The sequence below is a fragment of the Bubalus kerabau genome, chromosome 8 (assembly GCF_029407905.1).
Source record: "Bubalus kerabau isolate K-KA32 ecotype Philippines breed swamp buffalo chromosome 8, PCC_UOA_SB_1v2, whole genome shotgun sequence".
Taxonomy (NCBI): domain Eukaryota; kingdom Metazoa; phylum Chordata; class Mammalia; order Artiodactyla; family Bovidae; genus Bubalus; species Bubalus kerabau.
In genome coordinates, this window is record NC_073631.1 from 62,661,181 (window position 1) to 62,733,269 (window position 72,089).

At 39.6% G+C, this 72,089-nt stretch overlaps 1 long non-coding RNA gene across 4 annotated transcripts; it reads right to left on the minus strand.

Annotated features, from left to right (window-relative positions):
• Nucleotides 1-2,015: 2,015 nt before the first annotated feature.
• LOC129658560 (uncharacterized) lies at nt 2,016-51,594 on the minus strand. 4 transcript variants are annotated; one of them, XR_008717409.1, is made up of 4 exons: nt 51,464-51,591; nt 9,135-9,290; nt 8,861-9,020; nt 2,016-3,101 (listed from the first exon to the last, which is right to left on the minus strand). It is a non-coding gene; the product is annotated as an uncharacterized LOC129658560 (long non-coding RNA). The 4 variants fall into 4 exon arrangements; XR_008717408.1 differs by having other exon boundaries at nt 8,861-9,290; nt 51,464-51,594; XR_008717411.1 differs by lacking the exon at nt 51,464-51,591 and adding an exon at nt 46,548-46,597 and having other exon boundaries at nt 8,861-9,290.
• Between the last annotated feature and the right edge of the window lie 20,495 nt (nt 51,595-72,089).

Genomic DNA, 72,089 nt, shown 5'->3' on the forward strand with positions numbered 1-72,089 from the left:
CACTGGTTCTGCCCCTTGGAGCTTTTCCCAGCAAACACTGCTCCAGCCAGCCTGGTATGTATGCTGCCTGGTTACCCATTCAACACGGTTGAGACAACAGTACCATTCTCCTGTTTAGAGCAAAACTCATAAAGTTACTTATACTGTTGCCTCTATTATTTTTTATTGTCTCTTTTTTTTCCTAGACATTTTAAAATTAATTAATTAATTAATTTTATTTGTGGCTGCTTTGTCTTTGTTGCTGCATAAGGGTTTTCTCTAGTTGTGATGTGCCAGCTTCTCATTGCAGTAGTTTCTCCTGTTGCAGAGCACGGGCCCTAGGGCTCACGAGTTTCAGTAGTTGCAGCTTGCAGCCTCTAGAGCACAGGCTCAGTAGTTGTGGTGCCTAGGCTTAGCTCCTTCACAGCATGTGGGATCTTCCCGTGTCTTCTACATTGGCAGGAGGATTCCTTATCCACTGTACCACCAGGGAAGTCCTTAAATTTTCTTTTAAACTCTCTCCAGAAAGCCTTTTCTATTAATATTCCTCTGAATAACTCACAAAATGGTCAACAATGACTCCCAGTTGCCAACTCTGTCCTTATTTCATAGACCTATTGTTGCTTTTGACACCATGCACCCTCCTTCCTTTCTGAAGCATTTACTTCACTCCGCTCCTGAAAGACCACTCTTTTGGTTCCCTTGTCCCTCACAATCTCACCCCTTCTCAGCCTTTACTGTGGATCCCTCCAACCTCTAACCCTGGAAAGATCCCAAGCCTTGGGTCTCAGAACTTTTCTACCTAAATTACTCCCTAAATGATCTCTTCCATTTTCCTGTATTTAATGGTATTAAATATCAACTTTATGTTGACAACTCCCAAATCTGCATGTCCAGTTATGACCTTTTTATTGGAACTAAATACTCATCCGTAATGTCCACACTGGATTTATCCCAACATGAACTGCCGCGTTCCCTACCAAACTCTCTTTTCTTCAGCCTTACCCTTCTGAATTGCTCAGGCCCAAAACCTTGGAAACATCTTTGCTTGCTTTATTTCGTACTTAACATCAAATCCATCAGGATATTCTGTCACGCTTATCTCCAAAACAAAGCAAAAATTGAATCACTTTTCACATCCTCTATTGCTGTTGCCCTGATCCAAACCATTATCTCCCATTGTCTGGATATGAACTAGCTTACTACAGCATTTCTGCATTTTGGCACCTTGACAGTTTTTCTTACAGCATACAGACTAATCCCTTTAAAAGGAAATAAGATCGCTTCTCATGATTATGACTTTCTATTCACTTCCATCTCACTCAAAGTAAAAGCCAAAGTCATACAACGGCCTCCAAGGCCCTAGAAGATCTGACTCTTCCCACTTCCTTGCCGATATCTGTTACTTTCCTGGCAGTAAAGACCTCCTTGCTATCTCTGGAGCATACTCCTAACTCAGGACATTTGATCTTGCTCTTCCTTCTGCCAGGAACACTCTGCCAACAAATACAAAGATGGCTCATTTGTCCCTTTTTTAGGTCTCCAGGGTGGCTTCCCCAACTGCAATATGTAAAATGCTACTACCATCCACATTCCCCGTTCTGTTCTGTTTTCTTTTTCCATAGTACTTACTGCTACTTGACACACTACATCATTTTTTATTGTATCTATTCCTCCTCTAGAATCTAAACTCCACTAAGGGAAGGGCTTTGCTTTGTTCGCTAGTGTGACCCCAGAAGCTAGGACAATAACAGCCTTATTGGAGGTGATCACTGTATATTTGTTGAATGAATAACTACATAAATATTAAAATTATTAACACGTTAAACCATGTTCCTTTATATTTTAATCACAGCATGACTAAAAATATAACTATGTAATATGCCAATGAAAGGCTTATTTTTGTCATGTGAGATTTTATTCTGAGATGGCTGATTAAACATTTCATTTCTGAAATGAAATCTCTATCCTTGGGTCACTTATTTTCAAACAACCTTTCAGCTCTTTTGAAAGAACCTCACATAGATTATTATTTACTCTTTTTATTTTTTCATGACATTCTCAAAGATCAAGTGAAAAACACATGTCAAAGCAATTTCTCCCTGCTCTTTCTGATTAAAATCAATATTCTCCCTGCTTTTAGCAGCAGTAAAAATCAACACAACAGTTTCTGTTAACTCAATAGAATGTCAAGTGATATCTTAGTGTATTGTTACCAGCAAGGATATCAACAGAGAACTACCAACAGCCTATAATCACTGCTGTTTTATTATCTACAAAATGTCATCTGTGCATATGGCATTTTATAAAACAACACAGTGAAAACAAAGCTCCTGTCTCAAGTAAAGCTTATTTAGACAAAGAACTAAAGAAAAGGAGGCAAAACTTAAAATGAGAGCCTGTTGTTGTTGAGCAAAGAGTGTGATTGATCCAAGTAAGGGCAGGGTAGTGAGTCTTATTCCTGCTCTGTGAATATGTAGCTTGATTCTGCTCTTTGGATCACAAACAACAGCCATAACCCTAACTGGTTTTCTCAAAACACTCATCCTGTTGATCACAGAGAAGAGAGCTCAGGACATACCCATCAGAAAATACACTGTTAGATATGTCCAACAGCAATATAAAACCACACCCCACCAAGAGTTGCTGGCATCTTATAATATTTTGTTTAAAAAAAAATTGAGCTTTCCTAAGAAATCTTATAAAAACTGTATTGACTTTAGCCTAATAGTGAATTTCTAAGTTTACATAATTTATATCATCTAAATTAAGGAAATTCACAGTAGGATTATTAGTAATAATTAATATTAACATTGCATTTACTAAGAAATGATTTTACAAATATGTAAAAATGTGCATTAAGAAAACTAAATATGGTAACAAACAAAAAATTGGAAACAACCTAAATATCCAAAAGAAATTATTTGAAAGGACTGGATAAATAAATTTAATCTAGCCCACACCATACCACAGAATACTATTCAGTCATTAAAAATGGATCTTTGGGACTTCCCTGGTGGTGGACTTCCCTGGTGATTGCCTTCCAATCAATGCAGGGGGTGTGGATTCGATCCCTGGTCAGGAAGCTGAGATCCCACATGTCTTGCAGTCAAAAAACCAAACTATAAAACAGAAACAATATTGTAACAAATACAATAAAGACTGTAAAAATGGTCCATATTAAAAAATATATTAAAAAAAAAGAGCTTTGGATCTATATTTATTGTTACAAAAAATATTTTAATTATAAGGCTGCATGTATCCTATGGTCCTATTTTGACATATGGATATATATACATACATACTCACATTCACATCACATATAGAGACTCACTCACACTACATATGTATGACTCTGTATACAAAGAATGTGAAAAACAGTGAGAGTGTGTGTGATAGAGAGATAAGGGGCAAAAAAGCAAAAATAAAAGATAGGAAACCCCTTACAGATAGAATGGAGTAAAGCATATAAAAAAAGAGAAATCTCAATAAAGAAAGAGAAGCCAGTCAAATAGGCCCACTGAAGACACCCACAGAATGGTCTGAGATGTACAGATTAAGTTGTGCCCACAAAGATTCATACAGACAGGTGAAGGGTGAAAGGATAAATACTAAAAGGCTAATAGTGGTTAAGTCTGAGTGGAGACGTTATAATTTTCAAGCTACCTTTCTATATTACGTGATTTTCTTTAACTATGAAAATTTACAGCATTAATAATCAGAATTAATAAAATAGAAAGCTATTAACCAAAAACACTAGAACTCGAATGAAATACACACACTTTAAACACAGAAATAAACACAACCTTCAAATTCTTAAGTGTTAAATTTAATGAAAATATCATTTACTCTTTAAAATCCTGAAAGTTTTTGGTTTCTACTTATTTAACAACGTATCTTAGTGAAGTTAACAGAAAAGCATGCAGCCTGTTCTCCAAAGGCCCACTGTATGCCAACAAAGAAATTACTTCTCATTCAAAATATTATTTCCATATGAAAACAGCCATACATATTTGTATTTCATCTTCTCTTTAAATCTCAGAACTTCAAAGCCTTGAGGCAATTTCAACATATCTAAGTAGGAACAAAGATAATCTCCATCACATCATCCAAATCAGATATTGAAGGAAGTTTTTCAGGGAAAAACAGAATTCTTGATCAGAATTCTCTAGTTCTCAAAGGTAGCTTTAGACAGATCCAAATATAAAGAAAAGTTTGCAAAAGTGGCACACAATTTTTGCTTTAGAAAAGGTCAGAAAACATCTACAACTTTAGAAAATCATAAAATAAGTCACTCTGTGTGTCCAAAAGTGATGAAAATATACACTACTTTTAATTCAACAAATTATGATTTTTAACTTTTTCACCAACCTACAAGGAATTCACTAGTCTGAAAGCAAAACTAAAGATAATCTCTCTTTCTCTCTCTTTTTTTTTTTTAGCATAAAAAGCACCAATATATGAGGTTTTATTTCTGAGTTTAAAAATCAGTAACTTTTAATTCACTAGAGAAACTAGAAATAAATAATACAGCAAAACCTAATGATTTTCCACTTAAATTTCTTATGCATATAAATATGGCTATGTGCATTAAAATAATAATGTCAGATTTCTCAATATCAGACAAACATAATGCTTAGAAGGCTATAGATTAGGTGTCTCATGTCTAACAAAACCTGGAATAAGCACCATTTAAAATTTTGTTATTTTAAAACATTTTCAAATACATGAGTAGAATAATTCTGAGCCACTGGAAGTTTATTAGTAAATGTTATTTACAAAAACCACAATAATTCTCTTAAAATTCAACAGTATCACTACTCTTTCTTATAATCCTTTTTCATTCCATTCTTCCACTGATGACAAAGAGACCACTTGTTAAATTTAGAGATTATGTCCTGATTCCTCCAAGGTACTCGTGTTGATCAAAATTATTCCGTTGCAAATGGCAGAAACACATCAAATTATATTAAACTTTTAAACACACACACACATTAGTTCATGTAAATAAATCTTAGAAAGGGAGAACAGAGTCTATCTTTTTAAACCCAAAAGAAAGCTCTCAAGCACTGATAAGAAAATACTTTTCTTTTTTTTCCACTTCTCTTTGTAGGTTACTTCACTCTCTCAGACCATCTTCTCCAGATGGCTATGAATTAGTAGCTAAAAGTCCTACCTGACACCTTAACACCCTCTAACTTAGGGGGGAAATCAAATGAACAAAAAAAAAACAAAACTTCATCTTCAAACTCTAGTTAGAAACAAATCCACAGAAGTATTCTGACCAGCTCAATCTGGCCAACAGCTTAAATGGAAAAGGACAGACTTCAAGGAGGAGGAGTGTTCACAGAACCTTTAAGGAAAGGCATTGTTGATAGCTGGAAAGAGTGAGGTAGTTGATGGTTTTGGTGGGACAGGAGGGCGAATAATCACACAACATGGGGTGAAATTGCACAGCATGTTCCAGGAATAAGAGACACTCCAATGCAACTAAGGATATGAGGTCGGTAAAAGCCTTGATGGACTTCTCTCAATGTGAGTAGATGTTCATTGTCCAGAGTTAACCTACTCACATCCTCATATTCTCCCTTAAGCCTGATCATTGTGAAGAGCAGAGAATTCTATTTTCTTCTAAGATGCTCTCTCACCTACATAGTGTAGTGATACAGCATCTTGCAGGCAATATTCCCCATAATCACACGTTCCCATAGGAATACACAAAACTGCCCACAAGGTTGAAAACCTTGTGGCTTCCTCTTCTCTGTCTCTCTCTGAGCCTCCCTCTCCATCTAGAAGTGAAGCAAGTCTGTGCGTGCACCATGAAGCATGCAGCAAGAGGTCTTATTGCAGGGACAGCGTGGAAACGTGAAAAGGACTATTCCAGAAAGACATTTAAACTTTGACCTAGAAATGTGGGTTTTAAGAAATCAAAAGCCAGGAATTGATGCCTTGGATACTGAAAAGTTTACTATTCTGCTCCATCTCTCTATAATATCCTGATTTGGAAAGCAAACTTGGTTGGTAGAGAAACTTTGGTTCAATCATAAAGAAGCCCTCATGAAACCCCTTTGCACTCTCCACTGCCTTCCCCCACCCAACTCATTCCAGAGAATGTCTATTGTTTTTCCTCTCAGAATCAATTTTCACCTCATCCTAGAAACAGCCCCTGGATTTCCTCTTAGGCAGACACCTCTCACAGCTTAGAAATATCTGAGAAAATAAAATTGGTGCTCGGCTGGTGACTAAAAAGAAGGCATGTATGAACTGCTTTAAGGCATAATGTGAGTTTAAGTGTCAGTATCCCACTGGAGAAAGATGTTAGCACACACTATCTTCCCCTTGCATTAACTGGTTACTAATGTGGCTTTTATCCCCCAAAGTTTTATTAATTATTATTAATAGGATAGCCCTTTAAAAATAATTGTGAGTAACTCAAATGATTTGCCCTCCACTTAGGGGCCCCTCAGGCTGTTTCTCTGAAGGTAATTTTGCACACCATATTTCTAACACCACGACTTTGACCCTAGAATGACTGCAGTCATATTTTGACAATATTTCTTGTTAAAGTATTCACTCTTCAACCCCAGATAATGGCTTTTTTTTTTTAATGTACACCTTCTTGTCTGTAATAATGGTTAAAAAGAGAAAAGAAAAGAAAGAAGTTTCTTCTTAGCTATTCTACTCTCATTTTCCACATCTATAAGAGAACAGATGAACTGATTTATGAAGTTTCTTTGGCTCTAATAACCCAAGATTTGAAAACACACTAAGCATTTCAGTTGGCAGCATGGCCAGGTAGAATGACCTCTCACTCTGCTACCATTCAAAAATAGTAAAGCTATCATTCAGTGTGTAGATGAATGGGCACAAGACAAGCTGACATTGTCTCACCAGGACTTACAGACAGAACACCGAAACCTGAGTTAAAGAAATGAGTATCTGTGGAGCAAACGCAACAGGATTCATAGGCATAGAGTTGAGAGGTTAAGTTTCAGATGGAAGGGGGCTGTCATCGTCTCTATAAATGTGAAGCAGTTCTTGAAAATCCCTTTTAGCAAAAAGACATAATCATGATGACATTTCCTATGAATCCTATAACAAACACAAAGCATAACCAGCCCCTTTGTCAATGTCGTCTATTATGAGTGATTTAATGAAATTTGAAGGTGACAGTAAAAGTCTCATGACACACTTTAGATCAATAAAACAAAGGTGAAACAAACCAAAATATAAAGCATATGCCTGGTATTTTAAAGTTACATACTTGCAACCTATCACAGGAGTCAATTATTCTGACACATTCTGTTCATGGGCATGTAAAATATGCACAAAATTTAAGGTTTCAACTTGAACCATGTACTGCTGCTGCTGCTGCTAAGTCACTTCAGTCATATCCGACTCTGTGTGACCCCATAGACAGCAGCCCACCAGGCTCCTCTGTCCCTGGGATTCTCCAGGCAAGAATACTGGAGTGGGTTGCCATTTCCTTCTCCAATGCATGCATGCATGCTAAGTCACTTCAGTTGTCTCCAACTCTGTGTGACCCTATAGATAGCACCAGGCTCCTCTGTCCGTGGGATTCTCCAGGCAAGAATACTGGAGTAGGTTGCCATTTCCTTCTCCCATGTGGTAGGGACTGAATATGAGCCAGTCATTTGAGACAATATAGCAAAGACAGACTCTTCATGTCATTGATTATGTACATTTTTCAGAGGATGCAAAATATTGAGTGGATTTTCCTTCAAAATTTATCTAGAATTTTACCACTTTTTCTCTATTTCTATTGTTAATGTCCTGGATAAAGCTTCCATCGTCTCTCATCTGATTAATATAAAAGCCTTTGGACAGCCTATTTCCACTCTGGCCCCCTGCATCTATGTTATCATACAGCCAAACTCATCTTTGCAGTGTGCTCAATGGCTCGATCATGTCCAACTCATTATTACCCTCATGGACTGTAGCTTGCCAGGCTCCTCTGCCCACCTATGGGATTATCCAGGCAAGAATACTAGAGTGGCTTGACATTTCCTCCTCCAAACTCATGTTTAATGGTAACATAACTGAAGTGAAAATGAGATTTTGGTTGACTGCAGGGTCAGTGGTATTGTACAAGCACTAGAAAAAATTTTTAGAACTTATTTTATTGCTTTTGAGGGCAGTAAATATTTGTAGAATATATGATCATAAAAAGGGAAGAAATAATTGCTCTTTTTACTATGCTGATAAAAGTAGGGTTGCACATTCTGAGAGGGTCACTAGCCAACAAGAATTGATTAAGATAAAAATGAACAAAATATTGAGAAGGAAAAAAGAGTTGTGTCATGTGGGGAATACTCAATTCTCATGAACTAAAGAAATTTGGGACATTCAACCACAAGAAAAAATTCCCACATGATGGATGGAAATAGAGGGAAAAAAGACACGAATGGCTGCCTAAAAATAGGAAGGACTTCCATATAAAAACAGAATTAAATTTGTCTTGTATGGAAGTTCCAAGATGGTAGTTTGACTCTGTATGAGCAAGACCTATTCAACAAACACAGCACTCCAAAATTAAGAGAATATTAATAGCTCCAAGAAATGTTCACATAAAGTATGATTATAGTCCACCCCTCCACCTGAGTTACTTCTGCACCTTCTTCCTACCTGATCTCCCATCTCCAGTGCCTCTCCAACAGCCTAAGCAAACCATTCAAAGTACAGAACTGCCCTATATTCCCCTACTTAAAAGTCTTCAAAACATTCCACTGCCTTTAGAACAGAATCCAAACTCCTTCACTAAATATTTTCAGCCTCCTTTTTCATAGTTCTGCCTTTGTACTCTGGACTTCAGACCGAATGAATGTTTCCCAGACCTATGAAGAGAACATGCTTCACTCACCTTCAGATTTCAGCTCTCACTAGTGTCTTTATATACAACACAATAATTTCTCCTCAACATTGGGTAAGTTCTTCTCATCCTTCAGATCACAGCTTTGGTATCCAGCTCAAATATCCTTTTCAGATGAAACATGCTAAAGTCATCATCAAGCTCATATACACTAACAAAAGGAACAAAATCATGTGATCTTTTGAAAACATAAACCAGAACACCCCACTCTTTGTTCAAATTCTACAGTCGCTTCTGATCACATTTAGAACAAAATCCTCTTCACCATTCTGCAAAGCTTTGTGGTGACCTCTGGCTCCCTCCATCCTCAACTGCTGTCAGTGCTTCTCTCTGCTCCAGCCATGCTGGCCTCCTTGCTGTTCCTTCAACATGTGATGCATGCTCCTGGCCTCATAATCTTTTCACTTGCAGCTTCTTCTACCTGGAACAAAATTTTCCCAGATATTCGCATGAGTTGGTCCCTCACTTCATGCAGAATTTGGCTCATTTGTCATTTCCCTCACCACCGTCTATCAAAAACAGACTTCTCCACACTCTTGCCCTTTTTATTTTATTATTTCATTTTATAATCCTTATCACTATCTGAGATCCTATTATACATTCTTGCTTATGTATTCTTTCTTTCCCCTGACAGAAATAAATGTAAGCTCCGTGAGAAAAGAGACAATGTCTTGTCTTGTCTGCATGTCCAGCACTTAGACCAGGGCAAAGAAAATACTAAGCACTTATTAAATTTTAATAATGAATGACTGAATCATCCTGTTTTTCTACATAGCATTCATTGTTTTCTGAAATTTAGCCTACTCATTTCCTCTATTGTTTGTTTACTCTGTCTCTACCTTTTAAATAGAATATAGGTTCTATGAGCCCTAGAAGTTTATCTGTCTTGATCCTCAATAGAACAGGGCTGGGGAAGAAAAAACAAAATAGTGTGTGAACTTGACAAGTGAAAGTGTTAGTCACTCAGCTGTGTCCAACTCTTTGTGACCTAATGGACATAACCCACCAGGCTCCTCTGTCCATGGAATTCTCTAGGCAAGAATTCTCTAGGCAACTGGAGCGGGTTGCCATTTCCTTCTCCAGGGAATCTTTCTGACCTAGGGACTGCCACATTGCAGGCAGACTCTTTACCAAGAGAGCCACTAGGGAAGCAGAATAATATCCTATATAGTCCTGGTTATAGCCCTTGCACTTTACAAAAATGCTTATTTCATTGTCTGTATTTTTCACTGGACTGTAGGCTCAGAGAAGTCAGGAACTTATTTTCTTCACCAGTCACACCCTCAGCATTTATCATAAACCCTTGGTATAAAAACTTTCATTTTATAAGTGTATCCATGCAAAGAAGGAAAAGAGTGGAGGAAAGGACGAAAGAACAGACAGAAGGAAAGATGAAGAACTTTTTCAGAGGATTGAAAAGATTATTTAGGATCTAAAATGATTGAACGAGATGACCATTGATATTCCTGAGTTTTTCCCAAGGGAAGGCCCAAAGGAGCTACAAAAGAATAAATGCATAAATTAAGGCTTTAAAATAGATTCTAAGAAGCCAGTTAGAGTATAAGAATCTAAGCACTTGGCTTCCTGTCAAACGTTTGTCACTAGGACACTGCTCACATTAATGTCAAAGATATACCAGTCACTTGCATCAACAATGCTCAAGTAGTTCATATATTTTTGTTTGTGGATCCTAGGAAAAATTCTGTTTCTTTTCCTCGAATTCCATATTTCTCCTCCTGTGTCCCCACAGCTTGTGATCTTTATATACATTTTTATACTTGAAAGTTGTTCATTATCACCTTATCATAGTTCTCTACAACAAAATATAAGAATTTTAGTATTCTATGAACACAAGGCTATACACTTTCTTTGAATTAATAATTCATTAAAATTAGTATTGATTTAAAATGAACAAAATAACATATAAATTTAAAAGGTGAACATAAATATAAAAAAGTATATAAATATTAAATAGAATGTAAAATTGTAAATATGCAAAAGGGAACTTTATTGGACCTATATATCTTAATGAGAAGGGAAAATTTACCATGTCTTGATTAGAGGACTCACTGAATGGTCCCTCTGCCTGTGGCTCTACAGGCTTTGAAGTCCCAAGGTCAAATCTCATAATAAGATTCCTGGTGGGTGAAGGTAGGTTTTTCTTTTATAATTTGGGCAGAGAGGTTTTGTGGAAGAGGGGGTCACAAAGGGAATATCCACCTCAGATAACTTCTGAGGTAAATCAGTTTTTGAAAATAGTACATTCTTGCATGCTCAGTCACTCAGTCGTGTCTGACTCTTTGTGATCCCATGGACTATAGCCTGCCAGGCTCCTCTGTTCATGGGATTTCCCAGCCAAGAATACTGCAGTGGGTTGCCATTTCCTTCTCCAGGGGATCTTTCCCACCAAGGGATAGAACCATCACCTCCTGCATTACCTGCATTGGCTGGTGGATTCTTTACCACTAGCACCATGTGGGAAGGCCATTCTCTGGGAAATGGTTCCCCTAAAATGACCCACCAGTGTACCCCTTAGAAAATCTCTTTGTGCCCTGGTCTGAGGATCACTGGCTGTCATCACAGTGAAGCTCATCTGAAGCTCTCCTCCTCTTGTGAGCATCTCTCCCCCAGCAGTTTCCCTCACTCTCTTCACTGAAATTTAGAGCCTCTCTACTAAATTTCAGGCCAGCCTTTCCAGCCCTGGCGTGGTATTCTCACATGCACACCTATCTAAAAACTTACAATCCACATGCCCCAAGATAATATTATCCCTGTCTCAGCCCCCAAAATAGGTTACACCATCTCTTATATTTTCTATTTCACACAGTGGCATCACAAATCTTCCAGAAACTCAAGCTAAAAACATTAACTCTAAACAGTGAATCTATTAAGAATTGAGATAATTAGCTGATCTCTAGCCAGCAGACTAATGAAGCTCAGACATGACACTTTCTGTGTGGTCTTGGAAGCTGGAAGTACAGAAGGTATATCTCTTTCTCCAGATGAATCCTAACAGATAAGATCTCAGTAGGTGGAGATAGGCTGATTCTTCTGACAATGGTCAGTAAACCCTCCAGAATAAGCCAGGGAACCTCGGCTAAGACTGGGCCTCTTAATTGGTTCTAGTAAATTAGAATGGGTCTTACGCAGGAAGGATATAGTTATAACACCATCCCCTCCCAGTGGATTACAGATCTAATGTGATTGGACTAGAAGCCTTGTTTATGGTTCTATTCAAAGGCAGCTTTCCCATGTTCCTTTTCATGTCTAGAGTTAAAATACTGGTCATGAGGTGCTGAGATTAGCTGCTTAGTCGTGTCCAACTCTGTGACCCTATGGACTGCAGTTGGCCAGGCTCCTCTGGCCATGGGATTCTCCAGGAAAGAATACTGGAGTAAGCTGCATGCTCTCCTCCAGGGAATCCTCTCAGCCCAGGTCTCCCACATTGCAGGCAGATTCTTTACCTTTTGAGCCACCAGGAATTCCCAAGAATATTGGAGTGGGTAGCCTATTCCTTCTCCAGGGGATCTTCCCAACCCAGGAATCAAACCAGGGTCTCCTGCATTGCAGGTGTTTTCTTTACCAGATGAGCTACCAGAAATTAAATACCAAGAACAGTAGTTTGCTTTTTGAGATGTTAACCATTCCTCAGTCCCAAGGTCTGGAAGAAGGTACTACAATGAACTAAGGTGGGGTCTACTTCACAGCTTCTACAGAGGAACCTGAGAGATATGTATTATATATAATCTCAACATAAGAAAAGGGAGAAGAGACACTGAAAGTAAATAGAGCACTATTAGTTAAGCAAGTAGGATGGGAACTTGAGATATAAAAATATTTAGATGCTCTGGACTAATAAAGACTAATTCATGGAAGGTATTACTGGACAATAATTATTCATATGTGAATATTCCCACAAAAACTGCTGAAGATGTACATTATACAGAGCTCCTTCCATTTTAAGAGGGAAAAAAATCAGCTTAAACTAGCTGAAAAGAAAAAAAAAAAAAAAAAAACTATGGGATTTATTAATTCATGTGACTGGAGAATTCAGGGGTGCATCAGCCTCAGACACTGTTAGACCCTCAGGCTCATGCTGCCAGCCATGTATTTTCCTCCCCATTTTCAGTTCTGCCCTCCTCCTTGATCAGCTTCATTCTCCAGGCAACCTATCAAATTCAACCAAGGAAATGAAGGAAAATGAATGCTAGCAATTCTACACTATGACCCTTATAGCTAGTGCTACACAGAGGTAGAAAGAGTCCACAACCAGTCTCCAGGAGGGCATCTGACTGACCCGATTTTGGACACGAGTATGTCCTTAAACTGCTCATTTTGTCAGGGGAACGAGGGAGTTTGATGGCCGGTGCTGGAGCCCATCTATCACTGTGGCCACCTGGTAAGCCTTAGAAACTCCCTGACAGTATTCCCCAGAGGAAGAAGTTATATACCAAAGAGAAAAGGAAGAGAAGGGAAGGGGAGGGAAGCAAGCCAAAAACTCAAGCTGTAACTATTAAAGACCCCGGTAGGAGGATTCCGTGTTTGCTGGCTTGGTTTATTTTCCTTCTCTACTTTCAGAGACTGATTTTCTCCTGCCAGATTGGTTCCTCTGGATCTTTTCTTTCAAAATCAGTACATAAGAGAGAATGGGGGAAAAGAAGAGAAAAGACATAAGGTGTGCAGGGGTGTGATTTGGCAAAACTTGGAGAGAAAGAGGCACAGAGCTGAGATTGTGTGAGTAAAATGGATGGGTGACAAAAGAAATACTTAAAGTATTGCTTTAGGTTATGCAATGCCTTTCATGTGGTTTAAGCAAATAAGTAAAGAGAGAGCTATTCTGAAGTGTTGTTGGGTTTCTAAATCATTCCTTTGACAACTATAGTATGATTAGATCCTATTGTAGAGTATTGTACAAATACTATATTCTATTAATGTTTACACATGTATCTCCCTTACTAGATCAAAGTTTTCCTGAAGGTTGTTATATCTTATACCATAGTGCTTTGCACACAGAAAGGACTCAGAAACTTAGTTGTTGATGTGTGATTTTTTTTCACTCTCAAGACACTCCAATAAAGTAGGTCCTTCATTTTTAAAAATCCTAAAGATCGTGTTTCCACGGCCTCTGATTACAACCTTTTTTTAAGTACACAAGAATTCCCTTTGTGCCTTCATAAACTCATTCTAAGGCATTTTCTCTCTTCATTTAAAAATCAAGATAGTTAGATCAGATCAGATCAGATCAGTCACTCAGTCGTGTCTGACTCTTTGCGACCCCATGAATCACAGCACGCCAGGCCTCCCTGTCCATCACCAACTCCCGGAGTTCACTCAGACTCACGTCCATCGAGTCAGTGATGCCATCCAGCCATCTCATCCTCCATCGTCCCCTTCTCCTCCTGCCCCCAATCCCTCCCAGCATCAGAGTCTTTTCCCATGAGTCAACTCTTCACATGAGGTGGCCAAAGTACTGGAGTTTCAGCTTTAGCATCATTCCTGCCAAAGAAATCCCAGGGCTGATCTCCTTCAGAATGGACTGGTTGGATCTCCTTAAAGTCCAAGGGACTCTCAAGAGTCTTCTCCAACACCACAGTTCAAAAGCATCAATTCTTCAGCGCTCAGCCTTCTTCACAGTCCAACTCTCACATCCATACATGACCACAGGAAAAACCATAGCCCTGACTAGCCGAACCTTTGCTGGCAAAGCAATGTCTCTGCTTTTGAATATGTTATCTAGGTTGGTCATAACTTTCCTTCCAAGGAGTAAGCGTCTTTTAATTTCATGGCTGCAGTCACCATCTGCAGTGATTTTGGAGCCCAGAAAAATAAAGTCTGACACTGTTTCCACTGTTTCCCCATCTATTTCCCATGAAGTGATGGGACCGGATGCCATGATCTTCGTTTTCTGAATGTTGAGCTTTAAGCCAACTTTTTCACTCTCCACTTTCACTTTCATCAAGAGGCTTTTGAGTTCCTCTTCACTTTCTGCCATAAGGGTGGTGTCATCTGCATATCTGAGGTTATTTATATTTCTCCCGGAAATCTTGATTCCAGCTTGTGTTTCTTCCAATCCACCGTTTCTCATGATGTACTCTGCATATAAGTTAAATAAACAGGGTGACAATATACAGCCTTGACGAACTCCTTTTCCTATTTGGAACCACTCTGTTGCTCCATGTCCAGTTCTAACTGTTGCTTCCTGACCTGCATACAGATTTCTCAAGAGGCAGATCAGGTGGTCTGGTATTCCCATCTCTTTCAGAATTTTCCACAGTTTATTGTGATCCACACAGTCAAAGGCTTTGGCATAGTCAATAAAGCAGAAATAGATGTTTTTCTGGAACTCTCTTGCTTTTTTGATGATCCAGCGGATGTTGGCAATTTGATTTCTGGTTCCTCTGCCTTTTCTAAAACCAGCTTGAACATCAGGAAGTTCACGGTTCACATATTGCTGAGCCTGGCCTGGAGAATTTTGAGCATTCCTTTACTAGCGTGTAAGATGAGTGCAATTGTGTGGTAGTTTGAGCATTCTTTGGCATTGCCTTTCTTTGGGATTGGAATGAAAACTGACCTTTTCCAGTCCTGTGGCCACTGCTGAGTTTTCCAAATTTGCTGGCATATTGAGTAAAGCACTTTCACAGCCTCATCTTTCAGGATTTGGAATAGCTTTACTGGAATTCCATCACCTCCACTAGCTTTGTTTGTAGTGATGCTTTCTAAGGCCCACTTGACTTCACATTCCAGGATGTCTGGCTCTAGGGCAGTGATCACACCATCGTGATTATCTGGGTCATGAAGATCTTTTTTGTACAGTTCTTTTGTGTATTCTTGCCATCTCTTCTTAATATCCTCTGCTTCTGTTAGGTCCATACCATTTCTATCCTTTATTGTGCCCATCTTTGCATGAAATGTTCCTTTGGTATCTCTGATTTTCTTGAAGAGATCTCTGGTCTTTCCCATTCTGTTGTTTTCCTCTATTTCTTTGCATTGATCGCTGAAGAAGGCTTTCTAATCTCTTCTTGCTATTCTTTTGAACTCTGCATTCAGATGTTTATATCTTTCCTTTGCTCCTTTGCTTTTCACTTCTTTTCACAGCTATTTGTAAGGCCTCCCCAGACAGCCATTTTGCTTTTTTGCATTTCTTTTCTATGGGAATGGTTTTAATCCCTGTCTCCTGTACAATGTCACGAACCTCATTCCATAGTTCATCAGGCACTCTATCTATCAGATCTAAGCCCTTAAATCTATTTCTCACTTCCACTGTATAATCATAAGGGATTTGATTTAGGTCATACCTGAATGGTCTAGTGGTTTTCCCTACTTTCTTCAATTTAAGTCTGAATTTGGCAATAAGGAGTTCATGGTCTGAGCCACAGTCAGCTCCTGGTCTTGTTTTTACTGACTGTATAGAGCTTCTCCATTTTTGGCTGCAAAGAATATAATCAATCTGATTTCAGTGTTGACCATCTGGTGATGTCCATGTGTAGAGTCTTCTCTTGTGTTGTTGAAAGGGGGTGTTTGTTATGACCAGTGCATTTTCTTGTCAAAACTCTATTAGTCTTTGCCCTGCTTCATTCCATATTCCAAGGCCAAATTTGCCTGTTACTCCAGGTGTTTCTGGACTTCCTACTTTTGCATTCCAGTCCCCTATAATGAAAAGGACATCTTTTTTGGGTGTTAGTTCTAAAAGGTCTTGTAGGTCTTCATAGAACCGTTCAACTTCAGCTTCTTCAGTGTACTGGTTGGGGCATAGACTTGGATTACTGTGATATTGAATGGTTTGCCTTGGAAATGAACAGAGATCATTCTGTCGTTTTTGAGATTGCATCCAAGTACTGCATTTCGGACTCTTTTGTTGACCATAATGGCCACTCCATTTCTTCTGAGGGATTCCTGCCGCAGTAGTAGATAATGGTCATCTGAGTTAAATTCACCCATTCCAGTCCATATCAGTTTGCTGATTCCTAGAATGTCGACATTCACTCTTGGCATCTCATGTTTGACCACTTCCAATTTGCCTTGATTCATGGACCTGACATTCCAGGTTCCTGTGCAATATTACTCTTTACAACATCGGACCTTGCTTCTATCACCAGTCCCATCCACAGCTGGGTATTCTTTTTGCTTTAACAAGATAGTTAAGGCAATAATAACCTTTCAACATCACAGAATCAAAGTAAGTAAGGCATGGAAGAGAACTTAAAATACCGAAACCAAGTCCTTCATTTGCCAGAAGGAAATGGGATCCCTGCTAAGTCGCTTCAGTCGTGTCAGACTCTGTGCGACCCCACAGATGGCAGCCCGACAGGCTAAATACGTATAATTATTCCTGCCTTTCCCATAGTTCCCAATTAAAAAAAAAAAAAAAAACAGTGTGTGAATAATATGGGGTAGTATAAGAACACATCTTTAGAGTCTGACCAGTCTTGATTCTTCTTTTTTGAAGTTATATGATTTGGTGGAAGTTTTTCTATAAAATTCATGTAATCATACTTATAGTTTACCAGTTATCTACAAGGTACTGAACTGTAGGCACCAGAAAGATAAACAAATAACATATCATAGACCCTAAACATATATTAGGAGTTTTTTTCTGCCAAACCACAACCCCATCCATAGCTAAATAACATTTATGAAAAATACTGAAACATACAGAAGTCTATGTCAGAAGTTACAATTTTAGCTCAATGAAGAAACTGCAGTTGAAAGTTGGAATATCAAGAAATTTAAGTACTATATGTTAAATTAATCATTGCTCAAGTTAATAACATTTCTTAGCTAATTCACAGCCCCATGATACTAATGAAATAAAATATTGCTTTAATTTTTTTTTTTTATCATGAGAATGTATTAGCACCAAATAAGAACAGAAGCCAAAACCACAAAGTACTCAGAGGGGTCTGAGATTTATTTAAAAGACAAAGTTATTTTGTCACTGATAGCAGTAGAGATTAGAAACTAAGTAACAACTCTCTTTCAAACATTACCACCTAATTTACAATAGCAGGGCAGCAAGGAGAGCAGTCTTGTAGTTGAAAAGTAATTTGATAAAATAATGGCTGCCATTTTTCTACTGCAATTGCTCTGCAACATAATTTATAGGGCCCATACTTCTCATCTCCTTGATGACAGGTAATGGAAAAAATTTCAGCAGAAAACCTTGATAGTAGGCTAAGACCATTTGGATCGGTACTTCTAACTCATTTTTAACTGTTTCCTCAATTATCTTCTTTCAACTTTTATCCCATTTCATCAAAAAGAAGGACAAAGGTTGATAATAAGAAAATCTCTGCTCAACATTGAGACTTTTAGATTAAAAATAGCTGTAAAATGATTTTGACTCTATATTGTAAAGATATTGGTTCATTTTCTACATTGAGATGATAATAAATTAATCTACAACTATCACCATGAATACTAAAAGAAGCAATACAGGGTTACATGTATGGCTTTTCTAAAAATGAAGCTCACAATTTTTTTTTTTTTAGTTGACTCTGTGCCCTATGCATTTCAAGTAAGTCCTGAAGTAATTTAAAAATTATCACAAAATGTGATACTTAAGAACAAAAGTGAAACAGACCACCAGAAAGATGTAGGTGGAATATAAATTTTAAGCACCTAAGTTGAGTTGATTAAAATCTTGAATCCTAAATTTAGCTATTGAATTTCTGTAATCAAACGATATAAATAATGAACAACTGCAGTAACTTCCACTTTTAGCCACTCACACCATCCTTTCCCTCACATTTTGTATGAATTCTAATTTCTTCCATACTCTTTGTATGGATCTTATCTTGATTTTGGGATTATGTGGGGTAAAATGATAAATAGGTAAGTCAGATATTTGATCCTTAATCTTTCCTAGTGATAGGTCAGGACCCCACATCTCCATGCAAGATAATAGGGGGGGAAAGACCATTTAAAAACCAAAAGATAAAATTTTAAATTACTAAGTTAAGAAACAACTAATTATATTTTATAAAGGCTTCCCAGGTGGTGCTAGTGGTAAAGAATCTGCCTGCCAATGCAGGAGACATAAGAGACTCAGGTTCGATCCCTGGGTTGGGAAGATCCTTTGGAGGATGGCATGGCAACTCCTCCAGTATGCTTGCCTGGAGAATTCCATGGACAGAGGAGCCTGGTGGGCTATAGTCCATCGGGTTGCAAAGATTCGGACATGACTGAAGTGACTTAACACTCATGCATGACAACTAAGAATATGCTACTGATATTCAGCTGTTCCTTCTAATAAGTGCTAAAATTTAACCTTTTAGAAACTGCTCCTAGAGCAAGGCAATATACTCTGTATTTAACATAGTCAAAGAAATTTCATTATTTTTGGTACAGTTGAAGGACAACTATACAATCCATCTAAAGAAACTATTCCAAAATATTTACATAAAAATCTACATGTTCATTCTCCCAATAAATAATCAGGAACTTTGGTGTTCTGGGCACCATTCTGGAAGCAAGAGATTTAATAGCAAAGCTGCCTTTGCTAAGTTTCCTTTCATTCCAGGGAAGAATACAGACAAAAATAGATCTGGAATACAAGAGGCAAGTGCTCTGAAGAAAAATAAAGCACCATGGAGGAGAGAAAAACATAGGTAATATTTTAAATAATTAAATCTGAGGTAATACAGATTAATATTTTTTGGAGTAACTAAGAAAACACCTTTAAGGAGAAAATTTTGGAGCAAACTGCTGAAAGTGATTACGTAGCCAACAGAAAAGCATGTCCTAAGGTCCTGAGGCAGGATATTAGAAAGGAGACCTAGGGTACAAGCCAGGATAATGCTAATTTAAAATAGAATTCCACATCATTTTATACCTTTCCTCTCTCTAATCAAGTTTTGACAACAATGTTTTAAAACAGAGTAAAGAAATAATGATAGTCTGAGATCAACTTCCTGGGCATAATTAGGCCAATATATAGCTTCTGAATGTTGAGAAAAAGGATTCTGATAAGCCAATTAATTATTAAGTTGCCTTTAATCATCCTTGGCAATTTTCCTAGTAACATGAAATTGCTTTGCATTGTGACTGATAATAAAACACATGCTCTTGAGTTATGCTTCTCATATGAAATACAGTTTGAGGAAATGATAATTCAGTTGTTTCTAAGCTAACAGAGTCTGAAATATATGTCCAAAATTTGGTCCATAATTTTGAAGTAATAAAGTGACTGCATCTTGAAAGAAGCATAAAACTAGAACTAATTTAAGAGTTTGACTATTAGAGGTACGGCTCATCACTCAGGAAGGATTTTGTGCGGTTTTTCTGCCGTGTGATTCTCTCTTGGGGTTTTGTTCAACTTGACCTGTGAGAAATTCTAAGGGAAATGAGGCTGAACCAGCTTAACTATGGTGAAGGTGCTGAAGATGGCATGTGAAGAGAGAAACCTGTCATGTGTATATGTTAGCAGAACGCTCAAGGTTTTCTGGAGAATTTATCAACAACTAAAATGGTTTTCTTTTATGGTGGTCATCTCAAAACAAAACAAACAAACAAACAAATTCCAGCCTAACTTCTCTACTACTTGCCAGATAATTATTTTACTGAAAAAATGCAAAAATGTTTTTTCTCGGATTAACTATAGTTATTGCTCTTGTTTAATTACCCTCACCCCCTCTCTCTTTTAATCTTGATTTTTTTCCTTTGTTTCTTGACTCAGTCTACCAAGTCTCCCCAACATTTGAGCGTACAATTTTCCTTCCAAATGACTTTGAGAATGCAAAAATACCCAGCTAAATATCTCTGAGTTATTCCTTCGTTAATCTTCACTGATCCTTCAAGAATCTAATGAAAGTTATTGAGCTTCTCCCCTCCTAAAATGCAACACATCCATGCACAGAAAATTTTACACAGATTCACAGGCTTCTGCGAGAATTCCCTTGTGTCACATAAAGTAAGAGCTCCTGCTGATATGGAATTACAGACTTCTCTGATGCCACCCACAAAAACTTTAGATCCCATTACAAGTCAGACAGACACAAACTAACACTTGAAGTCATTTATAAATATTAAATATTAGCACTTCTCATTCTGCTCTTACATGAAGCCATGCAATGAGCACAGTGTCTCTACCTGTCATGAGTTTGATCTTAATACCTGATGAAACCTGTCTCCTTAGAGAATGCAATGTGTTTAAATTGTTCTATAAGCCAACGAAGCCTTTGAGTGGCTTCTATTAACTTGCTTATGACATTGTCAAGATAGTTTTGCCTGATACTCCTAGTTTCCTATGGGATTTTACCAAATAATATAGCCAATATTATCAGCTCTGTTTCTTTCTCTCTTTCGTCCCTAAGTCGTGTCTGACTCTTGCAACCCCATGGATTGTAGCCTGCCAGACTCCTCTGTCCATGAGATTCTCCAGGCAAGAATACTGGAGTGGGTTGCCATTTCTTTCTCCAGGGGATCTTCCCAACCCAGGGATCAAACCCAGGTCTCCTGCACTGCAGGCAGATTCTTTACCAACTGAGCCATGAGGGAAGTCTGTTTCTTTAACCAAGGCTAACTGTAGCATATCTACTGTTTGTTTAACATAATTAGAATCTTTCAGACAGCATCACATGCACCATATTATCAAAACCCAAGAAATTCTCCAAAGAAAGAACAAGATTTTCACTGTACCTAGTGGACTTAGCTCTCATAGCTTTACCTTTCCAGTTTAGTGAGTAACCAGCTTGATAATGAGAAATATAAAATTTAAATTGGAAATAATCCTTTTACATGCTCAATAACATTATTATACCTTATTGAAGAAGGTCAATAAGCTGGCATTGAATGTACATTGGGAATATGTGCCCACAGTAAAGTTGAGATCCAATATCAATGTTAAAAATGCAGAAACCTATCTCGCTTGGCAATTTTCCTTGAAAAAGTGAGTAGTTTTTGTGCTTTATAATGCTTAGAAAAAATCCAATTTGTTGAAATTGAGCATACACTAAATAATTAATGTGTATGTCCTAAAAGCTATTCATTGTAAAGCTAGTCCAGCCCTTATTTAAGTCATCCTGCATAGGTATTCTGCATCGCTCAATACCTAATAAAAAATAATTGAGATAACCACAGAACTAAAGGCACTCAGCCAGGTCACTTAGCAAAGCTCAGTGTCGAGGAGCTGCTTTCCATAGCTTCAACATGTGTTGTGACAACTTAAGTCTGCACTATATTTCCAAGAATGTCTGCATGGCAAACAGTCTTAAAAGAAAGAGATAATGTCTCCCTCTGTGCAGAGAATAGAGGTCTTTAGAGACAAGAATAATTTAAAAAGTCTCTCCCTCTGGAACAAATTTTGGCAAACTGGCTAGCATCTTCTTCATAACACTGAGACTCAGGATTCCTCAGCTATGACACAGATCCACTCTCTCTACACTATGTATCTAGATCATCCCATATCACGCCATAGAACTTAGGGGACAAAGGAAACCAATAAGAACAGGAAGTTCAAGTTTCTTGATCTGCCCAGAATAATAAATCCTTTGTCTCTGATCCAGGAGTCTCTTGTCTTCTACCAGCATTTTAAAACAGAGGCCGACTAACTTGTTACTCTGCAGTCTGGGTGAAATCTCAGACTCTTCATGGTTCTTGATGCTAAGCTAAATAAGCAAAGCCAACTGAGATAGAAAATTGCATCTAGGAACTTCTGCATGTGGCCAAGACAGAGTAATGAACCAAATTTGATATCATGCCCAAAATAACTATAACAATAAAAAAAATACAGGAACACAATGTTTTTAAGACACTTGGACATCAGGCAGTATAGAACAGTGATCTCTGAGAGAGGGGGAACAAAGTGCCTGCTAGAATTTCCAGTCTGCAAAGAGAAGAACCCAGGAAGAGCCATCAGTTCCCCTAAGTTAGGGAGATACAGTTGAGAAATCTAAGCAATTAGAGTTTGCAAGGCGGAGGAAAGGACAGAAGGAAATGGCACAGAGAAAGAACTCCAGAGACTGGAGAGAATTCTCCTTCAGTCATCAACTGAGTACTGATTAGTGCATGTGTATGAAGAAATCACCAAAGGCAGAGAAAAGAAGTCCCCCTGGGGCTCACAAAGGGCAAGGAATAATTTGTGCTCCCAACAGCTGGAGTGAAAACCCCCTAAGTGATGGACAACGTAAAAGAGTATTGTCTCAGTTCTTTTTTCTTTTTTTAAGTCACTCAGTCGTGTCCGACTCTTTGCGACCCCATGGACTGTACAGTCCATGGAATTCTCCAGGCCAGAATACTGGAGTGAGTAGCTCTTCCCTTCTCCAGGGGACCTTACCAACCAAGGGATTGAACCCAGGTCTCCTGTATTGCAGGTGGATTCTTTACCAGTTGAGATACCAGGAAAGTGGAATAAAATTATCCTCAGACTAAATAAAGACTGCTCTGGATCCACCGGACACCTCAAAGAATCAAACTGCTTCCAAGTTACTTAGCTGCATCCCAGAACAAAATTCAAGAATATTTATATTAACAAACAAGTGACAATATTCAGCATGAAACAAGGTAACATTCATCATATCTGTATCCAATCAAAAGTCACTATACATGCAAAGAAGCAGAAAAATATAACTTGTGGATGGTGGAGGGAGATATCCAGGAGATTCTTTCTATTCAAAATGTGATTCACAGATCAGGAGCATCTGTCACCTGGGAGCTTGTTAGAAATGCAAAAAATGTTAGGCCCCACCTCAGCTCCACTGAATCATAATCTGCATTTCAATAAGATCCCTCAGGAGATTAAATGCACATGAAAATTTGAGAGTCACAGAACTAAAATTCAGAAGTCAAGGGAGTAACTTTAAGGACTGACTTGAAGAAATGTTTGCTCAGAGACTTTATAAAGAACATAGATGTGGAAAGGAATATTTATTAAGTATATTCTAGATTCTGGATATTTTATTTTCTAAACATATAACAAAGTAATATATGCACTTGTTAATAAAAATAAAATTCTATAATAGGTGTTTTAAATGGAAAGCAGTATTCCCCAATCCACCTTTTCCAATCTGAACTCTGGCTTTCAAAAGGTGATCACTTTTAACTTTTTTGTTTCAGCTCTTCTAGTAGTTAGTTCTTTAATATTTAAAAATATGCTTACATTAAAATCTCTTGATCTGTCAAATCTGACTCTCTGGTATAAAATATAAAGACAGCTTATTAATACTATTTTTCTAGCCTCTCCTTATTTTTGACAGTTATTATAAATTTTTACTATAACTTTACATTTTTACTGGACACCTATGTAATTTTAAATCATTAATATATGTATATATAATATTTCTTTTTTTCTTAAGTAATGGCATCCTTTGATGGCAGTAATACAATTATTGGACTAAGAGATCACAGGAGAGGGGGACTTCTCTGTTAAGAATCCACCTTCCAATGCGGGGGACATGGGTTAGATCCCTGGTCTGGGAACTAAGATCTGCCATGCTGCAGGGCAACTAAGCCCACACACTCTGGAGCCTAGGGCTCCGCAACTAGAGAGAAACCCACGCGCCTCAACAAAGATCCTGAGTGCTGCAGCTAAGACCAAATAAATAAATAAAAGACCACAAGAGAAAGAGCAGGTGACATGTCTGGAAGACAGACGTGGAGTACAGAAAGAGGGTGGAACAGAGTCATTCAGTGACTATCACTGTAAAAATACAGTACATTATATAGATATCTGCATCATCAATTTTCAACTCCAAAATAGTACTTACATCTTCATTACAATCTTCATTAGGGAAGAGTTTTTCTTTAAAACCTTGGGTGGATGGCAAATTAAAATTTGGGGTGAATTCATAGTCCCATGGGGTTCTTAGGCTGAATATTCCAAGAGAAGGGTTCCAGCTTCACCACAAATTTCCGTTTTAAAAAAGTATTGAGTTTTGCTTTTACAAAAGAAGATTCTCAAAGGAAGGGGGAAACACCCAACCACAGCACACTGAGTATTCTTCCTTATTTTACAAGCACTAAGGGCTGCAGCCCTCTGCTTCAAGGCTGACACTGGTGGCTGAAGAAAAATCTCACTAATTATGATTTTTAAAACAAAAGGAAAAAGACACAGAGACAACTGATCATGGTGCACTGACCCTTGGAGGCTGCTCAGTCCTTGCTTCTGGTGATGGTTATAAACAATTTATATGTTTCAAAGAAAGTATTACTTTAAAAAAGAGAGGGGAGGAGGGACAAGGAGAGAGAGAGAAAGAAAAAAAAAAAAAAACACCCAAACTCCTTCCCCCAAGTTTCCAATTCTGCATGAGGCCCTTAAATATTGCACTGGAAGATGGAGTGCAGGGAGACGCTCGATTCCGTCTTAACACGACTGGCGAAAGGGGGAGGTCGTGGGGGCAAAGCCTTTAAAAACATCTTTCAGGGACCCAGAGTCTGGCTCACCTTCGCAGGCCGAACTGTTTCCAGGAAACCAGCTTCCAGATCCGGAGAGGGTCTTGGGGGCCAGTTTCAGGAAAGAGCGAGCATGGGTACGTGGCTAACCCGAGGCTGGCGGGGGCGCCCTCTGGTGGCGGGTCGCCGGTGGCGGCGCAGGGACCACAGGGGCCTTGGGCCTGGGCCCGTTGTAATTCTTCCACCTGTGACTTTGGCCTCGCACCCACTCTCACTGGCCTTCCCAGTTCGGGCTATTGGAGGCCCGACTTACGGACAATTAGGGCTCTTCGGCCTCGTCAGCTGAGCTCTTGCTATGGCCCTCGAGGCCCTTGGTCCAGGCGTCCACATGAGCAGTCTCTGCCACTGGCTAAGTACCCAGGTGGCTGCTTTGCCACCTGCGTTGGGAGTCCTGGGGTCGTAGAGGCTGATGCTGGTCAGCACGTTGCCCCGCCCACTCCGGTGCTCTGGTCCAGGTTGCCAGCACACGGGGGTCAAAGGGGGCAGCAGCAAGTACACGCCAAGGTCCGGCCCGGTGTGCTGCCCACAAAGCCTCTCAGACACTGGGATAGTATCTGCTTCAGCCCCTCAAAGTATAAGAATATTAGTGGTTTTCTCCCCTCGGTACCATGTCACTCTTTAGTACCAATATCTGAAAATTCTGCCTGTACCCAGAACTTCATAAAATCAAACAGTTCTCTCAGCTGCTTCTTCAGCCCCTCTTCAGAAGCTCACAGTTTTAGTCCCTGGAAGGAGAAGTTGATACCAATCTCTCCTCTTCATTATCATTCTCACTCCTTCCTGCCCTGCCTCTGGCAAACCCTCCTTCATCTCTCCTGGATGTGTATATATATATATGAGTCCCATTAGTTATCAATATATGTCAGTGCTAAGTTGCTTCAGAAGTGTCCGACTCTTTGTGACCCCAAGGAGGCCTGCCAGCCTCCTCTATCTATGGGATTTCCCAAGCAAGAATACTGGAGTGTGTTGCCATTTCCTTTTCCAGGGAAATGTTAATTCCTATGTGACTTAAATAGGGGTCCTTTATGAGTTAATTCCTATGAGATCTAAATGGTACTATTAGTAGAATTATATAGATATTTAAAGCATAGCTGTGAATATTATATGCATATATGTTTAATTCATATGTAAAAACTTATAAAAGTATACATATAAAACAAACATATAAAAGCATCTCATGTTTAAGCTAACATGAAAATGAGCATTTGCTATGTTCTTTCCATTTTTTTCCTGTAATGTTATGTGGTTCCTCAACATCAGTTCATTTCAGTTCAGTCGCTCAATCGTGTCCGACTCTTTGGGACCCCATGAATCGCAGCATGCCAGGCCTCCCTCTCCATCACCAACTCCCGGAGTTCACTCAGACTCACATCCATCGAGTCAGTGATGCCATCCAGCCATCTCATCCTCTGTCGTCCCCTTCTCCTCCTGCCCCCAATCCCTCCCAGCATCAGAGTCTTTTCCAATGACTCAACTCTTCCCATGAGGTGGCCAAAGTACTGGAGTTTCAGCTTTAGCATCATTCCTTCCAAAGAAATCCCAGGGCTGATCTCCTTCAGAATGGACTGGTTGGATCTCCTTAAAGTCCAAGGGACTCTCAAGAGTCTTCTCCAACACCACAGTTCAAAAACATCAATTCTTCAGCGCTCAGCCTTCTTCACAGTCCAACTCTCACATCCATACATGACCACAGGAAAAACCATAGCCTTGACTAGACAGACCTTTGTTGGCAAAGTAATGTCTCTGCTTTTCAATATGCTGTCTAGGTTGGTCATAACTTTCCTTCCAAAGAGTAAGCATCTTTTAATTTCATGGCTGCAGTCACCATCTGCAGTGATTTTGGAGCCCCAAAAAATAAAGTCTGACACTGTTTCCACTCTTTCCCCAGCTATTTCCCATGAAGTGATGGGACCAGCTGCCATGATCTTCATTTTCTGAATGTTGAGCTTTAAGCCAACTTTTTCACTCTCCACTTTCACTTTCATCAAGAGGCTTTTGAGTTCCTCTTCACTTTCTGCCATAAGGGTGATGTCATCTGCATATCTGAGGTTATTGATATTTCTCCCGGCAATCTTGATTCCAGCTTGTGTTTCTTCCAGTCCAGCGTTTCTCATGATGCACTTTGCATATAAGTTAAATAAGCAGGGTGACAATATACTGCCTTGACGAACTCCTTTTCCTATTTGGAACCACTCTGTTGTTCCATGTCCAGTTCTAACTGTTGCTTCCTGACCTGCATACAAATTTCTCAAGAGGCAGATCAGGTGGTCTGGTATTCCCATATCTTTCAGAGTTTTCCACAGTTTATTGTGATCCACACAGTCAAAGGCTTTGGCATAGTCAATAAAGCAGATATAGATGTTTTTCTGGAACTCTCTTGCTTTTTCCATGATCCAGCTGATATGGCAATTTGATCTCTGGTTCCTCTGCCTTTTCTAAAACCAGCTTGAGCATCTGGAAGTTCACAGTTCACATAATGCTGAAGCCTGGCTTGGAGAATTTTGAGCATTCCTTTACTAGCTTGTGAGATGAGTGCAATTGTGTGGTAGTTTGAGCATTCTTTGGCATTGCCTTTCTTTGGGATTGGAATGAAACTGACCTTTTCCAGTTCTGTGGCCACTGCTGAGTTTTCCAAATTGGCTGGCATATTGAGTGCAGCACTTTCACAGCATCATCTTTCAGGATTTGAAATAGCTCAACTGGAATTCCATCACCTCCACTAGCTTTGTTCGTAGTGATGCTTTCTAAGGCCCACTTGACTTCACATTCCAGGATGTCTGGCTCTAGGGCAGTGATCACACCATCATGATTATCTGGGTCGTGAAGATCTTTTTTGTACACTTCTTCTGTGTATTCTTGCCATCTCTTCTTAATATCTTCTGCTTCTGTTAGGTCCATACCATTTCTGTCCTTTATTGTGCCCATCTTTTCATGAAATGTTCCTTTGGTATCTCTAATTTTCTTGAAGAGATCTCTAGTCTTTCCCATTCTGTTGTTTTCTTCTATTTCTTTGCATTGATCGCTGAGGAAGGCTTTCTTATCTCTTCTTGCTATTCTTTGGAACTCTGAATTCAGATGTTTATATCTTTCCTTTGCTCCTTTGCTTTTCACTTCTCTTCTTTTCACAGCTATTTGTAAGACCTCCCCAGACAGCCATTTTGCTTTTTTGCATTTCTTTTCCATGGGGATGGTCTTGATCCCTGTCTCCTGTACAATGTCATGAACCTCATTCCATAGTTCATCAGGCACTCTATCTATCAGATCTAAGCCCTTAAATCTATTTCTCACTTCCACTGTATAATCATAAGGGATTTGATTTAGGTCATACCTGAATGGTCTAGTGGTTTTCCCTACTTTCTTCAATTTCAGTCTGAATTTGGCACTAAGGAATTCATGATCTGAGCCACAGTCAGCTCCTGATCTTGTTTTTCCTGACTGTATAGAGCTTCTCCATCTTTGGCTGCAAAGAACATAATCAATCTGATTTTGGTGTTGACCATCTGGTGATGTCCATGTGTAGAGTCTTCTCTTGTGTTGTTGAAAGGGGGTGTTTGTTATGATCAGTGCATTTTCTTGGCAAAACTCTATTAGTCTTTGCCCTGCTTCATTCCATATTCCAAGGCCAAATTTGCCTGTTACTCCAGGTGTTTCTTGACTTCCTCCTTTTGCATTCCAGTCCCCTATAATGAAAAGGACATCTTTTTTGGGTGTTAGTTCTAAAAGGTCTTGTAGGTCTTCATAGAACCGTTCAACTTCAGCTTCTTCAGCATTACTGGTTGGGGCATAGACTTGGATTACTGTGATATTGAATGATTTGCCTTGGAAACGAACAAAGATCATTCTGTCATTTTTGAGATTGCATCCAAGTACTGCATTTCGGACTCTTTTGTTGACTATGATGGCCACTCCAATTCTTCTGAGGGATTCCTGCCCGCAGGAGTAGATATAATGGTCATCTGAGTTAAATTCACCCATTCCAGTCCATTTCAGTTCGCTGATTCCTAGAATGTCGACATCCACTCTTGCCATCTCTTGTTTGACCACTTCCAATTTGCCTTGATTCATGGACCTGACATTCCAGGTTCCTATGCAATATTGCTCTTTACAGCATCGGACCTTGCTTCTATCACCAGTCACATCCACAGCTGGGTATTCTTTTTGCTTTGGCTCCATCCCTTCCTTCTTTCTGGAGTTATTTCTCCACTGATCTCCAGTAGCATATTGGGCACCTACTGACCTGGGGAGGTCCTCTTTCAGTATCCTATCATTTTGCCTTTTCATCCTGTTCATGGGGTTCTCAAGGCAAGACTACTGAAGTGGTTTGCCATTCCCTTCTCCAGTGGACCACATTCTGTCAGATCTCTCCACCATGACTAAGCACAGGCGGCTGCGATGACCGGCACACTAAGCGTGGCTGAGAGGAGCTACCCCGCGTCTGAGGTCAGGGGCAGAAGCCAGGAGGACCCCATGCCCGAAGGGTGGCAGCCAAGAGGAGTTACCCCACGTCCGAGGTCAGGGGCTACGGCGGAGAGTGTCAGGCTGCGATGGTGCAGGAACGGCCGAGAGGAGCTACCCCGTGTCCGAGGTCGGGGGGGGGGGTGTGGGGGGTGTGGGGGGGGTGGCCAAGAGGAGCTACCCCGCTTCCGAGGTCAGGGGCGGCGACGAGAGCAGTTACCCCGTGTGCGAAGTCAGGGCGGGCCGGGAGGAGCAACCCCATGCCTGAGGCCAGGGGCGGCAGCCAGGAGGACCAACCCCACGCCTGAGGCCAGGGGCGGCGACTGGGAGGAGCTACCCCACGCCCCCACGCCTGAGGCCAGGGGCGGCAGCTGGGAGGACCAACCCCACGTCTAAGGAGCCGTGGCTGCGCAGGCGCAGGAGGGCCTAGAGGAGCTATCCCAAGTTGAAGGTCAGGAAGGGTGGCGGTGAGGAGATACCCCTCATCCAAGATAAGGAGCAGCGGCTGCGCTTTGCTGGAGTAGCTGTGAAGAGATACGCCATGCCCAAGGTAAGAGAAACCCAAGTAAGACGGTAGGTGTTGCAAGAGGGCATCAGAGGGCAGACACACTGAAACCATAATCACAGAAAACTAGTCAATCTAATCACACTAGGACCACAGCCTTGTCTAACCCAGTGAAACTAAGCCATGCCCGTGGGGCAACCCAAGATGGGCGGGTCATAGTGGAGAGATCTGACAGAATGTGGTCCACTGGAGAAGAGAATGGCAAACCACTTCAGTATTCTTGCCTTGAGAACCCCATGAACAGTTCCTCAACATAGCTTTTGGTATTTGCTTCAAAGTACGGATAAATACTTAACCTCATTTTTATATTTAAAGAAAACTATAGTAAGATGTCTTTCTTAAAGCTTTTTAGTTCAAAACTTGAAATTCCATCCTAAGACCCAAATTACACTCCTCTGCAGAAGTCAGAATTCGTGAGAAGCATGTCACGCTCACCAATGACAGCAGTAAAACAGGGGAAGCCTGTCATGCCAAGACAACACAACAAGCCCTTCTAGAATCTGCCACAACCTGTGGAAAGGGAGAATAATACATCATATGATAAAATGGAGATGTTATCCGACTCCTTTTTAAGTCTTTACACAATCATCTATTCTGTTTCTATAATTAAAGAGCAGATCATGTTGTCAATTTTATATAATATTACTATAAAGAGACAGAAATGTGTGATAATCACCACCCCAAATTTGGCAGATAAAAAAGTGATAGCTCCCCTTCCCCCCAGAAAATAACAATTTACATTATTTTTTATGCTAAAAGAAAAACTCATGGATTTTTTAATGCCTAGTCAGTTTTCTATATCAACTTGACTTGCAAGGGTAAACTTCCTTCATGGCTTGAACTAGTTCTCATCCCCAATATTGAATGTCTGCTTTAAAAAGTGTTTTTCTGTGTTAGGCTATAATTGTAACCATTTCTGTGTTCCTGGATTATCAGCCTTGATGTGAAATTTGTGCTGGATAGAGATAACGCTCTCTATTTTTTTCCACATGGGCAGTTCAGTTCCTTCCTTAAACAGAAGGATAATTAAAGGAAAGCAAACATGAAAAAAAACACGTGCAGGCCAAGGACCTCCTTACCAAAGAGAATCAGGCCATATTAAGAACACATCAGCTAACTGTAATTTAGAATAGCTTTCTAAGGAGGCACAGAAATATAAAGCCTCTTTTCCAGTGATTACAGATTGCATATAGATTCTGTCCAGATAATTTGGAAAATGATCAGTCTAAAATGAGTTAACTGCTCAGCATAACACAGTACCACTCCTGGAAACGTATTCCAAATGAGTGCCATCATTTGCACCAAAAAGTGAGAGAATGCACTTTAGCTCATATGCAGATACAGACCATAGATGTCTACAAGCCTATAAAACTGCCCCCCCCCAAAAATAAAGTATTAACCATGCATGGACAAAAATATTGTTTATGGTAGTCAAGTGACTCACTCACTCTCCATCCACATCAGCAAACTCAAGAAGAATATCTGTTTTTCTTAACATTTGAATAGAAAATCAGACATATTTCAGTAGCCAAAATACTGGTCTCCTTTGGGTCTCATGAGCCACCATTAAAAGTGACACTAATTGGTGTCATCGCTGACAGCACAGAGTGATGGCTGCAGGCTCTGCAAAAGAAGCACAGTTCATCTCTGGGAGTGCATGCCAGCTTACTCATGGACTGGGAAATTCAGGTAACCCCTGGATGAGCCTGCCCTTGTCATTCATACTCTGTGAAGACAAAGGATGACAGAACTTTTGGTCCAGCATTTCCTCCAAACACTGTTTACTCGCTGCCTCTGTGCACAGTGCCTCCCTTCCCAAGCTGAACTGAGGGGTAGGAACTGAAAGGCAATGAAAGCCTGGCTCTGATCAGTGATGCATGCATGGCAGATGCTGAGAGGCCCAGGGCGGTACTCAGCTGTATGTAGGTGTTATGAGAGGAGCTGAAGACTGTGATGCTAATGAAACCTGTACAACAGAATGCTTCAACCCAAAGAAGCACCGCACACCTGAGTAATAGAATCTTCTTGGGTTCCACTGTTGTTCACTTATGGTGTACATGGAAAACTCATTCTACTGCTAATTCTGGGTTTTGTTTTTAATTTTTATTTATTTAGTTAGTTAGTTGGGGCTATGCCAGGCCTTCACTGTTGCTCGGGCTTTCCTCTAGTTGCGGCAAGTGGGGGTTACTCTCTCGTTGCAGTGCACGGGCTTCTCATTGTGATGGCTTCTCTTGTTGTACAGCACGGGCTCTGGGGCACCCAGGCTTCAGTAGTCGTGGCGTGTGGGCTCATGAGTTGCAGCTCCCGGGCTCTGGAGCACAGGCTCAGTAGTTATGCTGCATGGGCTTAGTTGTTCCACAGCATGTGAAATTTCTCTGGACCAGGGATAGAACCCATGTCTCCTGCATTGGTAGGCAGATTCTTTACCACTGGAAAGCCCTAATTCTGTTTTATTTATATCCTTCATTCTGTTCTTACATAGCATCTGGATTCTTCCTAATATAGTCCTCTTATTCCATACCTATGTAACTGTTGTTGAACTGTAATAGTATATCAGAAAATCTACATTATAAACCCAAATGTACATAGACTTTATATTTCCTATTGGTAAGAAAAAAAAAAAAAAAACCCTTTCCTGTTAGGGCATGATCCAGAATGTTCATCTTGAAACAATTTATATACAGATAATTAAGATAGCCAAAGAAATGCCCTCTAAAAAGCCATCCATGTACAAATCACAGATTTTTGAGTTAGGGAAAAAGAAGGAGAATAATTTCAAATCAAATATTGAGCAGTTACTGAAAAAAAATAAAGATGCATGAAAGGATCCATCAGTTCAGTTCGGTTTAGTCACCCAATCATGTCTGACTCTTTGCGACCCTCAGGCTTCCCTGTGCATCACCAGCTCCTGGAGTGTACTCAAACTCATGGCATCAGTGATGCCATCCAACCATCTCATCCTCTGTTGTCCCTTTCTCCTCCCACGTTCAATCTTTCCCATCATCAGGGTCTTTTCCAATGAGTCAGTTCTTTGCCTCAGGTGGCCAAAGTATTGGAGTTTCAGCTTCAACATCAGTGCTTCCAAGAAGGGATCCATAATGAATGAATAAATATAGAATACCTTAAAGAGAAAGAGTGCAAATCTGCATATGTACTCCTTTGTTTTATCTTGAGCCATAGAATAGCATAGATTTTACAAGTCATTTTAGAAGTCATTCTGTTCATCGTAATGCCTCTCTGTATAAGATGGCATATGAGGGGAATGAGGTTCTATTAATAATACTAGTATTTATCATATGTTTCCCATGTACTGCACAACTTTTGGAAAGTTGGAACTTATGTCCCCATTAGCAAAATCATACCATTAATGAGGGGTATGGGAGTGGGGATAACAGAACAAGGTCTACTTCTCCAAAAATAACAGCCATTTAACCAAATTTGGAGGAGAATTTCATTTTTAGATCGTCAGGTATAGGTTTATGCAGAATCCAAAGTTGCAGAGAGAAGGTCATATTGAATCTGTATTTCTTGAACTCACCCACTCAGAGTCCATTCAGAGTAGAAGTTATACCAACATATGAGACCATCATCCAGGTAAAATAAAGTAACTCTACAGTCAGGAATGCCTCAAAGCACCCAACTAATGATAAAAAAGACACACAGTGGAATTGTATATTGAAAATATTCATCAAAAAATGAAAAACGATTGGAAATAAATATATCTGACACTCAACATGTGTGAAGAATAAAAATGACTTTTCAACTATAGTTAACAGCATAGCTGGATTCGAAATTTCATATTACTCAGTTATAGAGGAAAATTAATAGTATTATATTACTTTAATATAGCAGCATCCAAAACAAAGAGAGCTGGCATTCTCTATGAACTTCTTGGGCAAAAATGAGGAAAATGTAGAAAGCGAGCTGTTAAGTACCTTTTACTAAATTCTTCTTTGGTATCCCAAACATCCCCTTATACATCATTTAGTAGATCCTTGCTGAGTCCTTAGAAGGGCATAAAAATCTCTACAAAGCAAGCTAAAGTGATTTCCCTCAGGCAAGGAAAATTACAGATTCTAAGGTTCAGGTCAAATCTTAATGATCAGAATTCAACCTCTCATTTTTCCGATAGAAAAATTTAGGTCTAAAGTGGTAAAGGATTTTCCCCCAAGGAAAATTCAGTCAGTCAACTAGAAATGGCCAGTCTCTTCAAAGAGTCAGAGTTTCCTTTACTGTCACTGTATGTCAGGACTCTGCAAGACGCTGCCAAAGACGAAGGTAGTATCCTTGCCTTCATGCAGGTGACAGAAAATCACTTGCAGAATGTAGAATATTTAAAATAGCTCCTATAGATTGAATTGTGCCCCTTCAAATTTCATATGTTGGGGGCCTAAGTCCCAATGTAAGTCAATTAAGGCAATGTAAGTCGATGTAAGGCAATTAAGGTTAAATGAGGTCATAAGGGTGGGACTGTGACCTTTTGAAAAGAAGACCGATCCCTGCCCCCTCTCTCTTCCTGTCATGTGACAATACAGCAGACTGTCTGCAAACCAGGAAGAGAGAACTTACTAGAAACTGCATCCTGCCAGAACCTCAATCTTGGACTTGCCAGCCTTCAGAACTTTGAGGGGAAAAATGCTTTGTTTAAGCCACTTAGTCTATGGTATTTGTAGAGGCAGCCCAAAGTGACAAAGCCAACAGCAACAACAATGTGTAGTGAAAGAGAGTGGATAGAACTCCTCAAAGGGGGATGCATTATGACCAGAGAGCCTTAAAAAGACAAGGTGGTGTGCCTTCAAAATATAAGTAAGGAGAGCTTTGGGAAACTTGTAGGCAGGATGATATAGTCATGAAAAATTAAGCAAAGAAGATCAAAGAAAGAAGGTGCTGGCAGTTCCCCTTCCACCTAGATGGCCTCAGTTGGGCAAGGAAGGAGATCTGTTATTAGGATTCCCAGTTCTACTGTGTCTGTGACCAGGGTGGGATACTGGAGGAGAGATCGAGAGTTGTAAAAAGACAAGTTCATTAAGTTTTATCTGACCTAGAAGCCAATTTTAATTGAAACCTACACTCTAAGGTTGGGGAGTAGTCCCTTTTTTTTTTTGTAATTTTGAGTCCTTTTTTATTTCATGATAAAAGGAGACCAAGAGAAGGGGCAGGGTTCTATGGAAAAACTAAACAGAATTGTATATATCTAGCCAGACTTTTCTATTTCCGAATACAGAAATAAATTACTTTCTACAAGCATTGAAGAAGAGACTACATGAAAGATTAAAAAAAAAAAAAAAAAACCCAAACTCAGAAACATAGAATGAGGATTATAATTAGCATAGTGATCTCTGAAATGGCACCCCACTCCAGTACTCTTGCCTGGAAAATCCCATGGAAGGAGGAGCCTGGTAGGCTGCAGTCCATGGGGTCACACGAAGAGTTGGACACGACTGAGCAACTTCACTTTCATTTTTCACTTTCATGCATTGGAGAAGGAAATGGCAACCCACTCCAGTGTTCTTGCCTGGAGAATCCCAGGGACGGCGGAGCCTGGTGGGCTGCCACTATGGAGTCGCACAGAGTCGGACACGACTGAAGTGACTTAGCAGCAGCAGCAGCAGTGATCTCTGAAAATATGTCACAGGGGGCCTGTTAGGACAGAGGCCTTCCTGAGGAGCTAACATTTAAGCTAAAAGATGGTTAGGAGTTAACCCTTTGAAAGAACAGTGGGGAGTGATAAGAACGGCTCAGAGGGCGTTCTACAAATGTGCACTGTTTGGGCACATGTGCAGAGTTCCTGAGATGAGGCAAAACATGGTGTGTTAAGGCATAAAATAATCAGAGTGACACATATGAAAGAGGAGAGGAAAAAGACAGGAGGGCGATAGTATAGAACGGTCCAGGTGGCAAATCTTACAAACTGAATTAAAGATCTTGACTTTATATCAGGACAAGAGGAAACCATGAAAGCATTTTAAGTATGAAATGTAAATTATGAAGTTTTATAATATTTCTGTAAATAAAGAATGTAAAAAGGTTTAATAGGAACATGATTACAACCAGGAAGACAAGTTAGGATCTGTCACAGAACTCCAGGTCAGAGAGGACAAAGGGAGATGTCAGTGGGGATCTGAAGGATGTAACAGCTCATGTATTAACTCCATACTTGACATTTCCTTCCTAAACAGGCAAATCATGGAGTCTTCTAAAGCAAAACATATTCAAAGCCCTACTGATGATTTTCAGTCTTTCCAGTCTCAATAAAAGACACATGCTGCTAGACGTGGAGGTCAGAAACCTTGGAGATATAACAGACGCTTCTATTTCTTCTTATTTTGCGCCCCCCCCCCCCATATTCAGTCTTCTCTGCTCTGTTCATAAATTTCATTAATTCTGCCTTCAAATTTGGTTTCTGATTTTCTTGATTAAGTTTGGAAACAGATTCAGAGATTAACAGGCAAGAAGTCAACTGGGGATGGCTCAGGACAAATTTGTAGGAGAATAGGGAAGCAGAATGGATAAAAGTAGAGGCTGAACTGAAAGTGCAGCTGCATAGAGGGCTCAGACAATTCCACAGGAAACTCAGAATGGCCTTTCAGAGTTATCCCAATTTAAAGCAAGAACCTTATCCTTCCCTCTCATTGACCAGATACTGGATGTTCACTAACTCAGAGGCATGATCTTGACTGAGGCATTTCTGTTGGGCAAAGGACAAGTCCTGGAGATCGACTAAGCTCTAAGCTGTTAGCAGCCAATACTTGTAGCACTGGGAGAGCACCTCAGTCCTGGAAGGGGCATCTGGGTGCCATGGCACAGAGTACTCCATATCAAAGCGATTTAGTTCCTTCTTTACTGCTCCAAGCATTATTACAAGTAATGATGGTGACCTTGACCTCTTTCACCTTGACAGTGTGTTAGCTCTGAACTGGATTTCTCTGTCCTTACTCCTGATACCCTCAAATCCACTCTCTACCAAATAACCAGAAATATCTTTTTGAAATGTGAGGCTGATCATGTCACTCCCCAATTTTCAATGACTTTCCACTGCAATGAAAATAAAACACCAACTCCTAATCCTGCTTGGGTCTACTACTTTCTGAGCCTTTCTGTCTCAGTCCATTCAGGCTGCTATAACAGAACTTGTAGAGTGAATGGCTGATAAACAACAGACATGTATTTCTCACAGTTCCGGAGGATGAGAAGTTTAAGATCAAAGTGCTGGCAGATGCAGTCTCTAGGAGAGCACACTTTCTGGTTCATGGATTATCATCTTTTCACTGTGTCCTCACAGTGTAAAAGCAGCAAGGAAGTTCTCTGGGGTCTCTTATATAAGAGCACTAATCCCATTTATGAAGGCCTATTCTCAAGAACTAACCATCGCCCCCAAATCTTACTTCCAAATACCAGCATATTGGGGTTAGGATTTCAACATTCGAATTTGGGAGGACACATTTAATCACAGCTTCCCAGAAGGTGCTAGTGGTGAAGAACCTGCCTGTCAATGCAGGAGACATAAGAGACACAGGTTCAATCCTTGGATTGGGAAGATCCCCTGGAGGAGGGCATGGCAACCCACTCCAGTATTCTTGCCTGAAGAATTGCATGGACAGAGGAGCCTGGCAGGCTACAATCCATTGAGTCACAGAAAGTCAGACATGATTAGTATGCATGCAAACTATAGCACTTTAACCATTTATCTCAAGTCAGTTCTTCAAATCATGTTTTTTCTCTATTTAGAATGTTCACACAGCTCTCTACCACCACTCTAGCACCCTCTGATATCTGATACACCAATTTTTGCATGATTGGGTCCTCCTCATTTTCCATGCCTCATCCTGAATATCACCTTCTCAGGGAGGTCTTAACTATTCTTTTTAAATTAGGTTCCTCCTCCCTTATTCTCTAACACAGCATCTTATGCTATAGCAATTTGCAGGTGCGCGTTTGTGTATTTATTTATTTTTCCTTCACACTGCATTATCAGGACTGTGAGGTCAAGACCATGAAGACTTACTCATCTTTGGATCCAGAATCTAGCACAGTACTTGACACTTCAGTACCTTCTGAGTGAATGAACAAGCCAATGAATGAATAACACATCAAGATATTTGGGAAATGAAATCAACAGAATTCTGCCAGATGGCATGGTGGATTGAGTGTGATGACGTAGGGAGCGTGACACCTACAATCCTGTATCGTACATTGGGGTGTCACCTTTTGAGATGCTTCAGAAAGAGAAGTGCTTGAGGGGAGTAGAAAGGTCATCTAAGCCTGATTCTTAGTGATTAATAAATATATACCTTATCCCCTACAATTCTAAGAACAAGAGATGTGCCAGACATGCCTCTTTATACCTTAAAGCCAACTCCCATAACTTTTGGTATCAGCAAATACCAATCCACCCCCTTTGCTGCTTGCTTTCTTTCTCTGCATTTTACAGTTCTTGAGAACTCCTCAACCTCTGAAAGAAAATAAAGTGAAAGCATTATTTGCTTAATCGTATCTGACTCTTTGTGACTCCATGGACTTTAGCCCACCAGGCTCCTCTGTCCATGGGATTTCCCAGGCAAGAATAGTGGAGTGGGTTACCATTTCCTCCTCCAGGGAACTTCCCAACACAGGGATTGAACCTGGGTCTCCTGCATTGCAGGCAAATTCTTTACCATCTGAGTCACGAGGGAAGCCCCTTTAGCCTCTACCACATACACACACCAAACTATGGCTGCTCTTAAGGAAGAAGCATGAGAATAAGAAATATAGAATTAGAAAGAGAATGAAGGAAGCTGAATATGGAAAGGGACAAATAAAAGAGAAGTGCTGCCTAGGAGGAAAGTAAATCCTTGCCCCATGAAAAGCAAGAGACAAAGACCCAAATCTAACCTGAGAGTGTAGACCACATGGAAAACAGTCAATAGCTTTACCATTATTATCTTTGACCTTCAGTGGATGCTAATCTGCAGGCATATATTCTAAGGGAAGCAAAAATAAAAAACATAGCCATCTCTGCCGTATTGGAATTCCAGCATTCTCTCATGTTTCAGCTTTTCATTGGTTCCAAATACTTGCATTTAATTTCATATCACAAAGCTATAGCAGACTTTGTACAAAGGACATCTGTGTTTATGTCAGCTTCCAACTAACCTTGCTGTGATATTATGGATAATCCCAAACAGTGATAAAACTAAAATCACATCTAAATGGTTTTCATTATTACATACATTTGGGGCTTTAGGATTTGCCTTTCCTAAGTATATATTACAGAAGTTATCTGTGATTCAGTAGTGGTAATAGTGACCTTCACAAGTTAGAACAATAAGCTTCCTCATGTATGAGGAAGAGTCACAGAGACGTGCTTATTTGGTGGTATAGCCAGCACCCACAGTTTCCAGCCCCCTGTTCATCAGACTCAGTGGTACAGCCAAAACCGCAGGCATGGATTTTTTTTCATGACCCAGCAGTTTCCAAACTTAGACTTGCAATGCTGTTTGTCGCTGGCCTTTTTTACATGACCCCACAAAATGATTTTAACCATTGTTTAGAAAAAATTTTAAACCCCTTCAGATAACTGGAGCATATTTCAGGAAACGATAGTACAGCTGAAAATTAGAAATGTTGTGGTTATTGTTCATTTAGCACCATAAATTTGTTCTTAGCTCTTCTTCTTCCTGTTCTGTCACTGGTCCAATGGACCAAGGTACTTGAGATCCTTTGTGGTTGAGCTTAAGTAAGGCTTGGCCACTGGGCAACATCAGAAGGAAAACAGATGTTGGGAGGAGAGAGAAGTCATAGTTTTTCTACCCTTATTGTCTATGCTTTAGGCTATATTTCTACCAGTTACATTCCTCCAATACTGCAATTAATATTAATTGATCCCTTCTCCAAAGCTCCAACTCTCGGTAGGCTCAAATGATACTATTTCTCTTCAAGCCTGGGGCCTCAAATGGTATCTCTTGTTGCTAGTTTCTGAGTGCCTCAATATCGCTTATTTATTTCCTTAAAACCACTCATCCTGGACCTGCTGCTGCTGCTGCTACTAAGTCGCGTCAGTCGTGTCCGACTCTGTGCAACCCCATAGACGGCAGCCCACCAGGCTCCGCCGTCCCTGGGATTCTCCAGGCAAGAACACTGGAGTGGGTTGCCATTTCCTTCTCCAATGCATGAAAGTGAAAAGTGAAAGTGAAGTCGTTCAGTCGTGCCCGACTCTTAGCGACCCCATGGACTGCAGCCTACCAGGCTTCTCCACCCATGGGATTTTCCAGGCAAGAGTACTGGAGTGGGGTGCATCCTGGACCTAAAGATTATCATACTGAGTGAAGTCAGATAGAGAAGGAGAAATATCGTATGACATCCTTTATATGAGTTATCTAAAAAGAAATGACACAGATGAACTCATTTACAAACAGAAACAGACCCACAAACTTAAAGAACAAATTTATGGTTGCCGGCAGGTAAGGGTGGGGCAAATGGATAGTTAGGAAGTTTGGGATGGGATGGACATGTGCACACTGCTGTATTAATATTTTAAATGGATAAACAACAAGGACCTACTATATAGCAGATGAAACTCTGTTCAATGTTATGTGACAGCCTAGATGGGAGGGGAGTTTGGGGGAGAAGGGATGCATCTATATGTACAGCTGAATCCTTTGGCTGTCCACCTGAAACTCTCACAACATTGTTAATCAGCTATACTCTAATATAAAATAAAAGGATTTTTTTAATTAAAAAAAAACACCAACTGGAAATAGTTTTATATTTACTTGGGGGAGGAGGGGTTATTGTTTGTGCTTTTTATCATAAAGAGTAACAATAGTAGGGCTATGACGACCCGTTTAGGGGAGGAGGAAAAAACAGAGAAAACCAAATTCAGATGCTTGAGAAAATGTCACCTCTCTCCCCAGTCCCAGATTTCTGAAGTAGTCAAAGTTCACCTCAGAAATACCACTCATCTAGCAGTAGTATTAATTAGATACAAAATGGTGATGTTATCAGAAAGCACCAGAACCTTGTCTGAAAAATTACTACGTTACCAGCAAGTCCCTGACAGCTCAATTCGATGTTAAGGTGTTTTCGCCCAAACAATGGCTTAATCACACCATTACAAGCAAAGCTACCAAAAGAACTGATAAGGCTTATAGCACGCTATCCCTTATCTCTGGCGGCAGCATATAGGTCAGCCCATGAGAGGGTGACTCCCAGGAGTGTATATCACAAATCCATGCTTAGAAAAACTTCTGGCTTCAGCAGTTCCTGCACTTCCCAGTGATCACACTTCCTCAGAGACTGGGAGAAACAACACTGACATTTTGTGTAAGAGTGCAGGGGGATTAATAACCAGTATTGCCACCACTATGTCATCTTCCAGAAAACACAACTCATGGGACTCCCTATAGGTTCACATTTAATTTAATCAAAATTTAAAACCATCTTTCTTGCTGCTGTGTGGATTAAGGATTACAGGAGTGCGGCTGTGCCTGGAAGCAGGCAGATGAATTGGGGAACTTTTGTAAAAGTTCGGGAGAAAGATGATGGTAATTGGCAATAGGGTAATGGAAAAAAAAGGGGGGAGGAAACCAAGGGTTTTGGAGTGTTTTTTTTGGCCCTTTGGCATGCAGGATCTTAGTTTCCTTGGCAGTCATCGAACTCATGCTGTCTGAAGTGGAAGCATGGAGTCCTAACCACATGAAGTTTTAAAATGTCATATTTAAATAACAAGAAAAAATTTCCTAAATTTTCCTATTAGTTGTTAAGAAAGAGATTTTTATTTCCCCTAAAATCAAACCAATTGAAGATGAACAACTGAATTGTAAGAATGTTATGTAGCAAAAGGAACAAGCTTAAATTATTTTTCCAAGAATAACAAAGGAGCTGTCATGCACTGAGAATGTTTCTCAGTCAAAACCTTAAGTAGTAGACAAGGCATCTAACTCTCTGCCATTCAAATCCTTCTACCTCCTTTCCCTCCTTGCCTTTGTATTTTGGCTCATACTCCTCCCTTTATCTGGAACACCATTGTCCAATAACTCTACATTTTGAGATTATAGCTATTCTTCAGATGCCATTCATTGGAAAAATCTTTTCAGTCTTTGCCAAACAGAATTAATCTTCTCCTGTAAACCTGGGGAGGCTGTTTTACCTTCTATATAACATTTATCACATCCTGCCCTCTATATGGGCATGAGGACCTCTGATAAGTTCTGTGAGGACAGGAATCATGTCTTATTCATTGCACACTGCCCTGAAAATAGTGTCAGTTTAGTTCAGTTGAGTTCAGTCACTCAGTTGTGTCCGACTCTTTGCAACCCCATGGACTGAAGCACACCAGGCTTCCCTGTCCATCACCAACTCCCAGAGCTTACTCAAACTCATGTCTATAGGGTCAGTGATGCCATCCAACCATCTCATCCTCTGTCATCCTCTTCTCCTCCCACCTTCATTCTATCCCAGCATCAGGATCTTTTCCAATGAGTCAGTTCTTCACATCTGGTGGCCAAAGTATTGGAGCTTCAACTTCAGCATCAGTCCTTCCAGTGAATATTTGGGACTGATCTCCTTTAGGATGGACTGGTTGGATCTCCTTGCAGTTCAAGGGACTATCAAGAGTCTTCTCCAACACCACAGTTCGAAAACATCCATTCTTTGGCGATTCCCAACAAATTGTCACTTTGAAAAATGTACTAAAGTTTTCAAACATCCTGTCCCACCATGATATGCATTCAGTTCAGTTCAGTCGCTCAGTTGTGTCCGACTCTTTGCGACCCCATGAATAGCAGCACGCCAGGCCTCCCTGTCCATCACCAACTCCCGGAATTCACTCAGACTCACGTCCATTGAGTCAGTGATGCCATCCAGCCATCTCATCCTCTGTCGTCCCCTTCTCCTCCTGCCCCCAATCCCTCCCAGCATCAGAGTCTTTTCCAATGACTCAACTCTTCGCATGAGGTGGCCAAAGTACTGGAGTTTCAGCTTTAGCATCATTCCTTCCAAAGAAATCCCAGGGCTGATCTCCTTCACAATGGACTGGTTGGATCTCCTTGCAGTCTAAGGGACTCTCAAGAGTCTTCTCCAACACCACAGTTTAAAGGCATCAATTCTTTGGCACTCAGCCTTCTTCACAGTCCAACTCTCACATCCATACATAACCACAGGAAAAACCATAGCCTTGACTAGGCGGACCTTTGTTGGCAAAGTAATGTCTCTGCTTTTGAATATGCTATCTAGGTTGGTCATAACTTTCCTTCCAAGGAGTAAGCATCTTTTAATTTCATGGCTGCAGTCACCATCTGCAGTGATTTTGGAGCCCAAAAAAATAAAGTCTGACACTGTTTCCACTCTTTCCCCATCTATTTCCCATGAAGTGATGGGACCAGATGCCATGATCTTAGTTTTCTGAATGTTGAGCTTTAAGCCAAATTTTTCACTCTCCACTTTCACTTTCATCAAGAGGCTTTTGAGTTCCTCTTCACTTTCTGCCATAAGGGTGATATCATCTGCATATCTGAGGTTATTGATATTTCTCCCGGTATAATGATATGCATTAGGACTGAAGAATAAAGGACAGACCACATTACTAACCAAGCTTTTTTATAGTATGCGATTGCTGTAGAGATGGAAAGGGAGGTCAAAAGCTAAACCTGTGTCTTGTAAGTTTGGTGGTGGTGGTGGTTTAGTTGTTCAGTCATGTCCAACTCTTTCGACTCCATGGACTGATAGCCCACAGGCTCCTCTGTCCATGGAATTTTCCAAGCAAGAATACTGGAGTGGGTTGGGTTGCCATTTTTTCCTCCAGGATATCTTCCCCACCCAGAGACTGAATACTCATCTCCTATGGCTCCTGCATCACAGGTGGATTCTTTACTGCTGAGCCACCAGGAAAGCCCAATGATGCCCGAAGAGGCTAAAACTTTGCTCTTATGGCTGACATCCACAGATAACAATCACCCAAGGTGATTTTTAAATGCTCTGTACCTCTGTTTGACTTTGCAATTAAATAATAGTTATAAAGTTTTCTTTATAAAAGGATCAATTTGAATAGTTTTACATCTAAGCAAGGCTGATTTGTGGGAAAAGCAATAAGCATGTGCATTGTTTGGTATGCTTAGAAAAATATCAAGATGCACTTACCACCTCTAAATACAAAGCATCATTCAAGCTTCTTTAAGGTGAAAAGTATCCTTTAAAACTTAATACTTAAGAAACTCCACAGATGGAGTTAAATAACAGTTATTCGTATACTAATTGATTTTGTATAATGAGATTGCCTCCACTCTGACAGCCAGTAAAAAATGGCGGCCCTGGAAGAAGAACAGGTTTGAAGTCAGAGGGAGGAGGAAAAACTGTAACAAATTAAACTGCTCTATGAGCACAGAGCTGATGGGTGTCTCAGCTGACCCTGAACAGTAGGGTAGGAATCAGGAATGGGAAGAGGGATATTCCAGAGATCACACAAGGAAACAAAAGAGAAGATATGTGGGTGCTAAGGAAACTTCTAAAACCTACCACAAAGTGTCCTGAGACAACAGTCAGGTAGGCTGAGTTTATGTGATACCAAGCAAATCCTTTGGCTTCACTTATGTAATTATGTTGGAGTGGAGGATAAAATCAACACTACTGTCTGACATTTTAACTGTCAGAGTCCCTGATTCACATTAAGAAATTTCTGTAAGGTAATTCAGAGGCAATGTCTACATGACGGGAAAGAATTAGAAAATATATATTTAAAGACATCCATAACAAATGTCTAGATGACCAGTTAAAATTAAAACAAAAATATAGAATAAAGATTTGGTATCACCCCCCCAAAATATTAAGATAAACTTCCTTCCTAATCATTTTGATTCAAATATTTGAAACCCTGCAGTGATCTAGAAACTGGATTAAAAATAAAAAATAAATGGGATATCTTTGTTAGCTTCAAATAGCTTGCAGTCTAGGAAGGGAGACAGACTCAGAGATAATTCAATAAAATTGGAAAGAATTGACTGGACACAATAGAAGAAGTGGTGATTCATGCAGAACAAACAGTGGAGTGAGCCATCTGGGGAACCACTTCAGTTCTGCCTAAACTATGAAGCAGCCAAAAATGAAGCTTTTGCCCTATAGGGGATAGAACTTGAACATCTTTCTCTGCCATACTGGGAAATTTAGGGGTTCTTTTTTAAGGAATGGAAATATATAGAAGAGTTTTAGGCAGGGGAGTGAAATGGTTAGATGTAAGGTGATGTGTTATGTAGTTGGATGTGGGCATATTGGGGAGTTGAAATGAGACTAGGCAGCTTTAGCCATAGTTTAAATAATAAGTAAGAATCAAAAAGCACAGAGCAAAATACCAATAACATTCTGGTTCTTGGGAAGGTGGTGTGTTCACTGATGTTTTCTATATTATTACATACAGTAAACATGCATACATAACATACTTTTCAATATTAAATATTTAGTTTAATAGACAATTAAGCAGAGTAGTTACAGATTCAAGGATATAGAGGAGATAGAGGAGTTGCAGATTCAAGGATATTCAGGTGTTGAAAACTGATCAGATGTAGGTTAAAAAGTATAAAAATCTAGACTGAGGATTGTTCCCTATTTTTATGCATGTCATGCTCCAAATTGAGGAGGAAAATGGGAACTGCAATCCAACCTGAGCTTTCCTATGAATAGAATCTGTGTATGCACAGAGGAATGTCAACACTTTCTGCTTTTCACAAAAGCACAGCAAAGTTTTTCTGTCTCAAGCAACTGGATAAATGGTGATATCATTAACACTAGAGGAGTCACCATTGCTGGGTAGTGCTGGGGAAAAAGAAGAAATTGGTGATACTAGTTTCAGGCTGTGTGTCCCAAATGAAGATGTCCCCCAGGACTGTGTATCTATGATTCTCCACCTCTCAGGTGGAGAGGTCAAAGCTGGATACAGAGGTCAATGGCACATGTGCAAGAGAGAGGCAAGTAATTATAAAACTGAGTAGCACTTAATCTATAGGGACAGCAAAGAGGAGCCGGAGAGAAATAATATTTGAACCTATTGCTCTAACCAGAGATTTAACATTCCCTAATAGTTTGTTTCAGTGACATCCCATTGCACTTAAAATTTTCCTGAAAACTTAACGCTTTTTTCCTGCAAATAACACATTCTGTCCCCTAAAGCACCAGCAAGCCCATTTCTCATCAACATTAAAGCTTTTAACTATATCCTTATCACTTCTTGAAAAAGAACTGTTTGCTGTCATTGGCTTATACTTTTCAAGATGGATTCTGTAAAAGGTATTTCATCTTATGTATTACCTTAGTCGACCAAAGATGTATTGCCTCATGTTTCAAGATACATTCAATTCAAAGCTGAAATTTCAGCCTCGTCCCCTAATGCTTTGTCCTTTTGCCCCTGTAGAAAATAGAATTTTTATATAATAATTTCAGTAGCCTTTTTTTGCTGTTCAAATGGTTTTTAAAGCAACACTGCACTGTAACATCTCATTAGTGAAAAGGAAGAAGTCTGAAGTGGATTTCTGAAGGAGAAGTCTGAAATGCTTTCACTCATATGTTGTCCATAAAGGTCTTAATGGGTGGGTTCTCAACTAAATTCACAGGATTATCTGATTAGCTTAGTGTTGACTATTATCAACTCCACTTCTGTTTTGAGGGAGAGAGGCCAGACTTTATGTTAGATTTTAGGAATTCAAAGAAGAATGGGACATGATTCCCACATTTTAACAATTCAACCTAGCAGACTATCAAGAGCAAAATATCCCAAATTATCAGTTGACATTTTCTCCAGTTCTGGTTATATAAAAAAATGTGTAGAGGTCTCCTTCATAATTAAAATTTTATTTTAATTTTACCAAAAGATATTATTACACAGCCGAATTCATTCCACTATTGTGTCCTTTCTCCCCTAAGTTTTCAATTTTAAAATTTCAAAGTAAAAGAGGCTTCTATGACATTATTTATGATATTTTTAATGTACTCATCACTATTCAAGGTAAATGCCATATGAAAAGAGATAAATTATACGTCTAGGTAGGCTGCAGTTCATAATTCTTGCTCTCTTTAATGTCAGTGAGCCCTGGACAAGTTTTCAGGGACAAACCAGCAGTTAATGTAGATTATGTAGATTCAACCTTAACCATTATTTTATGACCCAGAAACTCCTAGATTTCCAAGCCTGAATTACCAATCAATTTGATATCATTTATTTTTATTTTATTCACCTGATAATACCCTGCAAAATTAAATGAAAAATCTAAGATAGTATATCATGTCATTTATTCTCTTTGAAACCAATAGGACATGTACCTTGTCCATTCATCCTACAAATAATAATTGAGCACATATATTGTGCCAGACACTACCATAGTTAAGAGTGATTGCTTAGAAAGGTTTGTGAACTCTCTAAAAGACTCTTGTTGATTATTTCCTGAAATGATATCGTCGGGGGGGGGGGGGGGGGGGCGGGCCTGGAAGTCAGACCTATTTCCCAGAATATAAACTATCCTAAGCTTGTTTTAGGAGAGTTACATCACATAAACACACACACAAAAAAAAAGTTACTCAGGAAAAACCCCTTCTGTAGCTCAATTCAAAATGTGCAAAATGGGTTTATTGTATATTTTGATGGTCATCACTATGTGATTCAAAGCCTAGGGAATCCACAATTGATTTGATTGACAAACTCAAAATCAGCAACTACTGGAAACTTGGGCAGTATTAGTGGGTAAACAGAGTATTTTCCCAACAAAAACTGCATCAAATTTAAGTTGTTTCATTATTTCTTTTCCAATTCCCTACAATACATTTACCATTCCCTTTGGAACTAGAAAGAGAGATACATCCGAGTTTTTCTTCACCCTTCTTCGATCTTGTTTAGATATATTATTGACCTTTGACTTTCAATAACTCCCATAGTATTTCTCTAAGAACTGTTCTTAATCTCAAAATAGCTTCCAAATATACAACTTATTTTTTGTTCTTTACATGACATTTACATATACATTTAAAATATATATTCTCAAATCTCCTGAGAATCTAGTTTTCTAATTCTTAGAAGATATTTCCCTTAATTGTTTAAAATAATTCCCCTTCCTGCACAAACACATACACACACACACACAATTTACATTATCTTCTTTTTTCTCTACCCAGTATTCAAAAGACTGTTTATTTCAGATTGGAAGAAATAAAATAAACCAAGAAAATAACTGATTCTACGGACTCTTAGTTAAATAAAATATCTGAAATAGGCTCACAATCAGTAGCAGTTTCAAGTCCATCTTGTCCATTCATGATGGATTGTCCCATTCATTAAATCTACCTATAAGCTGACTTCTTTTTGGCAACCATCCTCTATAAGGAGTCAGGCTCAAAAAGGTCATTCTTTTGCATCCTATATCTGGCACACACTGGCTGGAACAAAGCATTAAACCACATTTAGTAACTTTTGGACTGGCCTGGAAAGGAAATAAATATCATGCTAACAAGCATATTACATGATCAAAGGGTTAGTATGAAGAAAAGGTTTTTGTGTTTGTTTTTTTCTTTTGTCTTATATAACAAAAGGAGAAACAAGCCATCCTGTTATTTTACGTGCCCAAATTATTGGCATGCTACAAAATTCCACAGTAAAAATTTTATTTATCTGTTTCTTTATTTTCCTAGAAGTACTAAAGATGGATATATATTATTTTATCATTTCCTCATTTTCTCTTTTTAAATAATATGTCCATACTTCACTCTCAGAAATTCTGCTATCATACCCCAAGATGACAGTCTAGGAAAAGCTAACTAGAAGAAAATACCCACACTGAACCAATTTTGTCATCTCACTTGGATCATCATTTTGAAGTTAGAACTGGGATACCTCAGTCTGTCTCTGTTGAATATTTTAGTTGTGAGATAACTTAAAAGGGATTAGAATGTTTGTTTTTCACCTTATGTGAAATGAAGAACAAAAGGTCAGTTAACATTAAGAGAATAAATTGAGCACAAGAGAATTGTAGAGACTGGAGACTCTGTTGGGTAGAAAACACAGAAAGAATGACTGCCTTAAATTTATAGCCTGCCAGGCTCCTCTGTGCATGAGATTCTCCAGGCAAGAATACACGAGTGGGTGTCATTTCCTTCTCCAAGGGATCTTCCTGACACAGGATCCAACCCATGTCTCCTGCATTGCAGGTGGATTCTTTACCATCTGAGCCACCAGGGACTGTTCAGTTCAGTTCAGTTCAGTCACTCAGCAGTGTCTGACTCTTTGCGACCCCATGAATCCCAGCACGCCAGGCCTCCCTCTCCATCACCAACTCCCAGAGTTCACCCAAACTCATGTCCATCGTGTCAGTGATGCCATCCAGCCATCTCATCCTCTGTCGTCCCCTTCTCCTCCTGCCCCCAATCCCTCCCAGCATCAGAGTCTTTTCCAATGAGTCAACTCTTTGCATGAGGTGGCCAAAGTATTGGAGTTTCAGCTTTAGCATCAGTCCTTCCAAAGAACATCCAGGACTGATCTCCTTCAGAATGGACTGGTTGGATCTCCTTGAAGTCCAAGGAACTCTCAAGAGTCTTCTCCAACACCACAGTTCAAAGGCATCAATTCTTCAGCACTCAGCTTTCTTCACAGTCCAACTCTCACATCCATACATGACCACTGGAAAAACCATAGCCTTGACTAGATGGACCTTTGTTAGCAAAGTAATGTCTCTGCTTTTCAATATGCTATATAGGTTGGTCATAACTTTCTTTCCAAGGAGTAAGCATCTTTTAATTTCATGGCTTCAATCACCATCTGCAGTGATTTTGGAGCCCAAAAAAATAAAGTCTGACACTGTTTCCCCATCTATTTGCCATGAAGTGATGGGACCAGATGCCATGATCTTCGTTTTCTGAATGTTGAGCTTTAAGCCAACTTTTTCACTCTCCTCTTTCACTTTCATCAAGAGGCTTTTGAGTTCCTCTTCACTTTCTGCCATAAGGGTGGAGTCATCTGCATATCTGAGGTTATTGATATTTCTCCCGGCAATCTTGATTCCAGCTTGTGCTTCTTCCAGCCCAGCGTTTCTATAAGACCACCCAAATCTTCCTTTTGGCTTAACATATTATTAATAGGTTCTATGTTGTATAGTCAAATCAACTTTGATTAAGACATTGATATTTTAAGTACAGAGGTAAAATCAAGGTCGAGGCATTGTCAGAAAGTCTGATTGTCTTGTCTTAAAGTAAGTATCTAATAATGTATATGTTCAAAAGAACTGTATGATCTTAGGAAAGTCATGGTAACACTGAATGTATGTTTCTTTACCTTTGAAATAAAGTAGAAGGACTTCTCCATTTGACAGTAAGACAGATTAGATACCCTGAGTAACTGGTTTGAATAAAACAAAATATCAGATAAAATATTTGAATTATTTTTAAATACATCACTGAGATAACAAAAAAGTATAAAGATGTCAAGCCTTAAAAGTAACCAGAGGCTCTAAGAAGTAAAAAGAACCAAGGCTGACTTTTGACCCAAAGGTTTTTATTGAACTTGTGTGACCTTGAGCATCTATTTGACACCTGCTTAGAAAGTAGGGGGTCTGACATAAAGCCCAGGGCACCTCAAGGTGGGTAATTCAATAAGTGGTCCCTGCTGCAGTCACTGTATAAGGGTGAGTGAGACACAAACCCCACCACACAGAATGGAGCAGAAAAGAAACTCATCTGTGCCAAAGAAACTCATCTCTTGGAAGGGGAAAAAAATATATGTATTTACCCTAGTAATTCACAACCATAAGCCATTCCTCAACCTCATTTACAATCTGAGTTCGCACTATGTGAATGATCTGAGAAAAATCCTCAAGAGAAAACTTTTAATTTATGGTAGCTCCAGATTGGTATCAGTTCCAGGGAACTGGCAGAGTGAATGCAAATCTTACTTTGAGATGTGCTGATCAACTAACTAAACAGAGAATAATTCATAGAGCAAATTAAATACAGTCCCACTTTCTAAATACAAAGCTGATCATCTCACCCCAGTTCTTAAAAATTTCATTGCCTTTTAAAAGTCAAACTGTGTTTGAAAAGTTTACTTCCAATCATACATAATGATCCACCCACAATGTGTTTTGTTCCTACCCCACACATTTGAGTAGTTTAGAGATTTTCACCACAGAAAAGAGCAAATTGCTATACAAGGAAGGAATTTCTACAACAGGCATCCAACAACAACTCACCAAAATGAAAGCTGAGACTGCCTCTGACAGAGCAGGGATCCTCTTGCCATTGGGAAAATAGGCAAAAGAGGTGTTACAATGCTGACCAAGATCCTGAAGTAGTTACTACAATTAAATAGGTTCAAGAATAACAGCTGGAACCCAGGTAATTCCCTGGAGCATGTTTTTTTAAATAATCATAGTGAAGTGAAGTGAAGTGAAGTGAAGTTGCTCAGTCATGTCCGACTCTTTGCGACCCCGTGGACTGTAGCCCACCAGGCTCCTCCGTCTATGGGATTCTCCAGGAAAGAATACTGGAGCGGGTTGCCATTTCCTTCTCCAGGGGATCTTCCCGAACCGGGGATCGAACCCGGGTCTCCCGCATTGTGGACAGACGCTTAAACCTCTGAGCCACCAGGGAAGCTTAGTGATTAAAAACTAAGAACTTGACTTAATAAATGGGTAAAGAACTTGAATAGACATTTTCCCAAAGAAGACATTTAAATGGTCACAAAGATATAGAAAAGGTGCTCAATATCACTAATGATCAGGGAATTGCAAGTCAAAAATCACAATAAAATCTCATACCTGTTAGGATGGCAATTATCAAAAAAAAAAAAAAAGGAGATAAAGAGAAATGCTATAAAGAATATGGAGAAATTAGAACACTTGTATGCTACTGCTGGGAAAGTACTAACAACATGGTATAGCCACGATGGATAATAGTGTGGCTGTCCCTCAAAAAATTAAACATTAAACTACCATATGATCCAGCAATCCCACTTCTGGGTAAATTGAAATTAGGATTCTTAAAGATCCTGCCACTATATTCCTTTTTCCCTAAGTTGGCCAGAGCTGGTTTTTTGTTTTATTTTATTTATTTATTTATTTATTTTTTGCATGCATGCACCCAAATAACTAACTCATTCAGAATAAGATATTTTAAAATCTGACACTAATACTACTTTTAGGGTCTAAGAGTTCAGGAAAAAAAATGAATAATTCCAGAAATCATTTTATTTTCTTTTTGAGTAAAGATACTGGCCAATGAGGAATGAATTAACTAGAATAGTGTTATCTAACAAAACTTGCAGCAATGGTGGGAATGCCCTCGGTCTGTACTGTTCAGTACACCAGCCGTCAGGCACATGAAGCTAGTGAGCACTTGAAATTCGACTACTGAAACTGAGGAACTGAATTCATAACTTTATTTCATTTCAACTAGTCTTAAATTTAAGTAGCCACATGGGGATCCTTGGGCAGAGAATCAGAGTTTTTATATTTTTATAATTAAGAATAGTCTTATATATGATAGAGCACCTCAAATAAATGATTAGTTCTTTAACCATGAGCATTAATTACTCTAATATTTACAAATACTCTTGAATTTCACAACCATGACCCATGGTTAGTGGGCTGGATATTGTGTTTGCCCTTCCAAATCAAGTCTCTACCTTTCTCTTCAGTACTCTAGACCCCACAGGCTGACAGGCATGAATTATGTAAATAGACTCATTTGCCCTCTGGTTTCCATTTGAGCTCCGTAACTGTGAATTCCCTACAGATGGAAGAGAAGGAGCAGAGGAAAATTGGGTTACTTTTCTCCCTATTCCCTTCCTCCTGCATAGCTGTGGGTTAGCAATATCCCTCAACCACAATTCACAGCTCCTTTCAGACAGCCTTCTCCAGATACCTATCTCCAGGTTCTGGTAATTATCCCACCTTTTTGGCACCAACAGATAGTGATGACACTCCAACTGTTACTAGCTCTCAGGTACTTACTATGCTGGGTTTCCCTGGTGGCTCAGAGAGTAAAGAATCCGCCTGCAATGCAGGAGACCCATGTTCAATCCCTGGGTCGGGAAGATACCCTAGGGAAGGGAATGGCATTCCATGGACAGAGGAGCCTGGTGGGCTACAATCCATGGAGTCACAAAGAGTCAGACACAACTAAGCGACTAAAGTGCGCGTGCACACACACACACACACTTACTGTGCTATGCCTTGCTCCACATATGGGCCTATATTTATCATTCCCTTTAAGTATCCCATCTGTTTTCTGCTGAAATGCTCACTGATAAAATCAGTCAATATTTTAACAATACTTTAGAATAAGGTTTAAAACCATATGCTAGCAAATGGATAGATTTCCCTATAGAGCTGAAAGAAGACCTTCATCAAAGGTTTTATTGATCATTTCTATAGATACTTGTCATTATACACACACACATGCACATATACTCACAGAGCACAAAGGCACACACACAGGATTAGGAATAAAATTCAACTCAAAGCTCTAAGGGACAGTGACAATAGTTTTATCATTAAAAGTGGATATCAAAGATTCTTCCACAAAAGTAATTACAAATATATTCACACAGATCCTAGATTGCAATTTGGTCTGACTCCTGGGAGCAATGTTTTCTAATGCCGATCTCTTAGAAAAGAAGGTAAAATATTACTGGATTCCCATCAGTTTAGTCAGTTAAGTTACTATTAATCAAAACAGAAAGTGGAAGCAGAATTTAGTGTTATTTGTGGACTAAATACAGAAGAACAAAATGGAAAAACTTGTTGTGTTTTCCCAAGAGGATGAGAGCATGTTCTATCCTAAAGAAACTTTAAAAATTCATCTAACTAAAAATGGTCCAAATTCTGTTCTGAGTGGCCCTAGGAAGCTTCTGCAGAGCCTTCCCTAATCTGTTGGAATTCAGCCCTTCACCCACTACCATCACTTCAAAAGGAGCAATTCTGAAGTTAATTTTCATCAGATTTTAATTTGAGCAAGCAAATCACTGATAAAAAATGAAAAAGAAAACTATGAAAGCCACTTCTATTTCAAAAACCACCCCTTTACTTTCCATTAATTAACAGGGTCCTAATCCAAGTTAGGTAAGGGATCTCCCCAGTGTCAAATATCTTGCAACTCAAATCAGATCCCCAGAGTATTTGTCCAGTGTTCTTATCATCATATTCATTATTCCATTTGAAACATCATCAATGATTTCCTTTTACATATATGGGTATATGTGTGTGTATTGCATGTATAAAGATCTTATGTATCTAATATATACATTGTATATATGTTGTTTTAGTCACTAAGTCATGTCTAACTCTTTGTGACCCCACTGGTGGACTGTAGCCCACCAGGCTCCTCTGTCCATGGGTTTATCCAGGCAAGAATACTGAAGTGGGTTGCCATTTCTTCCTCCAGGGGTTCATCTCAACCCAGAGATCGAACATGCATCTCCTGCGTCTCCTGCATTGGCAGGTGAATTCTTTACCACTGAGCTGCCAGGGAAGCCTATATATATATATGCATATGTATATTTATATATGTATGTTAATTTATGAACTTCTTAAGGATATTTAGGAGGCGTATATGATCCGAAGTTTAGTTAATAGCTATATTGGTTGGAGCAATATTAGCTGCCAAAATGTGTATTGCTTCAAACTCAATAGGATTTTATTTCTTGCTGGGCAGCTGGTCAGATCAGGGGCTGCCTTCACAGTTATTTAGGGACCTAAAGTGACAGAAGCTTTGCCATCTTCAGTGTGTAGCTTCCAAGGCTATCATGGTCATTTCCCTCCCAGCCAGCCAAAAAGCAAAAATAGGATGGAAGATTTTTTAAAGCCAGAAAAAGTGGCATGTATTACTTCTACTCAAATTGTATGAGCTCAGACAGCTATCCCAAATGGGATGCAAGAGAGGCTGGAAAATTAGCCAGCTGTGTGTTCATGAAGAAAAGGAGAACGAGAACTTGGGGAACATCTAACAGTCTCTGCTAAAATGGCATTGAACCTTTCTTTCAACTCCCAAAACATATACCTAGGAAACAAAGAAAGAGAATCATTGCCATTTTCTAAATGGGAGACCTAAAACGCAGAGAGTAAGCTGATGATAGACGCAAGAAAAGGTCCCCACCTTCACCCCAAACATACATACATTAGACCTGAGATTGGTATTAACCTTCCTGCCAGGATAAAACACACTAAACTGAAAACAGCGTGTACTAGAGGAGAGGATCCAGGGAAATAAATAACTGACTAGTTCTACCATTGCCCTATAGAGTAAAATCGTCTTCGTTCACTGCTCTACTTCCCAGTACAACATCTATGAAATTCACTGCCCACAGCAGGGGAAATTGAACCTTTTGACCTATACCAGAAGGCTATACACTTGCTACTTATTTCCCCTGGAGTGGTCTGGGGCTCAATCCTGTACACAGTTCTGAAAACTGACAATGGTTAGTTAAGATGACATGGGTGGCTTTTAAAACAAGAAACCCTGAAATCTCTGTGGCTGAATACATAAATTTATCTATCTTTAATGTAAGGGAAAAGTGGATGCTGCTGATCAGCTGCCAGCATTCCTTTGAGCAGTGTTTCAAGACCTAGCCTCCATCCAATTTACTCCTCTTCTGTTTTCAGCAGTGGTCTCCAAGGTAACCCCAGGGGTGTTCATCCAGCCAGTAAGTGAGAAAAAAGAGGCAATGGAGAGGGTGTGCCTCATTCTTGACCCTCTTTTCCTGCAAGGTACACATGTCACCTCTCCTTGTATTTCATTGGCAAGGCCGCTGGCATGGCCACACCTAGATGTGAGGGAGGCTGAGACAGATGTAGTCATTTTTCAGCAACAATTTTACACTGTAATAAGGACACAAGTTTCTGATGAAAGGCTAGCTGTCTCTGTCACAACCCACTAGGAACCCATGGAAGGAATTCTTTTATTTGACTAGTTGTTATCTGTGCCACAGAGTTCTGTTTCCATAAATAATTATTACAGTGGGTTTTCTTTAGCCTGGTATGGCTGAGCTTCAGAGGTAAGTGAACACTTTGAAATGTATGCAAATTTTTATGAGGTACAGGCTGCATTTTTTAAAGGATCTGCATGTCAGATTTCAGAGGGCTTCAAAGCCCCCAGATATTTTTTTTTAAAATATCATTGCCATATAGAGATTTTCTAATCTATCTTTTCCTTCTCAGCTTCATTTCCTAACCCAGTAGTTTCTGGACTAAGTAATCAGACCCTCTGAGGATCACTTTGAATGAACAGATTTCAGGATGTTCAGTTCAGTTCAGTTCAGTCGCTCAGTGGTGTCTGACTCTTTGTAACCCCATGAAACGCAGCACGCCAGGCCTCCCTGTCCATCACCATCTCCCGGAGTTCACTCAAATTCACGTCCATCGAGTCAGTGATGCCATCCAGCCATCTCATCCTCTGTCGTCCCCTTCTCCTCCTGCCCCCAATCCCTCCCAGCATCAGAGTCTTTTCCACTGAGTCAACTCTTCTCATCAGGTGGCCAAAGTATTGGAGTTTCAGCTTTAGCATCATTCCTTCCAAAGAAATCCCAGGGTTGATCTCCTTCAGAATGGACTGGTTGGATCTCCTTGCAGTCCAAGGGACTCTCAAGAGTCTTCTCCAACACCACAGTTCAAAAGCATCAATTCGTCAGTGCTCAGTCTTCTTCATAGTCCAACTCTCACATCCATATATGACCACAGGAAAAACCATAGCCTTGACTAAACAGACCTTTGTTGGCAAAGTAATGTCTCTGCTTTTGAATATGCTATCTAGGTTGGTCATAACTTTCCTTCCAAGGAGTAAGCATCTTTTAATTTCATGGCTGCAGTCACCATCTGCAGTGATTTTGGAGCCCCCAAAAATAAAGTCAGCCACTGTTTCCACTCTTTCCCCATTTATTTCCCATGAAGTGATGGGACCAGATGCCATGATCTTTGTTTTCTGAATGTTGAGCTTTAAGCCAACTTTTTCACTCTCCTCTTTCACTTTCATCAAGAGGCTCTTCAGTTCCTCTTCCCTTTCTGCCATAAGGGTGGTGTCATCTGCATATCTGAGGTTATTGATATTTCTCCCGGCAATCTTGATTCCAGCTTGTGCTTCTTCCAGCCCAGCGTTTCTCATGATGTACTCTGCATATAAGTTAAATAAGCAGGATGACAATATACAGCCTTGACATACTCCTTTTCCGATTTGGAACCAGTCTGTTGTTCCATGTCCAGTTCTAACTGTTGCTTCCTGACCTGCATACAGGTTTCTCAAGAGGCAAGTCAGGTGGTCTGGTATTCCCATCTCTTTCAGAATTTTCCACAGTTTATTGTGATCCACACAGTCAAAGGCTTTGGCATAGTCAATAAAGCAGAAATAGTTGTTTTTCTGGAACTCTCTTGCTTTTTCCATGATCCAGCGGATGTTGGCAATTTGATCTCTGGTTCCTCTGCCTTTTCTAAAACCAGCTTGAACATCAGAAAGTTCACGGTTCACATATTGCTGAAGCCTGGCTTGGAGAATTTTGAGCATTACTTTACTCGCATGTGAGATAAGTGCAATTGTGCGGTAGTTTGAGCATTCTTTGGCATTGCCTTTCTTTGGGATTGGAATGAAAACTGACCTTTTCCAGTCCTGTGGCCACTGCTGAGTTTTCCAAATTGGCTGGCATATTGAGTAAAGCACTTTCACAGCATCATCTTTCAGGATTTGAAATACCTCAACTGGAATTCCATCACCTCCACTAGCTTTGTTCATAGTGATGCTTTCTAAGGCCCACTTGACTTCACATTCCAGGATGTTTGGCTCTAGGTCAGTGATCACACCATCATGATTATCTGGGTTGTGAAGATCTTTTTAGTACAGTTCTTCTGTGTATTCTTGCCATCTCTTCTTAATATCTTCTGCTTCTGTTAGGTCCATACCATTTCTGTCCTTTAATGTGCCCATCTTTGCATGAAATGTTCCCTTGGTATCTCTAATTTTCTTGAAGAGATCTCTAGTCTTTCCCATTCTGTTGTTTTCCTCTATTTCTTTGCATTGATCGCTGAGGAAGGCTTTCTTATCTCTTCTTGCCACCCCTATTCAATGACATTTCAGTTGGAAAGGGGTAAGGATATGAAGCAGTCTGGGAATATATGCATTTTTTTTAACTCTCCTGTGGAGCCACTGTCCTTTGTCCTGAAACTAACCAGGTGCATTTCTTGTAAAAGAGAAGTGAGCATGTACCCAAGTGATTAGCTTCCCCCACTCAGAGGACACCTGCAGTTCCTCAGTCTATCCATAGTTCTTTGCTTGTTTCTAACAAACAACTCTGTGTGTATTCATCAGACCCATTTTCCATTTCATACATCCCTTAGGTATCCCTTTTTAATTATGATGACTGACATTTATTAAGCATCTCCCCTGTGCCGGGCATCACATTTATCACTTCATGTTTAATTTAAAACTCACAGCAACCCACTTATAGTTCAGCAAACTGGAGTTTATAGACCCAAGTATTTCATCTAGTGTCACAGGGCTGCTAAGTGCCCACACCTAGATTCAAACATCACTGCCTGATTCCAACCTGTTTGTTTGATTCACGAACCTATTTTCAATCTGTCCTCCTCTTCAGAACATTGCAGAATATTTTCATGGCTTTATTATTTGCCTCTCCTACTCTCAGCAGTTTTTGCTCCCTCTCAAATATTACTTTAGATTTTTATCTTTCCCCAGTTTAAAATTGTAATTCTGAGTAGTCCTTGAATTAAAAAGAGGAACTATATAAAATTTCCCAGCGGTAACAATGCCCATATTTGTCATCAATTTTTTCAATTCAGAGGCACCAAATGAAGCAGATACAAAACATTCTGGGTCTTACCGGGATGTCAGCTTGAGCTACAGAGTTCTTTTTCTCTGCTTCAACAGAAAGAGATGTTTGCTGTTATGAGTCTACAGATATCCTTAGAGCTTTGATCACAACACACACAGCTGAGTGGGGCTGTTAATGACAAACACTTCAAAAAATAATTAACTTATATCTGGCTTCATGTATCAAGGAATTTAAGGTGCAGTATCAGGAATCTGTACTGAGATTGTAAATTATTTTATAGCAGATGGCACATGGCTACATTCCCTTAACTCATTCTGTATAAATGTCCCATGCTATGTCTTTCTGAGACCCTATCTCTGTTTTCTTTCCCTGTTGACATGAGTGACTAAGCTCCATTGGCAATAGAAAGGCAAGTCTGGAATCAGCAATGTCATAAGGAAATGGTTACAACCTTTTAAATGGCAGAAAGTTCCTGATCACAAAAACTTTTTCTTGAATTTTCCAGTTGTATAGGCTACTTCAATCTTCTGGTTGGAGTTGGGAGAGTTCGACAGTATTTTGTTAAATATTTTTGTTGAAAGAAATGTTATAATTTTTTCTCATTAGTATTTTTTCCTGGGGGTAAGTTGTAAAGTAAATGGAGAAACAACATGTCAGTCAATGACATTATATTTTGAATTCCACTAAGATACTAGGCAGATCCAAATGGTTAAATATAGTCTTAAAATAGTTTATAATGAATTGTCAGGGAATTTTACTTGTTCCTGATATCCTTGTGCCAGTAGCAATGGTGTTTGAATTCTACTACAGACCAGAAAAAGGAAAAAAAGAGAAATTCCATCACTTATAATAAGAGATCAGAGACAGAAAGTCTTGGCACAGATAGCAATGATTTAATAAATCAATTTAAGAATTAGACACTATGCTTGTTTACAAATATCTTCTGGTATCCAGCTCACAGAGTTGCCAAGCTGTCACTGGCAACTGCCTATCAAGGTGAAATCTTCCATATATTTTTTTTCTTTTGGCTTCTTTAGTACCATAATTTTTTTAACTTTTTAAAAAATAATTGTATGTATTTTTCTTTTTTAATTAATTTATTTTTAATTGGAGGATAATTGCTTTACAATATTGTGTTGGTTTCTGCCATAAATCAGTATGAATCAGCCATAGACATTCATACATCCCATCCTTCTTGAACCTCATTGCTCTCCTTAGGCTTTCTTTAGTTGCAGTGAGCTGGGACTACTCTTCATTGCAGTGCTAGGGTTCTAGAGTGTAGACTCAGTAAATGTGGCACATGGGCTTTGTTGCTCATCAATATGTGGGATCTTTTTGGACCATGGATCATATCTGTGTACCCTGCATTGCCAGGTGGATTCTTATTCACTGGACCACCAGGGAAGTCCCTCAAACTTTTAGTCCTTTTGCAACCTCCAGTCTCTCACCTCTAGCTAATAAACATGCTCAAATTTCTTCTATCCTGAAAAAGGATCTCTCCTTGGCCCAGGCCTTATCTCTAACCCTGTGCTCATTTTGGTTTTGGTTTTTCAGCTACATCTGAGGAATCCTCTTCTCCGACTACCTTGGCATCCTTGCCTCCCATTCCTATATTCCCTCAACCATGAAAAGCTGGTTTTCACCTCCTGTGCATCACACATTTGCTTCAACTCTACAAAAATTGCTCTGGAAATGGCAACCAGTGACCTCCATCTTGTCAAATCTATCAATTCTCTCTTCTCATTTTTTTTTTTTAGTCTTTTCTTTCTTATCTGAGAATGATTGAGACTCAGTCCTTTCTAAAATTGCATATCCTTGGTTTCCATGATATTATTCTCTTCTAGGTTTACCTCTATTGTGTTACCATCTCCTATATGAGTATATTTGCTTCTCTTGTGTCTGTTCCTTAAATATTAATGTTCTGCGGGGTTTTATCCTCTCATTATTTTTCTGCATAACCGCCTTTCTCACCATAAACTCTTTTCAGGTAATCTCATGTGAGCTAATGATTTAAACTCTCACTTATGTGCTAATGACAACCAAAATTAGTTCTAGAGTTCTGCCCTCTGCCCTGGGCTTCAGATTCAACCAAACAAATCACTTCTACATACGTGCTCTTGGATATCTGCAGTCACCTCTTGTTCTATACAGGCAAACCTGACTTTGACATCTTCTCCCCATAACACTTCTTCTGTGGATTCATTTCTCCTTTGCTTCCAGTAGCATTTTTGTTAACAATGTATTTTGTGACAATATCACATCTGTATTATCAAGGAAACATTTCCCACCTATCGTCCCTGCTGAGAGGACAGCAGATCATTGATTCCCTCTGCTCTGCAGCTGAAGGACAAGGGGAAAGATGTAGTCCTTTGCAGTGCAACTGAGTCCCCATGCTCCTGCCACTAAAGTGCATGGGGAGCCTTGTATCTAGAACTACGACATCAGACCTCCTGTGAAACTGAGACCTCCCAACTCCTGCTCTCAGAGAACAGTCTACTTTGTTCAGCACATCTGAGAAGGGTCTCTCTTTATTGAAACCAGAATAATTCAGACAAAGAACAAAAAGCAAAAAGAATAAACAAAAAGCCCCACTTATTTCTTTAAATCAAACTGACCTCAACACTAGCAAAGGGTGATGATGCAATAACTATTAGCATACAGTGTCTCTACCGCTCAGTGTTCCTCATTGCCATGAAGCTCCTAGATAGACTCTAACATGGCTATCTAGATGCATTTAACTAAACAAAACCCTAAAAAGCATATTGTCTCTGTTCCAATTCTCTTCTCACTCAGGAGCTGCTCAAAATCTAAAACGTCAAATACAAATTATTAAAGAATGCATTTAAGAAGTTGCTTCTGTAGGCATCCAGAATTTCTGGTGTTACATTTTTGCTAGCTGTTTTAATAATCCTCTTTTGAATTCCATTTGTCAAATTACCTCTAATCAGCAAGAGTGCTGTTGCATGCGATATAGAAACGGGAGAGAACACAATGTGCCTCAAGGTGCCTCCTCTTGGAATGAGCCAGAGAAGTGACTCCTGAGAAAGCCTGGTTTTAAGAAAAGGTGTACTCAGTTCTAGCATGAAATGTCAAACTTTATCATAAAGGGAATCCATATACAATAGGTATTGCCTGACATCAGATGATAATATTCATAATTGTTAAGTTTAAAAGCATTTCACACATAATTGCTTCTTTCAGGAATAAAATGGAGTCCTTTCTGAAACCAACCTGGGTTTGGCTATTCTTTAGTGTGTGAGAAGTAACACAGAGCAGCTAAAGGCTAAAACAGTTTATCATAGTCACGTTTATCATAGTCATCTGTGAGCAATTCAAAGTTCTTTAACCTTGGGGAGCAGTCCTAAGATGGCAGAGGAATAGGACAGGGAGACCACTTTCTCCCCCACAAATTCATCGAAAGAACATTTAAACACTGAGTAAATTCCACAAAACAACTTCTGAATGCCGGCAGAGGACATCAGGCACCCAGAAAAGCAGCCCATTGTCTTCAAAAGGAGTTAGGAAAAACTATAAAAGACAAAAAAAGAGACAAAAGAGGTAGGGACAGAGCTCCATCCCAGGAAGGGAGTCTTAAAAAGAGAAGTTTCCAAACACCAGGAAACACTCTCACTGCTGAGTCTGCGGCGAGCCTTGGAACCACAGAGAGCAACATAACTGGGAGGAAAAATAAATAAATAATTAAAACCCACAGATTATGTGCCCAACGGTAACTCCCCCAGCAGAGAAACAGTGCAGACGCCTGCACCCCCCACTAGCAAGCGGGGGCTGGGCAGGGAGGCGTGGGCTGCATTGCTTAGAGTAGGGACCAGGCCTGAATGCCCAGAGGGCAATCTGAGGGAACTAACTTGGGCTAGCAAACCAGAATGTGGGATAGCTACCATGTGAAAAGTCCTAACTTAAGACACCACCAGGCCTGCTCACAGAACAAAAGACTATACAGAGCTAGTCGGCTGCAGACCATCCCCCTCCTGTGACAGGCAGCCAGAGCGGGAAGGGGGCAATCGCAGCCCCAGAGAGACATTATCTACCAAACTGTAAGCAGACTTCTTTGCTAACTAAGACTTCTTGGGGTTCTGGACAGTCAACATCCACCTGAGAAGGTGTGCCAGTTGTACACCCAGAAAACTGAGCAGCAGGGACGGGGGAGGTGATAAGTCGCAGTGACTGCACTCACCAAACACCTCATCACCTGAGCTGCTCGGACCTGGGAAGGGCACAAAACGCAGGCCCAACCGAATCTGCACCTCTGAGGACTTCCTGAGTGCCCGAACCTGAGCAGCTTAGAACTGGGAGGTGCATGCAGCCCAGGGCCGGCCTCAGGCGGTTCTGGGCAGAGCAACATAGAGCCTGAGCAGTGTGGGCAGGGGGGGCACAAGCGCCGTGAGCGGGGGCAGGCCCACTGTGGCTGAGACACTGTGAGCACATGCCAGTGTTATTTATTTGCAGCATCTCTCCTTCCCCACAGTGCGACTGAACAAGTGAGCCTAAAAAAAGTGTCCACCACCACCCCCTTTGTGTCAAGGCAGAAATCAGACACTGAAGAGACCAGCAAACAGAAGAAGCTAAAACAGAGGGAACTGCCTTGGAAGTGACAGGTGCAATAGATTAAAACCCTGTCGTTAGTACCGACTACATGGGAAAGGGCCTATAGATCTTGAGAAATATAAGCCGGACCAAGGAACTATCTGAAAATGAACTGACCCCACAATACCCACAACAACACCAAAGAAAGTCCTAGATATATTTTTACTATTTTTACGATCATTCTTTTATTTATTTATTTTTTTAATTTTTAAGTTCTCTATTACTCCTTTAATTTTCATTTTTATAACCTACTATTACTTTGCAAAGAAAAAAAAATACCCTATTTTTTTAAAGCAAACTTCACATTTTATAATTTTTGTGATTTTTTTTTCTTTTAATATTGTATTTTTGAAAATCCAACCTCTACTCTAGATTTTTAATCTTTGCTTTTTGGTATTTGTTATCAATTTTATACCTTTAAGAACCCAATCTTCAGTACCCATTTTTACTTGGGAGCGAGATTACTGGCTTGACTGCTCTCTCCCGCTTTGGACTCTCCTTTTTCTCCACAAGTCTCCTCTATCTTCTCCCTCCCCCTTCTCTTCTCTACCCAACTCTGTGAATCTCTTTGCGTGTTCCAGACAGTGGAGAACACTTAGGGAACTGATTACTGGCTAGATCTGTCTCTCTCTTTTTGATTCCCCCCTTTATCCTCCTGTCCACCTCTGTCTCCTTCCTCCCTCTTCTCTTCTCTTCTCTGTATAACTCTGCGAACATCTCTGAGTAGTCCAGACTGTGGAGCACACATAAGGAAGCGATTACTGGCTAGCTTGCTCTCTCCTCTTTTGATTCCACCTCATCTCATTTGGGTCACCTCTAACTCCCTCCTCCCTCTTCTCTTCTCCATGTAACTCTGTGAACCTCTCTGGGTGTCCTTCACTGTGGAGAAACTTTTCATCTTTAACCTAGATGTTTTATCAACGGTGCTGTATAGATGGAGAAGTCTTGAGACTACTGTAAAAATAAGACTGAAAACCAGAAGCAGAAGGCTTAAGTCCAAATCCTGAGAACACCAGAGAACTCCTGACTCCAGGGAACATTAATTGACAGGAGCTTATCAAATACCTCCATACCTACACTGAAACCAAGCACCACACAAGGGCCAACAAGTTCCAGAGCAAGACATACCACACAAATTCTCCAGCAACACAGGGACACAGCCCTGAGCTTCAATATACAGGCTGCACAAAGTTACTCCAAACCCATTGACATCTCATAACTCATTACTGGACACTTCATTGCACTCCAGAGAGAAGAAATCCAGCTCCACCCACCAGTACACCGACACAAGCTTCCCTAACCAGGAAACCTTGACAAGCCACCCGTAAAACCCCATCCACAGCGAGGAAACTCCACAATAAAGAGAACTCCACAAACTGCCAGAATACAGAAAGGCCACCCCAAACTCAGCAATATAAACAAGATGAAGAGACAGAGGAATATCCATCAGGTAAAGGAACAGGATAAATGCCCACCAAACCAAACAAAAGAGGAAGAGATAGGGAATCTACCTGATAAAGAATTCTGAGGAACGATAGTGAAAATGATCCAAAATCTTAAAATCAAAATGGAATCACAGATAAATAGCCTGGAGACAAGGACTGAGAATATGCAAGAAAGGTTTAATAAAGACCTAGAAGAAATAAAAAAGAGTCAATATATAATGAATGATGCAATAAATGAGATCTAAAACACTCTAGAGGCAACAAATAGTAGAATAACAGAGACAGAAGATAGGATTAGTGAAATAGAAGGTAGAATGGTAGAAATAAATGAATCAGAAAGGAAAAAAGAAAAACAAATTTTAAAAAATGAGGACAGTCTCAGAGACCTCCAGGACAATATTAAACACCCCAACATTCGAATCATAGGAGTCCCAGAAGAAGAAGACAAAAAGAAAGACTGTGAGAAAATACTTGAGGAGATAATAGTTGAAAACTTCCCTAAAATGGGGAAGGAAATAATCACCCAAGTCCAAGAAACCCAGAGAGTCCCAAACAGGGTAAACCCAAGGCGAAACACCCCAAGACACATATTAATCAAATTAACAAAGATCAAACACAAAGAACAAATATTAAAAGCAGCAAGGGAAAAAAAAAAAAATAACACACAAGGGGATTCCCATAAGGATAACAGCTGATCTTTCAATAGAAACTCTTCAGGCCAGGAAGGAATGGCAAGACATACTTAAAGTGATAAAAGAAAACAACCTACAGCCCAGATTACTGGACCCAGCGAGGATCTCATTCAAATATGAAAGAGAAATCAAAAGCTTTACAGACAAGCAAAAGCTGAGAGAATTCAGCACCACCAAACCAGCTCTCCAACAAATGCTAAAGGATATTCTCTAGACAGGAAACACAAAAAGGGTGTATAAACTCCAACCCAAAACAATAAAGTAAATGGCAATGAGATCATACTTATCAATAATTACCTTAAACATAAATGGGTTGACTGCCCCAACCAAAAAACAGAGACTGGCTGAATGGATACAAAAACAAGACCCCAATACATGTTGTCTACAAGAGACCCACCTCAAAACAGGGGACACATACAGAATGAAAGTGAAGGGCTGGAAAAAGATATTCCATGCAAATAGAGACCAAAAGAAAGCAGGACTAGCAATACTCATATCAGATTAAAAAAGACTTTAAAACAAAGGCTGTGAAAAGAGACAAAAAAGGACACTACATAATGATCAAAGGATCAATCCAAGAAGAAGATATAACAATTATAAATATATATGCACCCAACACAGGAGCACCACAATATGTAAGACAAATGCTAACAAGTATGAAAGGGAAAATTAACAATAACACAATAATAGTGGGAGACTTTAATACCCCACTCACACCTATGGATAGATCAACTAAACAGAAAATTAACAAGGAAACACAAACTTTAAATGATACAATAGACCAGTTAGATCTAATTGATATCTATAGGACCTTTCACCCCCAAACAGTGAATTTCACCTTTTTATCAAGTGCACACGGAACCTTCTCCAGGATAGATCACATCCTAGGCCATAAATCTAGCCTTGGTAAATTCAAAAAAAAATTGAAATAATTCCAAGCATCTTTTCTGACCACAATGCAATAAGATTAGATCTCAATTACAGGAGAAAAACTATTAAAAAATTCCAACATATGGAGGCTGAACAAACACGCTGCTGAATAACCAACAAATCAGAGAAGAAATAAAAAAAAAAATCAAAAAATGCATAGAAACGAATGAAAATGAAAACACAACAACCCAAAACCTGTGGGACACGGTAAAAGCAGTGCTAAGGGGAAAGTTCATAGCAATACAGGTATACCTCAAGAAACAAGAACAAAAGTCAAATAAATAACCTAAATCTACACCTAAAGCAACTAGAAAAGGAAAAATGAAGAACCCCAGGGTTAGTAGAAGGAAAGAAATCTTAAAAATTAGGGCAAAAATAAATGCAAAAGAAACAAAAGAGACCATAGCAAAAATCAACAAAGCCAAAAGCTGGTTCTTTGAAAGGATAAATAACATTGACGAACTATTAGCCAGACTCTTCAAGAAACAAAGGGAGAAAAATCAAATCAATAAAATTAGAAATGAAAATGGAGAGATCACAACAGACAACACAGAAATACAAAGGATCATAAGAGACTACTATCAGCAATTATATGCCAATAAAATGGACAACGTGGAAGAAATGGACAAATTCTTAGAAAAGTACAACTTTCCAAAACTGGACCAGGAAGAAATAGAAAATCTTAACAGACTCATCACAAGCATGGAAATTGAAACTGTAATCAGAAATCTTCCAGCAAACAAAAGCCCAGGTCCAGACGGCTTCACAGCTGAATTCTACCAAAAATTTAGAGAAGAGCTAACACCTATCCTACTCAAACTCTTCCAGAAAATTGCAGAGGATGGTAAACTTCCAAACTCATTCTATGAGGCCACCATCACCCTAATACCAAAACCTGACAAAGATGCCACAAAAAAAGAAAACTACAGGCCCATAACACTGATGAACATAGATGCAAAAATCCTTAACAAAATTCTAGCAATCAGAATCCAATAGCACATTAAAAAGATCATACACCACGACCAAGTGGACTTTATCCCATTGATGCAAGGATTCTTCAATATCCACAAATCAATCAATGTAATATACCACATTAACAAATTGAAAAATAAAAGCCATATGATTATCTCAATAGATGCAGAGAAAGCCTTTGACAAAATTCAACATCCATTTATGATCAAAACTCTCCAGAAAGCAGGAATAGAAGGAACATACCTAAACATAATAAAAGCTATATATGACAAACCCACAGTAAACATTATCCTCAATGGTGAAAAATTGAAATCATTTCCCTTAAAGTCAGGACCAAGACAAGGGTGCCCACTTTCACCACAATTATTCAACACAGTTTTGGCCACAGCAATCAGAGCAGAAAAAGAAATAAAAGGAATCCAAATTGGAAAAGAAGAAGTAAAACTCTCACTGCTTGCTGATGACATGATCCTCTCCATAGAAAACCCTAAAGACTCCACCAGAAAATTACTAGAGCTAATCAATGAATATAGTAAAGTTGCTGCTGCTGCTAAGTCACTTCAGTCATGTCCGAATCTGTGTAACCCCATAAACAGCAGCCCACCAGGCTCCCCCATCCCTGGGATTCTCCAGGCAAGAACACTGAAGTGGGTTGTCATTTCCTTCTCCAATGGATGAAAGTGAAAAGTGAAAGGGAAGTCACTCAGTCGTCTCCAACTCTTAGCGACCCCATGGACTGCAGCCTACCAGGCTCCTAAGTCCATGGATTTTCCAGGAAAGAGTACTGGAGTGGGGTGTCATTGCCTTCTCCAATAGTAAAGTTGCAGGATATAAAATCAACACACAGAAATCCCTTGCATTCCTATACACTAGTAATGAGAAAATAGAAAGAGAAATTAAGGAAACAATTCCATTCACCATTGCAACGAAAAGAATAAAATACTTAGGAATATATCTACCTAAAGAAACTAAAGACCTATATATAGAAAACTATAAAACACTGGTGAAAGAAATCAAAGAGGACACTAATAGGTGGAGAAAATACGGTGTTCATGGATCAGAAGAATCAATATAGTGAAAATGAGTATACTACCCAAAGCAATCTATAGATTCAATATAATCCCTATCAAGCTAACAATGGTATTTTTCACAGAGCTAGAACAAATAATTTCACAATTTGTATGGAAATACAAAAAAACTCAAATAGCCAAAGTAATCTTGAGAAAGAAGAATGGAACTGGAGCAATCAATAGCCTGACTTCAGGCTCTACTACAAAGCCACAGTCAACAAGACAGTATGGACTGGCACAAAGACAGAAATATAGATCAATGGAACAAAATAGAAAGCCCAGAGATAAATCCACACACCTATGGGCACCTTATCTTTGACAAAGGAAGCAAGAATATGCAATGGAGAAAAGACAATCTCTTCAACAAGTGGTGCTGGGAAAACTGGTCAACCACTTATAAAAGAATGAAAACTAGAACACTTTCTAACACCATACACAAAAATAAACTCAAAATGGATTAAAGATCTAAATGTAAGACCAGAAATTATAAAACTCCTAGAGGAGAACATAGGCAAAACACTCTCCGACATACATCACAGCAGGATCCTCTATGACCCACCTCCCAGAATATTGGAAATAAAAGCAAAAATAAACAAATGGGACCTAATTAAACTTAAAAGCTTCTGCACATCAAAGGAAACTATAAGCAAGGTGGAAAGACAGCCTTCAGAATGGGAGAAATAATAGCAAATGAAGCAACTGACAAACAACTAATCTCAAAAATATACAAGCAACTCCTGCAGCTCAATTTCAGAAAAATAAACGACCCAATCAAAAAATGGGCCAAAGAACTAAATAGACATTTCTCCAAAGAAGACATACAGATGGCTAACAAACACATGAAAAGATGCTCAACATCACTCATTATCAGAGAAATGCAAATCAAAACCACAATGGGTACCATCTCATGCCAGTCAGAATGGCTGTGATCCAAAAGTCTACAAGCAATAAATGCTGGAGAGGGTGTGGAGAAAAGGGAACCCTCTTACACTGTTGGTGGGAATGCAAACTAGTACAGCCACTATGGAGAACAGTGTGGAGATTCCTTAAAAAACTGGAAATAGAACTGCCATACGACCCAGCAATCCCACTGCTGGGCATACACACTGAGGAAACCAGAATTGAAAGAGACATGTGTACCCCAATGTTCATCGCAGCACTGTTTATAATAGCCAGGACATGGAAGCAACCTAGATGTCCATCAGCAGATGAATGGATAAGAAAGCAGTGGTACATATACACAATGGAGTATTACTCAGCCATTAAAAGGAACGCATTTGAATCAGTTCTAATGAGGTGGATGAAACTGGAGCCTATTATACAGAGAGAAGTAAGCCAGAAAGAAAAACACCAATAAAGTATCAGATCAAATCAGATCAGTCACTCAGTCATGTCTGACTCTTTGCGACCCCATGAATTGCAGCATGCCAGGCCTCCCTGTCCATCACCAACTCCTGGAGTTCACCCAGACTCATGTCCATCAAGTCAGTGATGCCATCCAGCCATCTCATCCTCTGTCATCCCCTTCTCTTGCCCCCAGTCCCTCCCAATAGAGTATACTAATGCATATGTATGGAATTTAGAAAGATGGTAACAATAACCCTATATGAGAGACAGCAAAAGAGACACAGATGTATAGAACAGTCTTTTGGACTCTGTGGGAGAGGGCGAGGGTGGGATGATTTGGGAGAATGGCATTGAAACATGTATAATATCATATATGAAACAAATCACCAGTCCAGGTTCAATGCAGGATACAGGATGCTTGGGGCTGGTGCACTGGGATGACCCAGAGGGATGGTACAGGGAGGGAGGTGGGAGGGGGGTTCAAGATGGGGAACACATGTACACCTGTGGCAGATTCATGTTGATGTATGGCAAAACCAATACAATATTGTAAAGTAATTAGCCTCCAATTAAAATAAATAAATTCAAATTTTTAAAAAAAACTCTTTAACCTCTTCATTCCTTAAAAGCAGGCTCTGAGATTATTTTATAGCAACTAAGTCATGGTAGGTAGAAAATTGAGAAGTGCCAGCTTCTCAGACAAAACTTTACAAGGAAGAACAATAGAATCTTCCAGTTAATTAATTTTGAAAAATCTTAATTGGATATTTTATTCAGTTCAGTTCAGTTCAGTCGCTCAGTCATGTCTGACCCCTTGCGACCTCATGAACCTCAGCAGGCCAGGCCTCCCTGTCTATCACCAACTCCCGGAGTCCACCCAAACCCATGTCCATTGAGTCAGTGATGCCATCCAACCATCTCATTCTCTGTCGTCCCCTTCTCCTCCTGCCCTCAATCTTCCCAGCATCAGGGTCTTTTCCAATGAGCCAGCTTTTCACATCAGGTGGCCAAAGTATTAGAGTTTCTACTTCAACATCAGTCCTTCCAATGAACACCCAGGATTGATCTCCTCTAGGATGGACTGGTTGGATCTCCTTGTAGTCCAAGGGACTCTCAAGTGTCTTCTCCAACACCACAGTTCAGAAGCATCAATTTTTCAGCACTCAGCTTTCTTTATAGTCCAACTCTCACGTCCATACATGACCAATGGAAAAACTGTAGCCTTGACTAGATGGACCTTTGTTGACAAAGTAATGTCTCTGCTTTTTAATATGCTATCTAGGTTGGTCATAACTTTCCTTCCAAGAAGTAAGCGTCTTTTAATTTCATGGCTGCAGTCACCATCTGCAGTGATTTTGGAGCCCCAAAAAATAAAGTCTGACACTGTTTCCACTGTTTCCCCATCTATTTTCCATGAAGTGATGGGACCAGATGCCATGATCTTCATTTTCTGAATGTTGAGCTTTAAGCCAATGTTTTCACTCACCTCTTTCACTTTCATCAAGAGGCTCTTTAGCTCTTCTTCACTTTCTGCCATAGAGTGGTTTCATCTGCATATTTGAGTTTATTGATATTTCTCCCGGCAATCTTGATTCCAGCTTGTGCTTCATCCAGCATGGCATTTCTCATGATGTACTCTGCATATAAGTTAAATAAGCACAGTGACAATATACAGCCTTGACGTACTCTTTTTCCTATTTGGAACCAGTCTGTTGTTCCATGTCCAATTCTAACTGTTGCTTCCTGACCTGCATACAGGTTTCTCAAGAGGCAGGTCAGGTGGTCTGGTATTCCCATCTCTTTCAGAATTTTCCACATTTTATTGTGATCCACACAGTCAAAGGCTTTGGCATAGTCAATAAGGCAGAAATATTTTATTAGGGTTCCCATATCATAAAAATGATAAATACCCCCAGCTTATATAATGAAAATAATAAATTGTTAATCCTGTAGTTTTTCAAACAACTATGATTCACCATGAA